Source organism: Mustela putorius, unplaced genomic scaffold (assembly GCF_011764305.1).
Source record: "Mustela putorius furo isolate JIRA1106 unplaced genomic scaffold, ASM1176430v1.1 tig00003834_pilon_pilon_pilon, whole genome shotgun sequence".
Lineage (NCBI taxonomy): Eukaryota > Metazoa > Chordata > Mammalia > Carnivora > Mustelidae > Mustela > Mustela putorius.
Genome location: NW_025421987.1, coordinates 55,198,489 through 55,270,577, shown reverse-complemented (window position 1 = coordinate 55,270,577; position 72,089 = coordinate 55,198,489). Strand labels below are relative to the sequence as shown.

At 42.3% G+C, this 72,089-nt stretch overlaps 1 protein-coding gene across 1 annotated transcript; it reads left to right on the top strand.

The window, feature by feature from the left end:
* Window positions 1-34,081: 34,081 nt before the first annotated feature.
* CLRN1 (clarin 1) lies at window positions 34,082-71,400 on the top strand. Its single transcript, XM_004755547.1, has 3 exons — window positions 34,082-34,334; window positions 58,036-58,215; window positions 71,135-71,400. The coding sequence occupies exons 1-3, from the start codon at window positions 34,082-34,084 to the stop codon at window positions 71,398-71,400; spliced, it is 699 nt and encodes a 232-aa protein (XP_004755604.1).
* The last annotated feature ends 689 nt before the right edge of the window (window positions 71,401-72,089 follow it).

Sequence of the window (72,089 nt, the reverse complement as noted above, 5' to 3'; positions counted from 1 at the left end):
CTATAAGATGATAACTCTACCAAAGTTTCATTTTATTGTTTAACTTCCAGGTAAATGCTAGCCTCAAAACCATGTCTATTTTGCTGACAAATGTTAAGACAAATTGAGAGGTTTAAAACCTTAATCATTGGTTGGGGGGCCTGGGTGGCTCAGTTGGCTGGGCATCTGACTCTTGATTTTTGGCTCAGGTAATAATCTCTGGTTCATGGGATTGAGCCCCATGTTGGCTCCACATTCAGTAGGAAATCTGCTTAAGATTCTCTCTCTCTCTCTCCCTCTGCCCCTTCCCTTTACTCTCTCTCTCTCTCTTTTTTTTCCAAATAAATAAATAAATAAATAAATCTTTAAAAAGAAATCTTTACCATTGGCTAGTTATATGATCACAGTTCCTCCACTTAAGCTGAGTCCATATAAATTTTTAAAAGTCTGTAAACTGGGAGACACCTCCAAGAGCAAAGGAACTGGCAGGCACCATTTCCCTCCCCTACCACCCAGCATAAACTATGGCCATCATTAGTAACCAATGCTGCATCAACACTCCTTACCTAACTTGCTTGTACCAACACACCTCCCTGTCCTACCCCAAGGAGAAAACTCTGCTGCACCACATCTCCTGGCCCATGTGTTTTGCAGGACCTCAGTTCTGGCAGAAGCAGAGGGAGGTCTCCTTTTGCAAGGAGATTACTGCACACCTTGCTGCCCACAATAGGCAAAGACAGCCTCTGCAGACAATGCGACTGAAGGAAAAAGAGGCCAGCCTCAATAGCAGAAAACACACAAACCATATAAGGAACACTCCCTGAAGCACCAGGCCCTAGGGAACAGGGGACACTGCACTGCACAGGACTATAGGACCTCTACATCATAAGGCTATTATTGTTATGAGAAGTAACTGACTTTTCTAAAACACATCAACAGACAGAAAGTCAGACAAAATAAGGAGATAAACATCTCCCAAATGAAGGAACAGGACCAAATCACAACCAAAGACAAAAGCAAAACAGATCAAAGTAATATGCCCCATAGAGAATTTAAAGTAAAGATCATAAAAATACTCACTGGACTATAGAAAAGAGTGGAGAAATTGAGTCCCTTAACACAGAGATAGAAGAGAATCAATCAGAGAGTAAGAATGCAGTAAATAAAATTAAAAATACTCTTCATGGAATAAATAGCAGACTAGATGAAGCAGAAGAATGAATTACTGACCTGGAAGATGGAGTAATGAAATATAACCGAGTTGAGCAAAGAAAATTATGCAATGAGAGTTGTTTTAAGGAGCTCAGTGACTCCATCAAACAATAACAACCACATTATAAGGATTTCAGAAAAGAGAGAGAAAAGGGGGCAGAAAACTTATTTGAAGAAATAATATTGGAAAACTTCCTTAATCTGGGGTTGGAATCAGATATCCAGATCCAGGGGACAAAGAAATCCTCCTAAATTCAACCCACACCAAGATATGTAGAAATCAAAATGGCAAAAGATAGTGATAGAGAATTTTAAAAGCAGCAAGAGAAAAGAAGACAATTACATACAAAGGAATCCCCATAAGACTATCAGTGGATTTTTCAGCAGACATTTTGCAGGCTAGAAGCAAGTGGCACAATATATTGAAAGTGCTGAGAGGGAAAAATCTGTAGCCAAGAATTCTCTATCCAGCAAGGCTATCATTCAGAAGAGAAGGAGAGATAAAGAGTTTCTCAGGTAAACAAAAGCTAAAGAAGTTTATGACCACTAAGCCAGCCCTACAAGCAATACTGAAGGGGACACTTAAAAAAAAAAAAAAAAGATTTTGTTTATTTATTTGAGAGAGGGAGAGAGAGCAGAACAGAGAGTGGGTGAAGGCAGGTGGGGAGGGAGGAGCAGAGGGAGAGGAAGAAGCAGGCTCCATGCTGAGCAGGGAGCCTGATGTAGGGCTAGATCCCAGGACCCTAGAGGATCAAGACCTGGGCCAAAGGCAGACACTTAACTGACTGAGTCACCCAAGTGCCCCTAAGGGGGACACTTTGAGTGGAAAGAAGAGGCCATAAGGGAGAGTATGAAAAGGAAAAAAACCACAAAAGCAGTAAAAATTAGTATTTCTGTAAAAATCAGTCAAGCAATTCATAAAATAAAAGAATGTAAAATATGACACCAGATACCTAAAATGCGGGAGGGAGAAGAGTAAAGAATGGGTTTAAACTTAAGCAACCATCAATTTAATATAGACTATTTTATGTAGATGATGTATTATACAAGCCTAATGGTAACCACAAATCAAAAACCAGTAATAGATATGCAAAGAATAAAGAGAAAGGGATCCAAGTATATCACTGAAGAAAGCCAACAAACCATGAAAGAAAGCAAGAAAAGAAAGGAACAGAGAAAAACTACAAAAACAAACACAAAACAAGAAACAAAATGGCAATAAAATACATATCATCAATAATTAGTTTGAATGTGAATGCACTAAACACTCCAATCAAAAGACATAGGATGGGGAGCCTAGGTGGCTCAGCTGGTTAAGCAACTGACTCTTGATTTTGGCTCAGGTTATGATCTCAGGGTCCTGAGGTTCCATGCTGGGTATGGAGCCTACTTAAGATTCTCTCTTACTGGGACACCTGGGTGGCTCAGAGGGTTAAGCCTCTGCCTTCGGCTCAGGTCATGGTCCCAGGGTCCTGGGGTCAAGCCCCACATCAGGCTTTCTGCTCAGTGGGGAGTCTGCTTCTCCCTCTCTCTGCCTACTTGTGAACTCTGTCTGTCAAATATATAAATAAAATCTTAAAAAAAATAATAAGATTCTCTCTTACCCTCTGCCCTCCCCCCACTCCCCCTTGTTGCACTCTCTCTCTCTCTCAAAAAAAAAAAAGGTAAAATACATAAGGTGACAGAGTGGATAAAAAAACAAGACCCATCTATGTGCTGCCTACAAGACACTCACTTCAGATCTAAGGATACCTGCAGACTGAAAGTGAAGGAATGAAGAAATATTTACCATGCAAATGCATGCCAAAAGAAAGCTGGGGTAGCAATGCTTCTATCAGATAAAACAGACTTTATAAAGATTTATATATTTATTTGAGAGAGAGAGAGAGAGAATGAGCATGAGTGGGGGTGGGGCAGAGGGAGAGGATAGAAAGAATCTCAAGCAGACTCCCTGCTGAGCATGGAGCCCAATGTGGGGCTCAATCCCAATTCCATGAGATCATGACCTGAACTGAAATCAAGATGGATGCTTAACCAACTGAGTCATCTTGGTGCCCCCAGATAAACTAGACTTTGAAACAAGAGACAAAGAAGGACACTATATAATAAAGGGACTGCTTCAACAAGAAGATATAATAATTATAAATATTATGCACCCAACTTGGGAACACCCAAACACATAGAACAGTTAATAGCAAAAAATAATCAATAGTAATATAATAATAGTAGGAGACTTGAACACCCCATTTGTATCAATGAACAAATCAACCAAATAGAAAATCAACAAGGAAACAGTGGCTTTGAATGACACACTGGACCAGATAGATTTAACATACATATTCAGAACATTCTATCCTAAAACTGCAGAATACACATTCTTTTCAAGTGCACATGGAACATTTTCTAGAATAAATCACATGTTAAGGGGGACGACTGGGTGGCTCTGTTGGTTAAGCGGCTGCCTTCGGCTCAGGTCATGATCCCAGCGTCCTGGGATCGAGTCCCACATCAGGCTCCTTGCTTGGCAGGGAGACTGCTTCTCTCTCTGCCTCTGCCTGCCACTCTGCCTGTGCTTGCTCTCGCTTCTCTATGACAAATAAATAAATAAAATCTTAAAAAAAAAAACCAAAAAAACAAACAAAAAAATCACATATTAAGGCACAAAACAAGTCTCAACAAATTCAAAAAAGTTAAACCATACACTTTTTTCTGACCACAGTGCCATGAACTTGAAATCAACCATAAGAAATAAATCTGAGATGAGCAAAAATACACGGAGGTTAAATTACATGCTATTAAACAATGAATGGGTCAAGAAGTCAAAGAAGAAATAAAAAATTACATGGCAACAAATGAAAATGAAAACACAGTGGCTCAAAGTCTTTGGGATGCAGCAAAAGTGGTTATAGGAGGGAAATATATAACAACACAGGCCTACCTTGAGAAGCAAGAAAAATCTGAAATAAACAACTTAATCTTATACCCAAAGGAGCTAGTAAAAGAAGAACAAACAAAACCCAAACCCAGCAAAAGGAAGGAAATAATAAAGATTAGAGCAAAAATAAATTATATAGAAATTTAAAAAAAAGAACAGATCAATGAAATCAGAGAAGCTTCTTTGAGAAGATCAACAAAATTGATAAATCTCTAATATGATTCATTTTAGAAGAAGAGAGGACACAAATAAACAAAATTACCAATGAAAGAGGAGAAATAACAATCAAGACTACAGAAATACAAAAAATTGTAATAGCATATATGAACACCTATATGTGAAAAAACTGGACAACTTAGAAGAAATGAACAAATTCCTAGAAACATATAACTACCAGAACTAATGCAGGAAGAAGTAGAAAATTTGAACAGACCAATTACCAGGAAAAAAATGGAGTCAGTAATCAAAAACCTCCCAACAAACAAAAGTCCAGGACACGAGGTTTCATAGGTGAATTCTACCAAACATTTAAGGAACAGTTAATTTCCATTCTTTTCAAACTATTCCAAAAAATAGAAGAGGAAAGAAAACTTCCAAATCCATTCCATGAGGCCAATTTAACCCGATACCAAAACCAGATAATAATGCCACAGAAAAAGAGGACTAGAGGTCAATATCTCCTATGAATATAGAAGCAAAAATCATCAACAAAATATTAGCAAACTGAATCCAATAATATATTAAAAAAAATCATTCATCATGATCAAGGGGGATTTATTCCTGGGATATGGGGGTGGTTTAATATTTACAAAACAATCATGATATGCCATATCAATAAGAGAATGGGTAAAAACCATATGATCACTTCAATATATGCAGAAAAAGCATCTGACAAAGTACAACATCCATTCATGATTAAAAACTCTCTGCAAAGTAGGTATCGAGAGAACATATCCAACATAATAAAGGCTTTATATGAAAAACTCATGGCAAACATCATTTTCAATAGGGAAAAATTGAGAGCTTTCCCCCTAAGGTCAGGAACAAGACAAGGATGTCCACTCTGACCATCTTTATTCAACATAGCACTGGAAATCCTAACCACAGCAATCAGACAAAAAAAAGAAATAAGGGATCTCAAAACTGGGAAGGAAGAAGTAAAACTCTCATTATTTGTAGGTGACATGACACTCTATACAGAAAACCCTAAAGACACCACCAAAAGATTACTAGAACTGATAAATGAATTCAGTAAAGTCACAGGATACACAATCAATGTACAGAAATCTGTTGCATTTATATACATTAATAATGAAGCAGTAGAAAGTGAAATTAAGGAAGAAGTCCCATTGACAATTGCACCAAAAACAATGAAATATCTAGGAATGAACTTAACCAAGGAGGAGAAAGACCTGTATTCTCAAAACTACAAAACACTGATGAAAGAAATTCAAGATGACAAATAAATGGAAACTTATTCCATGTTCATGGATTGGGAGAACAAATACTGTTAAAGTGTTCATACTACCCAAAGCAATCTACAGATTCAATGCAATCCTTACCAAAATACCAACAGCATCTTTCACAGAGTTAGAACTAACAATCCTAAAATTTGTATGGAACCACAAAAGGTCCTGAATAGCCAAAGCAATCTTGAAAAAGAAAAGCAAAGCACAGTTCCAGGTTTCAAGTTCTATTACAAAGCTATAGTAATTAAAACAGTATGGTAATGGCATAAAAACAGACATATTGATCAATGGAATAGAACAGAAAATCCAGAAATAAACCTAAAAGTATATGGTCAATTCATCTTCAACAAAGGAGGAAAGAATATCTAATGAGAAAAAGTCTCTTTAACAAAAAGTGTTAGGAAAAATGGGATAGCTACATGCAAAACAATGAAACTGGACTACTTTCTTTCACCATACACAAAAATACACTCAAGATGGGTTCAAGACCTGAAACCATAAAAATCTTCAAAGAGAGCACAGGCAGTAATCTCTCTGACATTGGCTATGTAACATTTTTCTAGATATGTCTCCCGAGGCAAGGGAAATAAAAGCAAAAATAAACAATTGGGATCACATCAAAATAAAATGCTTCTGCACAGTGAAGAAAACAAGCAACAAAACTACAAGGCAACCTACTGAATGGGAGAAGATATTCATAAATAACATATCTGATAAGGGGTTAATATCCAAAATACATTACAACTGTATTTGTACCCCCAAACAAAAAATCCAATTCAAAAATGGGCAGAAGACACAAATAGACATTTCTCCAAAGAAGACATATAGCTGGCCAACAGACACATCAAAAGATGCTCAACATCACTCATCATCAGGGAAATGCCAATCATAGCAGGGGGTGGGAGGTTGGGGGAGCCTGGTGGTGGGTATTATGGAGGGCACGTATTGCATGGAGCACTGGGTGTGGTGCATAAACAATGAATTCTGTTACACTGAAAAGAAATAAAAAAAACACACACAAAATACAAAAACAAAAAAAACAAAAAAATATATACAATGAGATATCACCTCATACCTGTCAGAAAGGCCATAATTAAAAACTCAAGAAACAACAGGTATTGGCAAGAATGTGGAGAAAAAGGAACCCTTGTACACTGTTGATGAGAAGGCATACTGGGCAGCAACTCTGAAAACAGTAAGGAGTTTCCTCAAAAATTAAAAATAGAACTATCGATGGGGTGCCTGGGTGGCTCAGTGGGTTAAAGCCTCTGCCTTCAGCTCAGGTCATGATCCTGGGGTCCTGGGATCGAGCCACACATCAGGCTCTCTGCTCAGCAGGGAGCCTGCTTCCTCCTCTCTCTCTCTCTGCCTGCCTCTCTGCCTACTTGTGATCTCTATTTGTCAAGTAAATGAATAAAATAAAATAAAATAAAAATAGAACTATCCTAGTTCTGAGGGAGGGGCAGATGACGTCAGGTACACATTTTTTTGTGACTCACTCTGAGAAGAAATTAAGCAACACTTTTGATCTCAGGATACCAGGAGAAAGAAAAACAATACAGCCATAAATGATCACAGGCCATCATATTGGGGTCAGAACAAGGTAGCCAGTGGGAATCCAGCAGGAAACTGACACTCAGAAGGACTGAGAGAGAAACCAATAAACAGGCTCTTAACTACAGAGAAGAAACTGTTAGTTACCAGAGGGGAGGTGGTAGGGGGATGGGTTAAATACAGGTAGAGATTAAAGAGTATACGTACCATGATGAAAAAAGAAAACACAAAATAATATGATTTTCAAAAATCTGTAAATAAGAATCCATTTATCTCCTCATTCCACAAAGTTACCTTCTCTGAGTATGAGGTGTGGCTGCAATTTTTTAGGTTATGCAAATGGCAGGGTGTCCATTGGCTGGGATGCTGATAGCTTCCCCTAAATATTCCCTAGGACTTACCCCAGTTTTTTTGTTGTGGTTATTTTTTGTTTGCTTGTTTTAAGTAACAGCTTTATTAAGACCCAACCTAGGGGTGCTTGGGTGTTACAGTCTGTTGAGTGTCTGACTCTTGATTTCAGCTTAGGTCATGACCTGCGGGTTTGAGATCTATCTCTGGTTGAACTCCATGCTCAGCATAGAGTCTGTTTGAGCTTCTCTCTCCCTCTGCCTCTCCCCTTGCTCAAGCATAAGCATGTGCATTCTTTCTCTCTCTCAACAAAAATAAAGCCTTAAAAAACCCACAATAGTTTTTTATGTGGTGCTCTAAGCTACCCTACCACCATCTTCCAACTTGTTGATTCCTTAGCCCAACTGTGTCATGAGTCCCTAAGACCACCCCTATGTTTAGCGACTCACTAGAAGGACTCAAAGGACTCAGTGAATAATCATACTCATGGCTATGGTTGATTATAGTAAAAGCAAAGTCAGCAAAAGGAAAAGGCATTTGAGGTAAAGTCTGAGGGAAACTGGGCTCGATCTTCCAGGACAAAAGAACCTCTCCCAATGGAGTCACCCAGGATGCAGTTCATTCCTCCCACAATGAATTGTGACATCCAGTGTGAAATGTTTTCCAAGAAAGCTCTTTAGAGACTCAGGGTTTTTACTGGGAGCTGGTCACATAGACACCCTGTGCATAACACACACCCAACTTCTAGACTACCAGAGGGAGAGCAGGTGTTCAGACCATTTCAGCATACTGAGCTACTCTTACTGCTTTGTTTTCTATCAGCGTAGAGAACTGATACTAGCCAGCCACTGAACTCCCTAGACACTAGCCAATGGTGAACCTTGCAAGCAGACTTTTTAAGCATGACAGCCTCAAACCTGCTATGGTAACTTTTTCTTTTCTTTCAAGTTTGTTTATTTGTTTGTTTGTTTATTGCAATCTGTACACCCAACATGGCACTCAAACTCCCAAACTCAAGATCAAGAGTCGCATAGTCTTCAAACTGAGCCAGCTAGGTGCCCCATATGTTAACTATTTTCTGTACACCAAAATGATGAAGATATTTATTGGGTATGATAAATTTTCTTTGCAGTACTAATACTTGGGGTACTTAGCATTAAAATTATACTATATGTCTGTATGTTCTTAGTTGCCTAGATGTTTCTTTTTCTGCCTCACCTGCTAGAATGTAAGCTCCTCCATAAAGAGGGTAAGGACCTTTTTATATTCACTTCAGTATCTTGAGCAGCTCAACAGGGCCTCCCCCATCACAGGCACCAACCAATAGTGACAGGAGAGACAGAAGATCAACAGTGAGGTCTAACAGACTCAGGTGTGAGCCTCCTTGAAACATTCAAGGAGTGCATCCCCTCCATGCGAAGCCATGACTGTCATGGGGCAAGAACCTAAGGAGGGCTTTTCAAAACCAGTATTGTCATAGCGAGCCCTGGTCTGGGGCCCTTTAAAGACTATCTCTAGAGATCTCACCTGCAGTTGTATGAAGAAGACATAAGAATGTTCTATAGCTGCTCACTCTTTCCCCTTTCTCTTAATAAAGATAAACATAGTGCTAGTGTTTTTCCTGTGTTCCTCCCCACCCTCAGAAATATTTCTAATGTCCAGATTCAGTATTTCTTAAGGGCAGAGAAAAACTATATTCGTTTTGAAAAACAGCCATCTGTGCAGCCTGGGAGAAACCCTAAAGGACTCATGAATGAAAAGGGATCTCTGGATTGAAAATCAGTTCTCACTTAATGTCTTCTCTGGCTATTTGCTCTGGCGGTTGAATGGGGTCAGGGTTTCATCTTATGTAATATGATGGGACAATTCAACTTTCAATGAGTGCAGCAAATTTCCCTAGAGCTACATAGGACAGAGCTGAGTGGTTACATAAACACATATGGAAACTTCAAGACTTTAAGGAGAAGCTAAATATTCTGAGGGACCTGTCATCCCCAAGGGAAATTCACAGCAGGGTCAACAAGCAGAGCTCTTTTCCAAGTGACACGTGGGGCTCATACAGGTTTACGACTGTGCTGAGGGAGGAGCAGATGACTTCAGGTACACATTTTTTTGTGACTCACTCTGAGAAGAAATTAAGCAACACTTTTGATCTCAGGATACCAGGAGAAAGAGAAAGCAATACAGCCATAAATGATCACAGGCCATCTTATTGGGGTCAGAACAAGGTAGCCAGTGGGAATCCAGCAGGAAACTGACACTCAGAAGGACTGCCTGGAAGGATTTAATGAAGGAACTAGTTACAGAGGTGTGAACAGGTTAAGGAAACCCAACAAGGAAGAGTGAGGCAACCAGGGACTAAAGCAGCAGGAAGTTTATGCTACTTATAGCCTGAGGAGAGCAAAGGGTAGAAGTGGTGTTAGGCGGACCTAGCAAGTTCTATGGTTCTGGGAGAGGAGCTGGAGCTGTAGGCAGACAGGGTCAGAACAGAAGAAAACTGGGGCAAGCAGTGGGTGGTGATAAGTACCCCAGTCTGTCCTTCTTACTCAGCAAACGCCTGCTGGTGGCTCTTGTTGACTAAAGCCCACAGGAAGACAGGGGCTAGGAAGTCTGTAAAGGCAAAACACAGAGGTGAGCTTCATGGGTGTGGAACAAGTCAGAGAATGGCTGAGAAAGTGTGGGCGACTTGGAGAAAGCTTGTGGACAAGAGTTAGCCCAGGTATCTCGACAACCCCCATTACAAGTCAACCACTATTCATGGTAATCATTTGTTAGATATGTGAGGCACAGTCTTTTGTTCACGTAATACTTGCAATTTACCATGAAAATAGTCAGGAGGAAGCTTCAGGGCCTCTCACCTGCACAGACATCTTACAAGGTCCTTGTAACTTTTGGAAGATTTGTAGTTGTAAGATAAATTAACCTTCATTAAGATTCATTAAGATTAGTATCTCCTTGCTGAAAAAGGGGAACCCTCCTACACTGTTGGTGGGAATGCAAGGTGGTGCAACTACTCTGGAAAACAGCATGGAGGTTCCTCAAAAAGTTGAAAATAGAGCTACCCTATGACCTAGAAATTGCACTACTGGGTATTTACCCTAAAGATGCAAATGCAGTGATCTGAAGGAGCACCCCAATGTTTATAGCAGCAATGTCCACAATAGCCAAATTATGGAAAGAGCCTAGATGTCCATCAACAGATGAATGGATAAAGAAGATGTGGTATATATACACAATAGAATACTATGCAGCCATCAAAAGAAATGAAATCTTGCCATTTGCAACCATGTGGATGGAACTAGAGGGTATTATGCTTAGTGAAATAAGTCAATCAGAGAAAGACAATTATCATATGATCTCACTGATGAGGAATTTGAGAATTTGGTATTGAGAATTTGAGAAACAAGACAGAGGATCATAGGGGAAGGGAAGGAAAAATGAAACAAGATGAAACCAGAGAGGGAGACAACCATAAGAGACTCTTAATCTCAGGAAAGAAACTGAGGGTTTCTGGAGGGGAAAGGGGTGTGAGGGATAGGGTGGCTGGGTGATGGACATTAGGGAAAGTATGTGCTATGGTGAATGCTGTGAATTGTGTAAGACTGATGAATCATAGACCTGTACCCCTGAAACCCATAACACATTATGTTAATAATAATAATAAAAAAATCAGTGTATCTTTGCATTCCAACTTCCTTACCATCACATTTCCCTTCTTATCAAGTGGCGCTGAGCCATTGGTGGGAATTTTTTGGATCTGGCTAACAAGAAGCTGAGTTGGGGGGTCACACTTAATTTGGATTCAGTGGGATGTTTGGGGGTGGCTTACAATCACCCCAGCATAAGAATGCCTCCCAGGAATGCTCCTTCTATCTACTGTGAGATCGATGGTGAAACAAAGGAATCTTATCATGATTCGACACTGACCTGGAGCATATCATACTGCATATGTGGCTGTTGGGGGAGAAACGTGAGTTGACAGAAACAGAACTGGAAACGAGTCTCTGGAAAATTCTTCCAGTCATCGTATGTGTAAAACTGTAAGGGGAGTATTGAATTCCCAGCAATGCCTAGACACAACGGAAGGAGCAAGATTAGACTGTGTAATTCATTACATTCAATTGTAACAGCATCATACTTTCCTCCTCTTTTTTTTTTTTTTTTTTATGGGAACTGTGTGAAATAGAACAGTAAAATTTTGTGCCTGTGGGGCATAAAACAGTATCAGCATTGCTTACATGCAAGTTATTACAAATCTTATGTGTTTACATACATTTTGTAAGCCACATAGGTAAAAACTAGAAAAAATACATGTAAATATATTCTAAAATATGTGTTAATAGCTAATATTTATAGAGCACATTGCATTTACAGACAATTCATTTAGTCTTTTTTTTTTTCTTTAAAGCTTCTACTTATTTATGTGACAGACAGAGATCCCAAGTAGGCAGAGAGGCAGGCAGAGAGAGAGAGAGAGAGAAGCAGGCTCCCTGCTGAGCAGAGAGTCCAATGTGGGGCTCGATCCCAGGACCCTGAGATCACGACCTGGGCAGAAGGCAGAGGCTTAACCCACTGAGCCACCCAGGTGCCCCGATTCATTTAGTCTTTACAACAACTTTTGGAGGCAGGCATCCCTCATCTTTTCTGACTATTATTTCCAAAAATCTAAACCCATTGTGGAGACCAAACTTTGAGGTGAGAGATGACTACTTCCCTGGGGAGCAGGATTCAAGAAGGACTTTGCTTAGAATCAAGCCCTCACGGAATGGAGCAAAACTCAGTGGCTGGGCCCCAGGCTACAGCCATTATGTGCCAAGGGGCAGCGAGGCCAAAGCACAGGACAGAAATACCTGTGTGCATGCCAGGGTGGGGGAACGCTTGGCCTGGGACATGAGCACTTCAACAGAAATTAGTAGAACGCCTAATCAGGGTGGAGGCTTCACCGATGATTTAGTTAATGTATAGAAATTAAAATTTGGGGGGCCCTCTGAGTTTGAGGACTCATATTTGTATCTGCGATCTACGTGTGACTCTGTGAAAGTTGAATCAAAGGAATTACATGCCTGAGCGCCACCGTTCTTCAAAATCTGGGTTAACCAACAGAAGGACTATTGGCTCTGGAGCTCAAAATAACAGGCTTTAAATCCCAATTCTGTTATTTATTAGCTAAGTAAAGCCCCTGAAAAATTGATAAAAATATCCCCGAGTCTCAGTTTCCTAAACTGTAAAATGGGTATTGCTGTGGGAATTAATGTAGGACAGTCTATCTGAAACTTCTAGCCTGTTATTGCACAATTGACACTTAATATGAAAATGAATATGGATGAACCTTGAGGACACATGCTAAGTGAAATAAGCCAATCATAAAAACCAGATACTGCATGATTCCACTTATATGATATAGCTAAAGTAGTCAAATTCATAGAGAGAGAAAGTAGTAGTGGTTACCAGGGTCTGGGAGGAGGGACAAAAGGGGAGCTGTTTAATGGGTACAGAGATTCCGTTTTACAAGACAGAAAAGTTCTGGAGGTCTATTTCATAACAATGTGAACGTGCTTGAACTAGTACATTTTCAAAGGAAAATCAAATCTGAACACATTTTTTGGAAGAAAGTGTTGCAGAATCATAAATTACATAGCCCTGTTCCAAAACACCTCGCTAATACATCCTATGAACAAACCCAGCTGTAATTTAAAAAATGTTCAACTTGTCCAACACATTGCCCCTGCTTTGGGAAACTGAAAGCCAAGCAGGTAACATGCATCATTCCGTGTGCCCACACCCTGCTGAACATGAAATTGGTATGAAAGCTCTCTGTTTACAGAGGCTTCGTTGACTTTGAGTCAGATAGATCTACTTGAATTAGAACGTAATTCTGCTCACCTCAGTACTTGTAACGCTCTCACTAAAACTGGTGAGAAAGAAAAATAATAGTCCATTTAATTAAATTATGCTAAAGCCTGAATTCAATCCACTGGTGTATTAAGAAGTAAGAGTTTGAATATTGATTATTCTCTGCTCACTCTTGCTCCCTACTCTTTTCCCCACTATCACCCCAGCAGTTTAAAAATTTTTTTAGTTTTTTAATTTCTTTTCAGTGTTCCAGAATTCATTGTTTATGCATCACACCCAGTGCTCCATGCAATCCATGCCTTCCTTAATACCCACCACCAGGCTCACCCACCCCCAAACTCCGACCCCTCCACAGTCTCTCATGGTTCATCTCCCCCTACAATTTCCCCCAACTCCCTTCTCCTCAAAAATGAATTAAATGGGTCCAGTTTTAGACAGAACGAAATTATATTGTTTCCCTTCTCCCTTCCTTCAGCTTTCTGTTCCAGGCTTCTGGGACTTTCTGTCCTACCCTAACCATCCCATCTTAAGTGGCCCATTTCCTCCTGCTGCCCCCTGTGCCTTCTATTCTATGGGAAGCGCTCTGGGCTACTACTGTCTCTTTCCTCTCTGTCTTTTTTCTTCCTTCTGCTAACTACCCCTAAGAGAAAGCCTGGCTTGGCCTGGGATCTCACTGGGAGCTATACTAGGCATTTCCTATTTTGGCCCACCCAGAAGTTCCATGAAGTGTTGTATATGGAGTTCACTAATGCCCTGCTTCTAACCTATGGAGATGATTTGGTGGCCCATCTAGAATCTGCAGCCCAGCCCAGAGCTGAATGAAGCAAACTTCTGATGCCATTCTCCTCTGCGTGAAAGGGTAAAGCCTGCCCCTAGCAGTAACTAGCTAAGGAGGGAGAACTGGCAGATGAATTAGATTCAAGATTAGAGAGTAGGGCAGCTACTTGGAGACCTGACTATACCATAAAACAATCCAGGGAGTCTTTAAATAATATTGAAGTCCTAGCCCTACTCTACCTGATTTAATTAACCTGATATGGGTCTTAGGATAGGAACTTTTTAATGCCTCTTTAAAATAAATAAATAAATAAATAAATAAATAAATAAATATGTACATATGCATATTTATTTATTTGTGAAAGAGAGAGAGAGCAAACAAGCAGAGGGAGCGTCAGACAGAGGGAGAAGAAGGCTCTCCACTGAACAAGGAGCCTGAGGCAGAACTTGAACACAGGACCCTGGGTCATGAACTGAGCCAGGTTAAGCAGCCGCTTAATCCAGGCATCCCCAGGATAGGTACTTTTAAAACTGTGGTAGGAAACATGTAACAAACTTTACCGTCCTAGCCATCTTTAAGTGTACAAGTTCAGGAGTGTTAAGTATATTCACATTGTTATGAAACAGATCTCCAGAACTTTTCATCTAGCAAAATAGAAACTCTATACCCATTAAACACCTCCCCCTTTCCCCTCCTCCCAGACCCTAGTAACCACTATACTATTTTCTGTGTCTATGAATTTGAGTACTTTAGATACAGCATGGAAGTGGAATCATGCAGTATTTGGTTTTTGTGGCTGGCTTATTGCACTTAACATAATGTCCTCAAGGTTTATCCATACTGTAGCATGTGACAGGATTTCCTTCCCTTTCAACACTGGATAATATTCCGTTGTATGTACAGGCCACATTTTGCTTATTCACTCATTTTTGGGTGGACATTTGGTTTGCTTCTACCTCTTAGCTATCAGGGATAATGCTGCTATGAACTTGGGTGTGCAAATATGTCTTCAGCACTCTGCTTTGGATTTCTTTGGATATATACCCAGAAGTGGGATTGCTGGATCATATATATGATAGTTTTATTTTTAATTTTCTGAGAAACCACTGTGCCATTTCCATAGTGGCTACACTGTTTTACATTCCCATCAAGAGTACACAAGATTTCCAGTGTCTTCATGTTCTTGCCAACACTTGCTATTTTCTAGATATTTTTGGTTTTTTGTGTCTGTTTTTTTTTAAATTTTTATTTTTTTAATAACAGAAATCCTAATGGGTGTGAGGAATTTTGGTGACATCTCATTGTGGTTTTGATTTGAATTTCTTTTTTTTTTTTTAAGATTTTATTTATTTATTTGACAGAGAGAGAGATCACCAGTAGGCAGAGAGGCAGGCAGAGGGAGAGAGAGAGGGAGAAGCAGGTTCCCTGCCAAGCAGAGAGCCGGATGCAGGACTCGATCCCAGAACCCTGAAATCATGACCTGAGCTGCAGACAGAAGCTTAACCCATTGAGCCACCCAGGTGTCCCTTGATTTGAATTTCTTGGTGATTTTGATTATCTTTTCATATGCCTATTGGCCATGTTTGTCTTCTTTGAAGAAATATCTATTCCAGTCTTTGGCCATTTATAAATCAGGTTATTTGGTTTTGTCATTGCAGTTGAGTTATAGGAGATCTTTATATACTCTGGATATTAGATTTTTATCAGGTATATGATTTGCAAATATTTTCTCCCATTCATTAGATTGCTTTTTCACTCTGTTGATTGTGTCCTTTGATGTACAAAAGTTTTAAGTTTAATGTATTCTCATTTGTCTACTTTTTTTTAAACAAAGATAACCAGTTGTCCTAATACCATATGTTGAAGAAACTTTCCTTTCTCCATTGCGTGGTCTTGGTATCCTTGTCAAACAGTTGACTGAAAGCAAGGCTTTATTTCTGGTCTCTCAGTTCTGTTCCACTGGTCTATGTGTCTGCCTTTATGCCAGTATCCATACTATCTGGATGACTATAGCTTTGTAGTGTGTTTTAAGATCAGGAAGTGTAAGTCCTTCAACTATGTTGTTCTTTTTTAAAATTCTTTTTATTTCTTTTTAAAAATTCTATTGGCTTTTCAAGGTCCCTTGAACTTCCACATACAGTTAAGGATGAATTTTTCTAGGCCTTTGGGGTTTTCATAGGAATTACATTAAACCTATAAAACACTTTGAATGGTATCAACATCTTAAGTTATGTTAAGTCTTCCACTCCATGAACACAGGATGTCTTTCCATTTATTTGTGGCCCATCAGAGCTTGCATTTTTCCCTGGCCACAGCAATTTCTTCAGAGGTGGGCACAGTGACCCCTTAGAGCCAATGAGACATAAGGAGTTTGTTTTGATTTTTGAGATTTCTGAAGCAAACCTGACTTCCATTCTCATGCCCCTTGCACCTGAGGGGGTGTGGAGACTAAAGCGATCGTCACCATGCAACCATGAAGCCTGAGTAAAAGGCTGAGACAAGGGAAGGAATGAAACTGAGCCTGGATGAGTTCCTTTGAACCCTGACGCTATCACTACTCCTGATCTTTCCAGCTGAATGAGCCCAAACAATTCCCTTGATGCCTAAGCCAGTGTATGATTGGCATTTCTGTCACTTGCAGCTAAGATCCTTGCTGATCTGGAAAACAAGACAGCTGGTCAAAGAGTGGGTGGCTAGGCAGCCAGAACCCAAGCCAGCGGTCCTGGGCATGTGTTTCCAGCAACCATAACAATGCTGTCCTTGAGCAGAACCCTGGTTGAGGCCAGTCTGCACTTTATAATGTTGGCCCGGCTTGTCAGCCTTGCGGAAAACGGGCTGTGGTCCCTGGGCTTTCACATCTGACAATTCCTTGCAGGCCACTCTTCTCCTCTGCCTCCCTCCCAGAGGCCCCCAGCACTGACATTCTGCCCATCGACACTGCTCCCAGGGAAAGGTGTACTTAAGTCACTCACTGTAAGGTTTACATGACTTGTATTAGAAGATCTAATATTTCAAAGGGACAGAGTATTCCAGTAATGATAAAATTTCTAGCGACAGTATTTTTTTTTTTAAAGATTTTATTTAGTTATTTGACAGAGAGAGAACACAAGCAGGCAGAGAGAGAGGAGGAAGCAGGCTCCCCGCTGAGCAGAGAGCCCGATGCAGGGCTCGATCCCAGGACCCTGAGATCATGACCTGAGCCGAAGGCAGCGGCTTAACCCACTGAGCCACCCAGGCGCCCCAACGACAGTATTTTTTTAGACATATGAGAGTAGTCACTTAACATTTTAAATTGCCTTGGTTCACTGTACTGCTTTGGAAATCTAACTCACGGCACGATTGAATTTGTCTATGCTCACAACTTCTATGTTGATCATGTAACACAATGATCCAGTACTTTATTAATCTTTACAGAATAAAGCAATTCACAGTAGGCCTCTTAGTTTACCTCCTCCTATGCAGAAAAGGGCCAATTGCCCCCTCAGTAATATCAAGGAAACATCTTTACCATCATCATATTTATTGAACATTTATTGCATGTTCTGTCTGCTAGGCATTGTTCTAAAAACTCTGTAAACATTATCTGATTTAAGCCTCATCAGTACTCTATGAGCTAAGTTATGATTCTCTTATTGCAGCTGGGGAAATTCAGGCACAGAGAAGTTAAGCAATCTTTTCAAAGTGGCACCGTCCTTAAGCTAAAGACCATGATGGAGCAAAAAACCGTTAGAGGTGGCACTGGCCTCCAGGGTTGCTCCTAGGCTCCCCACAGAAGCTGAAAAATTATTACGTTAGAATTACAGACCTGGGGAGTGCCAATGTGCCATTAAGGTGAGAGAAAAATAAGACCTAGGCAGAATATCAGAAATGAAACTGGACCACACATCGGGTACTTCCTAGTCTATGTTCCTTGGATTCATTCCTTCACTCACTCGTTCACTCATTCATTTATCCAGCGTAAACATTCCATCAAAAATGTTTATCCCGTAGAAAATGCTGGGATGCCAGAATTAAAAATATAAATGTGTAAGCAAAATAAGTAAGTTCTTTGCTCTCAAAGAAACAACAGTATTGGGGGAAAGGTGTTAAGGCATTACCATAAAGTGTGACGATGCACTAATCAGTCACTTAGAGAAGGAGGAGCCAACGCCATCTGGGGGTACCAGGAAGACTTCACATGGGGAAAAAAGAATAGGGGCTCTGAAAGGAAGCCAAATCAGGGAACAGCTTTCAAGGAGACAAGTGGGACGCAGATGCAGGGTCTCGGTTGCTGTAGGACCTGGATGCAGGAAGTGAGAAAGTAGAAGAAGTAACAAGTGGAACAAGAAACAAGACCTTCCTCCTTTTCCTCCTTCCCCGCCAAGGCTACTGTTAATATTTTGGTGTTCCTTCAGATAGTCTTCTGTGCCCATGCCCAACTCAGTTAATTTTTTAACAAAGAGCACTCTACTGCTACAAAGACATCTTGCCAAGTCATTGAAGTTTCTGGAGAGAATCTTTGCAATCGACCGTGAGTATTGCATCATCGGGCAAAGTTTCAGGAAGCAGGACAGTTTTGGTGATGACACTTCTCCCAAAACCCACATCTCTGGGAGTTCATTCTGGGCTCTGTTATAGTCATCCAGCACAGTCATTCACAGAACCCAAAGACTGCTGCATGACGTCCAAGTGTTAACATACACGCAATGAAATTGATAAGCCTACCTTAGTAATGATTTCCCTCTAGAAGAGGTATGTCCATCTCCAAAGTTAACTATAAAATATGTTCTCTTTTGTAGTAAATGCCCTGGAAATGCCAACAGGAATTGTTTGTATATATGTCAGCTTTCAATTGGAGAATGAGCCACAGAAATTTTTCTTTCTCCTGTCACCTGGATAGTATTACTTCTACAAATTAAAATAAGGCACATATCACAGGATATGAAGAGACAGTTTTGATGGCATATGCACCTGCAGCTAAAAGGGATCACTCACACACACACACATAACATTATGTGCATACAATTTTATGTGTGTGTGTGTGTGTGTGTGTGTGTATCATATTGCACGCAATAAGGTTTATGTATTCTCAGAGGGAATTCACTGGTTGGGAGCTGCTATAAAGGAAAAGAAAGAGTAAAATGAAATAAATAAAATTGCCCCATTTAAGAATTCTAAATCTTGGGGCCCCTGGTGGATCAGTGGGTTAAGCCTCTGCCTTCGGCTCAGGTCATGATCCCAGTGTCCTGGGATTGAGTCCCACATCAGGCTTCCTACTCAGCGGGGAGCCTGCTTCCTCCCTTCTCTCTGCCTGCCTCTCTGCCTACTTGTGATCTGTCTGTCAAATAAATAAATAATTTTTTTTAAATTTAAAAAATAATTAAAAAAAAGAATTTCAGATCTTTCTAAAGGTACAGAGAAACCTGTATCAAAAGATTTATCAGCATGGTAACTAAGCATACTAGAACATCAAGTAAGAAAAAAAGTAAGTCTAAATCTTTCAAAAATGCAATTTTATGTTTATTATGTTTAACTTGATAAAAAAATAGAAATGAATATGCAGCAAGTGTTAATTCTTGGCCCACTGGCTTTTCTTAAATGGTGCTTAATGTTTTAACTCTTTCCAATGAGGCATCTCCCCAGTTCAGAAAGTAATTATATATGAACAATAATTATTGTAAAGAATGGCTGACCTTCTTGAGCCTTTATTATATGTTAGGCACTATTTCAATGTGTTTATGTTATTATCCCATTCTGTTAATATTTCCCATTTTAAATGTATGATCATTCCTGACTTCTGGTTACTATTGGGTAGGATAAATTCAAGAACAGCTTAACTGGGGTGTTGATTTGGAGTGACAGAACAATGAATGATTTAAAAAATATCTGGGCAAGGAAACCCTGTCCAAATGAGATATTTAGAGCTGCATCATGGCTGAGGGTAAATTGCCCAGGTTGGTTACAGCACAAAACAGATCTTAAGCTCTTTGCTCTACCCCTGGTGTATGGGGAGACCGAACTTAGCTATGTTACCCTTTTGCATCTTGGACTGGTGGTTGTCAGGATTGGGTATCCAATAAGGAGGCAGAGGAGAATTGCTACTAGATCTGGGATGGAGGAGAGAATGTGTCCATCCTGGGAGGGGCAAGTGGCTGCAGCTATGTGCATGGACAGGACTTTTATCATTTAATTTTATAAACTATTCATATGCTTTACTCTTTCAGATAGGATAGATGGTAGATGGATGGATAGACAAATAGTGATAGCTATGAGGAATTCTTACATTTGCCTTTCACATCCATTTTCTACTCTTCTTCAGCCTTCCCTATGTCCTGAGAAGCTAACTTTTGGTTTCCAGCTGGATTTGGCCAAAGGGAGCACTAGGAGCAAATCAGAGGAGAGTCAGGTCAACGTACTTATTGTCCCATCTTTTTTCCTATGGGATCATGGCAGATTCCAGAAGTCAGCAAAAGAGCACAGGAGCTGTCTGGTGGCCCTCTCTACATGGCCTTCTCTATCTGTAGATTCTGAAAACTGTGCCTTCCCCAGTCCCTTTCAGTTCACACAGAGGATGGCATCATCCCTTGTAATTGCCCTAAACCCTGCCTGTAATTTTGTGAATTGTCCCTTTATTAAACTCTCCTGCTCAGATGACTATATTTGAGTGAGCCAAAGATTCCTTCTGGGACCCTGAGAAACAGAGAAATGATGATTATTAGATAAACAGATAGATAGATAGAAAGATAGGTAGAAGATAGGAAGAAAGGGTAGGGACGGAGGAGGGAGAAAGAATCCTATCATGAAGAAAATAAATAAGAAGGGTAGTGGCCCAGAGCGGTTCCTTCACCAGAGCACTGCCTTCCAGAGTCAGATCCTCAGCACTGCAGATATCTTAGCTGGGTTTTACTAGGGCTTTGAGGATGCAGGTAGACTCCCACTAAGGTCACACAAGACTGAAGAATAAAATCAGCACACTAGTTTCCTTATTTAAAGCAAAAAGACTAGAAATTCCAAAGGGACCAGCCAATGACTTGCGCTGGACAGCACCTTCGACTCAACAGAAGAATCCACACAGAAACTTGATTACAACCCAGAGGAGACAACTGTGGTCAGAGCAGCGGGGTTGGCTGAATCTCTAGTTTAAGGGATGTAGCCATCCATCAAACCAGACACCCCCAGGTCAGAGACTCAATACCTCAGGTTTAAAGACCAAAACCTACCTCTCCCAGGAGCTGAAGGTACATTGCTAACTTTTTTCTCCCTACAGCCTCTTAAATTTTCTTTGCTGATTCTTCTGATTGATACATATTCTTTTTAGACATATTAATGCCACTTATTCTACAAAGCCTTTAGACAATTTCAGCCAGACATTGCTTGCTCTTCTCACTTCTGATCTAGGGAAACATTTTGTCTCTAGGGCTCAGTTTGCATACATACCTTCACTTATTCTGGCAGTTAATGGAATTTATTGGTTTTGAGGTCCACCCTGGGTCAGGAGATAGCTGTTCCCTGCCCTACGGCTATAATGGGGAATAAGAAAAGTTCCCTGTTGTCATGGAACTCACATTTTAGTGGGGAAAACAGTAGTCAAGTTGACTAACAAATAAATCATATAATACAATTTCAGGTGGCAACATGAAGAAAATAAAACAGAGACATGGGCTGGTCAAGATGTGCTGTCTAGGTAGGGTGGTCCAGGAAGAACCATCTGAGAAGTTGAATTCTGCACAGGGAGGAGGGACCAACTATTGAAAGGTCTGTGAAGGAGTCACTGCTTGCAGAGGAAAGGGCAAGAGCAAAGTCCCTGAGGCTGACACAAACATTGAGGGTCCCAAGAGAGAAAGCAGGCTTGTGTGCTGAGGCTAGGGAGAGTGATAAGAGATGTCTTTGCTAGATTGGCTGGACCACAGAGGGGTTTGTGGGACACAGTAGAGTCCAGATTGTATTACCAGTGCTTTGGGACGTCATTGGAATGCATCCACCAGGAGTGTGGTGAGATCTGATTTATATTTACATTTATAAAGAATCATTGTGTCTCTTGAATTGAGAATGAATTACACAAGGGAGAGAAGTTAAGAGGCAATTGCAAGAGTCCAGGCCAGAGACAATAGTGATCAACAAGGGTGATAGCAGGGAACACAGTAACACATGGTCAGCATCAGTGTATATTCTGAAAAAAGGTGTTAATGGACAGAATCTGGCAGAGGAGTGGGTAGTAGCAAAAGGCCTGATCTTAGGAGTGACAGGGGTGCCATAAAAGAGAAGGGAAATGCTCAGGATTGAGCAGATGAAAGCTCTTCCCAATGACAGTGTTCTTTATTTGCACCCATATAGGCAGAGAAAAGGTTAAGAAGTATGAATCATGTCGGAATACCTGAGTGGCTCCATCAGTTAAGTGTCTGCCTTCCACTCAGGTTATGATCTCAGGGTCCTGGGATCGAGCCCCGCATCAGGCTCCCTGCTCACCAGGTAGTATGCTTCTCCCTCTCCCTCTTCCCATCCCCCTGCTCATTCTCTCTCTCTCTCTCTCTCTCCCAAAGAAATAAATATTTTTAAAAAAAAAGTAGTATGAATGATATCAAATCTACTTGTGGGAAGTAGGAAAAAATAAACACCAAAGAAGAAAGCTACTTGCTCAGGGTCATTGGGTAAGTTAGTCAGTCACAGGACCTACATAGTCTAACCCAGGTCTTCTGACTGTGCTAGGTCTGCCAAAATATGTTGAATATTTTTAGTAGAATGAATTTTGAAAGAAAGTCTTTTTGAATTATAATGAAAGAAAGATTTCTTGAATTATAATTCTTTTGGAAGCAGTGATTCCTCTATGTAGTAGTATATACGGTAACTCTGGTAAGCAAAATATTAAGTTGACTAGAATATCCTGTTTTTCTATTCTAAGAAAGAGGTTAATTCAAGTTTAACTTCTTGCATGAGAAAATATCTGGAGAGCCAATGCTGAGCGTTGGCATTCCAAGATATTCAAATTGCGTTCCCCTTTTTAGGGTTTAATTTACATGTAGTGGAATTCTTCCTCTTTAGGTATACAGTTCCAGAAATTATGACAAAAGTTTTCAGGCATGTGACCCTGCCATGATCATCACCCCACAAAATTCCCTCCTGCCTCTTAAGAGTCAATGCCTTCCCCTCTTTTCCAGCCCCTGATATATATTATTTTTAAAAGATTTTGTTTATTTATTTGAGAACGAGAAAGAGAGCACAAGCAGGGGGGAGGAGCAGAGGGAGAGGGAGAAGCAGGCTCCATGCTGAGCAAGGAGCAGATGCAGGGCTCTACCCTAGGACCCCAGGATCATGACCTGAGCCAAAGGCAGACAGTTAACAACTGAGCCCCCAGGCACTCTCAGCCCCTGATAATTATTGGTATAATTTTTGTCCCAATCATTTCTCCCTTTCCAGATGTCGTATGAATGAAGTCATACAGTTGAGTCTCCTTTCACTTGGCAAGAAACATTTGAGATTCACCCATTTTGGTGCATGTGACAGTAGTTTGTTCCTTTTTCTTCCTGAGTAGTATTCTGTCATACGGATGTACCACACTGTTTACCCACACACAGTTGATGGACATTTTGGTTATTTCCATTTGGGGGTGATTATAAATAAAACCACTACAAACATTTGTGTACAAGTTTTTTTTGCAGCCATATGCTTTCAGCTCTCTTTGGTACGTATCTGGAGCAGGATGGCTGGGTTATATCACAAGTGTATGTTGACATCTTTAAGGAACTGCTAAAACTCTCTCCCAAAGCAGCTGTGCCATTTTGCAATCCCATCAACACACATTAGAGTTTCAGTTGTTTTGCTTTCGTGCTCGGACTTGGTATTGTCAGGTTGTTGTTGTTTTTAATTTAAATCATCTTAATAAGTGGGTTGTGATATTCTATCATGGTTTTATTTTGACTGATGGTATCGAGCATCTTTTCATGGGATTATTTGTCATCCATATGTCTTCTTTGGTGAAGCATCTGTTCAAATATTTTGTCCACTTTTTAAAAGTCGGGGTGTTTTTTTCTGAGTCTTGAGGATTTTTTGTATATACTATGTACACTAGTCCTTTATCGGATACGTATTTTTTATGTATTTTATCCAAATCTATGGCTTACTTTTTCATTTCTCATAGTGCCCTACAAAGAACAGGAAATTTTATCAATTTGTTCTTAACTTTATTTTTCATACTCTTTTTGTCTAAGAACTTTTACCTCACTGAAGGTCACAAAGATTTTTCCTATGTTTTCATCTGGAAGTTTTATATTTTCGGCTTTACTTTTAGATCTATAATAAATTTCTAATTTTCCAATATAGTGTGGTTGTTCTTTTAATTTTTTTTTTTTTTTTGAGATTCATTTATTTAAGGGAATGAGAAAGAGTGAAGGAGAGCCAGGAACGGGGCAGAGGAAGAGGGAGAGAGAAAACCCTTAAACAGACACCCTACTGAGCATGGAGCCTGACCTGAGGCTCTATCCCAGGACCCTGAAATTATGACCTGTGCCCAAATCAAATGGCAGCTTAACAAAGGAAACCACTCAGGTTTCCCTCAGGTTTTTTCCCCTCAGGCTTTTTCTTTTGAATAACTTTGTCAAAATAATCTTTTACATAATGATAAAACATCTCTGTGTCATTAATATGAAAAAGTCACTGGTTAGCCTAGGTTTCTTTCCAATAGAAGTGAAGGCAAGGGGTGCAGCTTGGTTTTTCTTCCTAAAGATCCCGGATTCATTCAATGTTCATCTATCCTCAGTAGTGCCCATGGCTCAGTGCCCAGGCATTTTCCATCATTTAAAGACATAGTATCATGTCTGATCTGGCTTGCTGGTGATTTTTAGTACATGACAAGTCAAGAGTTTTGGCTTCCCAGTACGGGAGGCTATTCCCAGTCCACCTTGGGTTTCCCAGCACTTACCACCCCCTAACCCATCTGTGGCTGCCATCTTGGAAGGACACTTCTGACTTACTTAATCAATTAATCAATCAGTTATTGAGAGAGCAAGGGGGGAAGGGCAGAGGGGGAGGGAGAGAGAGAGAATCTTAAGCATCTTCCACGCCCAGTGCAGAGCCTGTCGTGGGGCTTATCTCACAGACCTGAGATCATGACCTGAACTGACATCAAGAGTCGGATGCTTAACTGACTGAGCCACCCAGGTGCCTCTGGAGAGAGACTTTAGAGATAAGGCATTCATAGCCCTCTAGGTTTCTTTGTCTACAGTTTGCCTTTATTATTTTTTCAAAGAATATAATTTTTAAGAATTAAAATTCTTAAAGAATTTTTAAGAATAAAATTAATTTTCCAAAATTTAAAATAAAAAAGATCTTATATTCATTTCAATCTGAATGTCCTGGAAAGAAAATTTTAATCTTGAAATTGTACCTTACTTTATAAGCATTTAATGAAATCTTTTGACCACCAGGTTTAAAGTCTTTAGTTAAAAAAAAAAAATGTTTAGTTTTAACATTTTATGCCCTAGTGCCTAGCCTATATTTTACCATCCAAGGGGACAATATTGTTTTTCTAAGGTACATAAATATGCATTTCATTCCGGATCTTCTCATGGATGGACAAAATATTTATTTTTGCTAATTAAACTGAGGATGAAAGAGAGAGAGAGAAAATATGAGTAGCTGTGGTAGAAGGAAAGCTATTTGAAGGATGGATTCATGTGTGCTCTATCCTGAGAGGGGGTAGAAAGAGTCAGATCTGAGTAGGGCACGCACACCCCTTGCAGATTTGCTAAGAGACACTGTAGTCTGGGAAATTGAAGAAGAGGGAGGGACACAATGCTCAGGAGAGGCTGTACTGGGAGCATCGGCTGGAGCTGGGACTCAGAAAGGATGTCACGTCCCATAATCACACTGTTGTGCAGTCCTTCTCATGGCGGCTAATGAGGCCCCCATGGGACAGCAGCCAGCACGCTGCCAACAGCAGATACACAAGATCTCGCCTGTCTACGCTCCAGAACCCTGTTCCTTTCCTTGAAGTCAATCCCAGGAAGTTCAGCAATCCAGATTCTTGTGATTCCTCTAGGGTTGGAGGGTGAGGCCCTGACACCTGTGAGGTAGTGACCACAAGAAAGGGGAGGGCCATCCCTGATGAAGGAGGGACCAGACAAGACCAGCCTGAGAGGAGGCTCCCCCTAGAGCTAGGGCAGTGGTAGACACAGAGGCCCTAAACCTGGGGATGGGGGCTGCTAATACACATGTGCTCGTACACCACAGGTGGGGTCCAAGGCTGCCACCACAGGTCCTTCACTCAGGTGACTGGACAGCGGTCTCACCTGGGCACTGCACCCACAACTAGATAGCAGGAAGCATTGAGGTCCGTGCTTCAGAAAACTGACAGGTAAGAGAGTAAGAACACTTTGAAAGCAGAGCCCTACATTTGATTTCTAGGAAGGAGAAGGGGGACAGCTGGTAGAAAAATCGAGCAGGCAGCTTGGGAAAAGAGGGCAATTCAAGGCCTTCTTTATGGGAAGAGATGCTGCCTCCTCTTGCAGACGCCTCCCGTGCTTTGGCCTTGCGTCTCTCAGTACCACGTCTCAGCTTTCAGGAGATGGATTCTGACTGGCCCAGACATCTATTGCTAACCCAAGTAAGCTGAAAAGCACGAGTTAGAGTGCAAAGCTGGCTGCCACAGAATTTTTATCCGAGGGTATTAAAGGAATTTTACCACGAAAGGACCCAGGGCTGGGCAATCACCCCAAAGGTAGATGTCTCGGATGTCTCCCCGTAGTAACACTTGGCACCTGGCACTTTTCTCACTGTTGGCTCCTGTCGAGCTCATTGTCTAGCTAATTGTCTTCTCACAGGAAGACCTGCCAACCCAGATTCCCCCAGGGCAATTGCATGTTTAAACCTGAAGACATCTCATTGCTTTGCTTCTGAGGAACATTAAAATAATCTTGAATTTCCTTTTGGCCATCAATTATTTTTAGCAGTCTCTGTCCATAGTCAGGGCTCAAATAAAGGTTTGGTAGGAAGCTAAATTTTTGGATGAGATATAGTCTCTGTTTTTATGTGAGTCACTGATAATAATGTATGGGTGAGGGGCACCTGAGTGGCTCAGTGGGTTACAAGCCTCTGCCTTTGGCTCAGGTCATAATCCCAGGGTCCTGGAATCGAGCCCCACTTTGGGCTGCTTCCCCCCCTCTCTCTGCCTACTTGTGATCTGTCTGTCAAATAAATAAATACAATCTTAAAAAAAAAAGTAATAATGTATGGGTGAATCAGTCTGAAGATCTCTTTAGCTAGCATAGCTCGGTAAGTCAACACTCCTCATTTCCAGAGATTTGTTAAAATATAAATCCGCCTAATTGTGCTATGATACAGTTATCCATTACGAGAATATTTTAGGAGATTTTGTAGTCCGTCTGACTAAAAATTAAGCTATCCTACTGCCTGGAACATCTTAACTGAAGAGGGGCAGGAAACCTAATAATTGCTCCAGTGTGTCTGAAAAGAAATGAGTTGACCCATGGAAAGCACACAGGATAGGGTAAACCTCAATAGGTATTGTGTTTTTGTTAATATTGATACTATTATTTTGATATAAGTCATCAAAGAAATTATCATTATTTTAAGTGTCACACACCCACGCAAAAGAAAACATTTATACAGTGATAGGAATGACAGAATCAAACCGCTCCCAAGTTTACCATGGTAACACATCTCCCCCACGTTGTATCAATGAGGAAAATTATTGTCGATCTCCCTGTGCCAGGAATCTGGTCCTTCTATTATTGTTAAAGGAAGGATCTCAAATTGTGCCTTCTTTCTCTGCCTCTTTAGGTAACTTTTCCCTCCTTCCTGTAATAGGTCAGGATTCAGTAAGTTGAGGTTTGGGTATCAGCATAGCCTCTTCCCGTGATACCAGCTAGAAACCTAGAAAAATCAGAGGGTGTCACCTGTCTCCTTTGACAGGGATGACAACTTTCTTCCACCTTGGCTCTCTCCGTGGCGGCTCTGTCATGGAAGTCTAGCTCTTGCACTCACTTTAAATGTCTTCACCATCATCACCAACCCTGAAAATCCCTGCACTGAATTCACCCTCTCAGTCCAAATCCACTGTGACTTCATCTGTATTCCAAAAGAACTTTGTTTTCTTTTTCTTCCCTTCCCTCAACCCTTTTAATCCTCTAGTTCAAGCAATTAGCTCTACAAATATTAGCTGCAATCAAGGTCTAGCACATGTGGTAATTTTCCCCCTAATAAATCAATCAATTCTTTCTGTGGAGTGTTTTTTTTTTACCCCTTACAGTCATTAGAGAATTACAATGCTACTTGAGGATCACCAGCAACTTGAATTAGTCAAGAAACGTCAATCAAATTTGCCAGATTTTGCTTTAAAGATGAGAAAAATGGGATAGATTCACAAAGGCCTCTTGTTTTAGAATAGGAAGCCTGATAAACCCTTGTCGAATCTCTCTTGGAGAGGCCTTGGAGTATAATGATCCATTTGGAAAAAAATCAAAATCAGTATTACCAGTGACAAATTGGACAAAACCCCAAAAACTCTCATTAAAAAAATCTAAAAATTAATTATTGGAATAATCAACCATCTAGTGTCTCTAAGCAATACAATATTCTGTAATAGCTCATAGGTTAGGATAGCAAAGGGAAAAAAGAGAAATAATCTAGCAAACAGACGAATTTGAATCTTACGTGTACAAAAAATTTTAGTTAAAGGATCCTGTGGCCCATGCATATCATTGTGCATCTCAGATCTGATTTTAGGGTTGCAAATGGGGGCCCTTAGGGATAAAGGAGTGAGGGGAGCCCACTGCAGAGTTCCACAATCCCCACTTCTTCCAGTATCAAGCTCAATTTTTAGCTCTTATTTCACCCAGAATTTCAGTTGAGAAAATGCTTTCTCTGGTTAAAAATAATTTAAGAATCACCTATGCAGCCAAGACCTCTCTTCTCATAAATGAGTAAAATGAATGCCAGAGAAATTAAGGAATTCTTCATCTAGTGTTGGATCTGGAACCAGAGCCTGGATCACATCTTTCTCCCCAGTGCTCTTTGCTCATGGCACCATGCTCTTACTCTCAGGGCGCAAATCAGGTGAGAATTCCCACACCTTTGGATTTGGACTGTTTTTTCTTGTTTTTGGTTTTTTGCTTTCACTTTTGAACAACCATAAGGGGAAAAACCAAGGAAGCCAAATTCGTACGAGAAGAGGCACACATGCTCTACTGAAAGTAAACACCAAGTCTGCAACTGTATTCCTTTGTCTGTATTGTTTCCAGTCACAGAGAAGAATTCTGTCATCAGCCAGCACCTGAAAGGGGTCATGAAGGAGGGTAGAAAGTTCTAGTTCCATTTTCTTATGTCACCAAATGTATTCCTATTAAGATTGAGAGAAGGAAAGATTTCAGTAGGATACTTGGTGAAAACTTGCTGACATTAATGACTCAAATTCTCAGAGAGGCTGCAAGAAAAATGGTGTCATCACTGTCATTCAAGACATTTAAGATGAAATTTCAAAAGGAGGCTGTCAAGCATAATGACGGCCAGGTTCTATTATATCCTTCTCAGAGGGTGGATCACACACACTACTATGCCACCTGTGGGTGGTTGATATTGAAGTTTGAAAGGAAGCTGCAGAGAGGAGGTGGGGTGGGCGTAGGACCCAAGGGGCGCTGCTTCGCAAGCAGGACACATCACCGTTGACATTCTCGTGGTGACTTGGGGTAAACCTATGACCCTGGGCCGAGTCTTTACTCTTAGATATGCTGAAACCTGACCCATAGGACATTTTTTTCTTTTTCTTTTTTAAAGATTTTATTTATTTATTTGACACACAAAGAGAGATCACAAGTACGCAGAAAGGGAGGCAGAGAGAGGGGGGGGGAAGCAGGCTTCCTGCCGAGCAGAGAGCTCAATGTGGGGCTCGATCCCAGGACCCTGCGATCATGACCTGAGCTGAAGGCAGAGGCTTAACCCACTGAGCCACCCAGGCGTCCCCCATCAGGACATTTTGACAAGATCGGGCTCTTGGTGCTGAACAAAATTTGGGAAACTTGAGCTATAAATGGTAGTACCTGTTTCTTGGTTTACAATCAGAATATTCCTCTCTAGTGACCAGATGTTCATGTTTGCATGCACAAAGCCTAGTTAGTAATTAGATGAGAAGAGGCCCCGTTTTCAGCCTTGACTGTCCATTGCAACCATCTAAGGTGCTTCAACACTAAGGTCATACTCTAAAATCAAATAAATCTGAATCTCAAGGATTAGGATGCAGACACTGATATTTTTAAAATCTTCTCAAGAGATTCGGATGAACACCCAAGGCTGAGAACCACTGGGTTAGAGTAGAGGTCATCCACCCACTTGCCATGAGCCTGAGGATTCATCCTTTCCACACAGGGGCCCAAGCTTTTGTGTATCCTGGACCAGTGGGTGGGTTGGCCATTCAAACTTGGAACAGATAGAGGTTTGCCAATTTTTTAGTTTGCCAAGTAAGGATATTAAAAATTCAACTATCATTACTTCATTAAAGAAAGAAAATTTTAAGAACAAAAATTAAGGACACAATTTTACAATAAAAGAACTCACTCTGTTCTATTTCTTTTTCTCATGTTTCTCCAGGTCAGGGAAAACTTCACTGTAGACCAATGCACACATAAGAACTGGTGTGATCTGACTGCTCTCTATGTCCAGAGTCAGAACTTTGTTTCTTGAACCACTTTCCATACACGTGGCTGTATTTAGTTCATTAAACCACTGTTCAATGCCAACTACTCCTCCTTACCATATCATTTCTGTAGATGTATTAATAGTATTGATTAAGGTAGGTCATTTCTGCTCCCAGGCTTGGAAATGTTCCGTCTCTTATGTTGATTTAATTAACATAAGTCTTCTTAGACATTTTTTTTTTTTTTAAAGCAAAATGTGGCTTGGTTAAAGCATGAGGACAGGGCCTGCGGGCAGAAAGAGCTGCCAGGTCTTCTTAGAAATCTTAAACTAGGGTTTCTGGAGGGGACACAGGATGTCTACCCCCAGAGAACCACTTACTGTGGCCATTGCTATTTCCTTGTTTTGCCAGTGGATAGTGATGGCAATTATTCTAAATCCAGTGGAGAACTCATTGGGAGGGCACATAACCTACGGTGAGTTGCTTATTGTGTGTATCAAGTTACATGAAATAAAAAAAAAAAAACTTACCTATATTGTAAACCTAATTTTGAGTTCCTCTGGGGAATCTAGGGTGTGCCCTATTCTTCTGTGGTCATGGTTTATGTTGCCCCTTTCCTCCCTTGAAGAGACATTGGCATTTTGGGATCAGTTCTATACTTAGTTGTCTACCTTTAACAAGACAGCCTTTGGCAGCCACTAACAGATGGGAGCTGTGTCAGGAAGTCCAGGACTGTACCTCAAAGTCCCCCTCAAAGTGCATATTAATGTAGACTCATTTATGTTGACAAAGGCATAAATAACATCTTCCTTTATTAATTTCTTTTAAGCTGACATGCTTAAAGGTAGATCAAGAGAACAGCAACTACCATAAATATGTGCTTTTGACCAGCTAGGAAAAGATTGTTTTCAGATGTCTTTGTTCTCTAAGCATCCAAGCTATGCAATGAATAATGAGCTACTCTGCCCTTATTGCTCCCAGCCCAACTCAACCCAAAATCAAGAGCTTGTCTACTCTCCAAGGCCAACAGCTTTGCTTAGGATAGCAACATAAACCTCAAAATTAGAAGACCCAGGTTTGAGGAGCTCCTGGGTCAGTCAGTCAGTTAAGCCTCTGACTCTTGGTTTCCTGTCAGGTTGTGATCTCAGGGTTGTGAAATCGAGCCCCTAGTCAGGCTCCATACTTAGCTTAGCACAGAGTCTGCCTGAGATTCTTTTTGCTCCCTCTCCCTCCTCCTCTCCTTTCCCCTCTGGTCCTCCCCCCACCCCCATGCTCTTTCTCTCTCACTCTCTCTCTAAAATAAATAAATAAACCCTTAAAAAAAAAGACCCAGGTTTGAATCCTGGCTCCACTACCCTCTTGGGCAAGTTGCTTGATCTCTCTGAGCCTCAGTGTCCTCATCTATAATGGAGAAGATCATTTCCATCACCACCTTCATCATCACTGTATACGGTAATCGTGAGGACTAAGTAAGATAATTTAGGTAAAATAACAATGTACCTACCATACATAGTAAATTCTCACTAAAAGTTAATTTTGCAGGTCAGAGCCCAGCACAATAATGTGGCATACAATTTGATATTTAGCAAAACTTAACACATACACACATTCACAACCTATATCTCTTTGCAGAAGGAAAAATCTCATTGGGAATGTTGAGTTAAAAAGCTGTTATGGAACACCTGGATGGCTCAGTTGGTTGAACACTGACTCCTGATTTCACTCAGGTCGTGATGTGAGGATCATGAGATTGAGCTCCGAGTAGGGCTCCATGCTCCGTAGGGGGTCTACATGAGATCCTTCATTGCCTCTCTCTAAATAAGTGAATAGGGGTGCCTGAGTGGCTCAGTTGTTAAGCGTCTGCCTTCAGCTCAGGTCATGATCCCAGGGTCCTGGTATCAAGCCCTGCATCAGGCTCCCTGCTCGGCCGGAGGCCTGCTCTTCCCTCTCCCACTCCCCCGGCTTGTGTTCCCTCTTTTGCTGTGTCTCTGTCAAATAAATAAATAAAATCTTAAAAAAATAAAAACAAAATAAGTGAATAAAACCTTTTTTTAAAAAAAGCTGTTACTGAATTCTAAACATTAATTTTCAGATCTTGACAATGTAACTGGACTCATTATGCTATTTAATCTTGCTCATGACTTTGTCTCTTGTCTCCCTAACTGATGACTTCTGCTGGACCCTTGCTTTTCTGTGGTGAAGTCATAGAGCCGGCTCTCTGAGGACAATCTCTACTCTCCATGACAATGCTCTTGTCTTCTTTATAGATTCTGATACTTCTCAGACTCAGAACCTTATTTCTTTGCATAGTCCTGAAGCAGCCAAGCATTTTGAAGGAAAGCTTTTAGAAATCTAGATACTTGCTTCTGTGAGCCAGTTAAAATTGGAATCCACTTCTCTATTGACACACTGATTCCAAATCATGGATCTGGGTGAAAAGAAGTTAGAATAACAAGCCTAGATGGTTGGTCTAAGACATCCAACTCAGTTCAAGATTTTATCCTGTTATGAATATCATCTTTTAAAAAGACTTTACTTATGCATTTAATTTATTTATTTGAGAGAGAAAGAGAGCACATGAGAGAGAGAGAGAGAGAGAGAGAGAGCATAAGAGAAAGAGAAAGAGCACAAGTAGGGAGTAGGGGTAGAGGGAAAAGCAGACTCCATGTGGAGCAGGGAGCCTAATATGGGACTTGATCCCATGACCTCGAGATCACCACCTGAACCAAAGGCAGACACTTAACTGACTGAGCCACCCAAGTGCCCCCAATTAACATTTTTCAAAATCAATAAAATGTAAAAATCAATAAATATACATATGTTCTTCTGTCCAACCTCTTCAACCCCTACCAAAAACAAAAACAAAACACAACAATAAGAGGTTCTTGAGTTGCTGAAAATTTACCATGGGAGCCAAGCCTGTTTCCGAAGGTTTCAACTCACCCAATCAGACAAAAGGCTGGGAGAAGGGGGAGGCATTTATCAAATTACCGGAGGACTCCATCTGTTATCTTAGACCTTTGTTACCAAGTGACACAAGAGGAGATACTTAAAGGCAGTGTGAAAGAGTTTTATTTTACAGATTCTTAGTCCAAAGATTTCAAATTTGAGAGAAGCAACAGCAGGAAAGGAGAGAAGTCAAGAAGGTATGATGAAGAAGCTTCCATCCTGGCATTCTGCTGACAAGAACCACCGTGGAGGGTGAAGGTTCCTGATCGGCTGGGATCTGTCCGTTCAGCCACTGTAATAAATGCAGCCAAAAGGGCAGTCACTTCTCATCAGTCCCAAGGTCTCGTTTTTGAACCTCACGCTCACAAAAGCCATTTCTCATCATGCCAAACCAACAAAAGAAAGTCATTTTTTGCATGGCTGGGGTGTTAAGCTTTGTGTGTGCCCTTGGAGTGGTGACAGCCCTGGGGACACCGTTGTGGATCAAAGCCACCTTCCTCTGCAAAACAGGGGCTCTGCTCGTCAATGCCTCTGGGCAGGAGCTGGACAAGTTCATGGGCGAGATGCAGTACGGGCTTTTCCATGGAGAGGGTGTGAGGCAGTGCGGGCTGGGAGCAAGGCCCTTTCGGTTCTCACGTAAGTAACAATTGCATTTGAATTATTGAATACTTTAGGCATACTCTTTCAACTGTTGCAAGGGATTGTTTTTAAGAGCCTTGCCCTGTTTATAGCAGGCCTTTTAAAACAGATGGGAACTTTTTGGGTCTTTTCCGAGCAATTACCTCTTCTTAGTTTTTATTATTTTGTTTTTATTAATTATTTCACTCTGTTTTTTTTTTTAAATGACAACATATAGTTAATGAGCTGCTATGGAATTAAACTTTGAGAGGATAAGCAATTAAGTTCTTAAATATTAATATCTATGCTAGAAATTTTGGTATCTTTTAAAAAGAAGAGGGGCGGCTTGGAGAAATAAAAGCTGTAAGAGAGGATGTTTGTTTTGCTCTTAAAAAAAAAAAAAAGGATCAGTGTCATAGGCTCCTTAACCAACTCTAGCTACTTTTCTGCCTTGATCATGACTTTGTACCCTGTCTACCCTGTATTATCCCTGCTAGGACCTTTCTTGCCACTAATATTCTTAAAAAAAATTTTTTTTTAACCAATTTGAATCACTTGGCTATAGAAATTTAAAATGATCTGCTATGCTAACTGGGAAAGAAATAGATGCCTATTTAGTATAGAAAATTTGCATCAGATTGATCTTCAAATCATGTAGAGAATATAAGACAGATTTTCCTGTTCGATTTTTGTGAGATGGAAGTGTTATCCACAGTATTATAACCTGTTTATCTTAAGAAGAGAATTTTTTAAAAATTACCATGTGAATAGGCAACTCATTAAATGAAAATTAATAAGAAGTCATTTGTTATATCTCTCACAACACACATTCAGAAATTATTATTATTTCAAAAGGGCTGGTTTGGAACAATCTTATGAAGAAACAGCCTGTAAATTACTGCATAAATCACTCTTCAGGAAAGGAGGTTACCAATTGAAGCATTTAAAATGAATTATTATTTTGCCTGGGTATTTTTTTTTTCTCTAGCATAGGTAGAAAGCTAAATTAATTGAATTTATTATTAACCTATGCAGTGTCTAATTAAATTTCAGCGCTGGCCTATTTATATTTCTGCAACATTCCTTATATCTTCTTAGCAGTCATTGGACACCAGCGTTCACTCACATACGTTATTAGAGGATAAGAATTGTCACAGGGCTCCAAAAAATCCCCAAGAATTAGTCTTCAGCTTTTCAAAAAATTATCATCACTAGATTTGATGAAGTGAATACCAAGTCTTTTCACTGAATGGCTTTAGTTCATTAAGGTAATGGGCTGTTAGAGTTGCTTAGCTTTCCTTAGGGGGGAAAGAGAACAAAGCCAAATATCACATGATTTCCAACTGTATTAAAAAATAAAAAAAGGAAGAAGATGAGTGAAATGATTTAACCATGAGTCATCGGCAGCTAAAGCATGAGTAAAGCTTCTCACTAACGAATTTCGACAAAAGCAGGGAACAGACAGCAAATTTTCTGAAGCCTTTGCATTTTGTACAGTGAAACAGAGATAAACTTTACTCAAACCCCAGGACGGGTTTCAAAACAATATGTTCTCTGAACACTTACTAGACACTAAGCATATTTCGTCTTACTTTTTCCTCACACAACTACATTCCTCGGTGTTTCAACATGCGTTTTTATGGCTGTGTTCTCTGCTGGCCCCCCTCTGTGATGTGCTTGCTCTAGTCACCTGTCCCTCCCTTTGTTTTTGTGAGGACTCAGAATCAGTGGGGTTTAAAACCACACCATCATCTGGCCCAGAATTGCATTCATCTCCATGATCTGCCCCCAGCCTTGTAAAGAAGAGTTGACATCTGTCTGTTCTGGGATGACAACCTCTCTACAGAACCTTTCTCGGTGCTAGAGCTGTGAAAGCCTCATTAATTTCTATGAGAGCTGGCAAAGTAGATGTAAGCATCACTTTTTCTGCCCAAGCATAGAAGTATCTCTTTCAGCGGATCATGACAGAAAGTTGAGAAAACTGAACACTCCCAACAGAGTCCCTAAAAAGTATAATACTCATTTACATAAACAGCTCTCTTGTGATAAAAGCTTCCTAACCAATGTGCCTTTATTATTTTTTTTAAAGATTTTTATTTATTTGTTTGACAGACAGAGATCACAAGTAGGCAGAGAGGCAGGCAGAGAGAGGAGGAGGGGAAGCAGGCTCTCTGCTCAGCAGAGAGCCGGATGCGGGGCTCAATCCCAGGAACCTAAGATCATGACCTGAGCCGAAGGCAGAGGCTTTAACCCATTGAGCCACCCAGGCGCTCCCCAATGTGCCTTTAGAACACACTGCACCCTCTAAGTTTAAACTCCTGTTGCAAATTAGCTTCGCGGTCCATATCTTCCCCCTCACAATGCCATCAACCCACCAATGACGTTCTAACAGTGTATTCTGTTAGAGAATAGACCTCTCTCTGTTAGAAGAGACCCCTCTGGTATTTTTCCTAAGAGAAAAGTATTGTCCCATTAATGTAAGGGAATGAGAGGCCCAACCCTGTTTTCTCAATAATGGCAAACTTCGGTTCTTGTCAGCAGAATGCCAGGATGGAAGCTTCTTCATCATACCTTCTTGACTTCTCTCCTTTCCTGCTGTTGCTTCTCTCAAATTTGAAATCTTTGAACTAAGAATCTGTAAAATAAAACTCTTTCACACTGCCTTTGAGTATCTCCTCGTGTGTCACTTGGTAACAAAGGTCTAATTCAAAAGCTCAGGATAATGATTTTCTGTTTCTTCCAGAGCCCAACTTATGATTAGGGCACGACTCCTTTCCCAGAACTTCCTCCTTTCTCATTTTCCCTTTAGAAAGTTTTTTTTTTTTTTTTTTTAAAGATTTTACTTCTTTGTTAGAGATAGAGTGAGAGAGAGAGAGCGCACAAGCAGAGGGAGCGGCAGGCAGAGGGAGAATCAGTTTCCCCTGTTGAGCAGGGAGCCTGATGTGGGACTCGATCCCAGGACCCTGGAATCATGACTTGAGCTGAAAGCAGACACTTAACCGACTGAGCCACCTAGGTATCCCCTTTAGAAAGTTATTAAGCAAATATTTGGATTTTAAGAAGCTTTCCAGTGTAGGAGGAATGGAAAAGGTACTCATGAAAGTATCAGTCACTTCTTGACCAGTTTTTATCATGTTGTGTTATCATCAGTTAATATGAATTTACATTTCAGTTCTGTGGGATTGCTAAATGCTTCTTTCCTTACGAAACTTTTCATTTAGATCAGTATTGGTCAACAGAAATACAATGTGGACCATAAATGCAACTCACATACAAAACTTCAAATGTTCTAGGAGCCATATTAGAAAAACGGAGTAAAGGAACAAAGTGAAATGAATTAAAAAAAAAAAAAGATGTATTTATTTATTTATTTGACAGAGAGAGACGAGAGACATCACAAGTAGCCAGAGAGGCAGGCAGAGGGGGGTGGGAAGCAGCCCCCCCCCCCCGAGCAGAGAGCCCGATGTGGGGCTTGATCCCAGGACCCTGAGATCATGACCTGAGCTGAAGACAGAGGCTTAACCCACTGAGCCACCCAGGCACCCCAAGTGAAATGAATTTTAAGGATACTTTTCCTTAACCAAAGATATCAAGAATACTGTCATTTTAACATGATTGTCAGTATAAGATCGGAGATATTTCAGGGCTTAGTCTTTGCAATCTTGTCTGTATTTACACTTACTGCCCATCTCAACCCAAACAAGCCACATTTCAAATGCTCCCTCGCCATTTCAGCGTGGCTAATAGTTATCACAATGGGACAGTGCCAATTTAGCTAAAGATTTACTCTGAATAAACTGGGCATTGACAGTGTCCCTATCCATATTCTAAATGAATTTTTGCTTGGTTCTGCTGTACAAATTTAATGTTATTTTTATGGACAATGCATGTGTAACTTTTAAAACCCAGACACATAGTATAACATGAGGTTAAGGAACGGACCAGAAAAATATTAGGCACTGTTGTCATGTTTGTTCCTATTAAACGTTCCCTGTTAACTACTCTATCTCTTTTAATTATAGCAAGAATCTTCCCTGCCAGCATGCACAGTTATGCTGGGAAAACTTCTGCCTCGTTTACTCTGACTCATTCTCGTCCATTTATGGGTCAGCGCTTCATTTTCCAGAGGTCACTAGCATTCATACCTAGCACACAATTTCATTCATTATAATGAAGGACGGTTTTCCTTTCAAGGAAACACAACTGGTGGGCTTAATTTTTCCTCATATGTCACCTGTAAAATTTTAATGATGCTGTTTAAACTCTAACTGTAGCCATCAAGAGAAAAACTCAAAAACAGTTTTGAGCTTAATGTGTGTGGGTGGGTTTCTGTTTTGGTGATTTGAAACACTGCAGAGCATCATCAAATATGAAACCCAAGAATCATATGGCATCAATCATTCCTAGATATGCTGATCTATTTATTGCCAAGATAGTTCAATGAGCTGATAAAAACATATGGAGGTGGATTTTTTTTTTGGGGGGGGGGGAATAATATCTAACCAATTGTGTATCATGGCTTGCGAGTTCAGTCATCCTTTTAAAGCATTTTAATTGAGACCTTACGATTGAAAATTTGTTAGAAATCTTAACAGAGAGTTAGTCTACTTCCTATTTTTAAAAAAGCAGACTTTCTTTACCAGATGAGGTCCGGTCCATCACCCACATTACAGAGAGGATGTTGAAACTACTGTGTCAGCAAGCAGGGGGCTCCTCCAACAGATTTTGGGGCACAACCATTAGGACGCAGGGTCTCTGCCCCCACTCCCGAAAGTCGGCGCTGTACCTCCAGGGTCTCCTGCAAGCGTGACTTCCCCATCTGCCCCAGGTGTTCTACCCCTCACCATTCTGCATAACCTGCTTCTCTTTTCTCACCCCTCCTTCCCATGGCAGAGCTGCCAACGTCTTTATGTCCCCCTTCTGATAACACTGCCTGTCCCTCTTCCCTTCCTTAATGGACAGTCTGATGGGAGGGAAACCCATGGAGTTGACCTGGGAAGATGCCCTGGTGGGAGGAAAGGGGAAAGACAGTTGTACCATTTTTGCCTCACTTGTGTGGGCCCTCCTGCCTGTTAGCTCTGGATCCTCATATCGGATCTCACCCATTCAAACAATCCAGCAAATAGAAACTTTGTTTTCCTTCCATTGGGGGGAATAAAAAAGTGATGGTGGGATTCGAAGATAGTAAGGGTTGAGAAGCACCAGTGTGAAGGGAAACTCTTCAACTTTTCTTGGCCAAATAATTGTTTCCTGCTCTGTCCTTCCCAGACCTTGATGTTCACTCCATTATTTCAAGTCACCTTGGATCATAAGTATTTGAGAATGTGTATTTCTTTGTAAGGAGATCCTCAGCCCTCGGAAGGCAGGGGGCTGGGTATTCCTCATCTCTACACTTCCACTAGTGAGTCACAAAGAGGTGCTTGAGAAATGTTTGGTAAACAGACATATGAGATTAAGTAATCTGGGTTGAAGCAGGTCTGTGTCACTCACTGGGGATTAGAATTGAAGCAAATCACGTTCATCCGTGTTCAGTTCTTCCATCTGTAAAATGGGAGATGAAACTGGATGGTTTCTAACATCTCTTCTAGTTCGGACACTTTATGAGCTATGTAATGAGAGGCTGGCTGTTCTAGACAAGGTCCTTCCAGCTTTAAAATGGCTTGACCCTTCTACTCTGTTGGTTGAAGTCTCTGCTGACAGATTCCAGCCACTCTCATCAAAAGTGGTGAGTTTTGTGTGCCTTTACTCTTTGGTCTTCAAAGCTCATGATTTTTAAAGTATTTGGAAATATCTACCATTTATCAGGACCCAAAGGAATTTTGTTATCAAAGCAAATACTTCTCTTCCTCCCTGTCAAAACCTTTTCCTATTTGTGTGGGAAACTGCAGGTTAAAGGAGGAGAAAAGGAAGAATGGAATGTTTTGGGATTCTATGGAGGTGGGTTAGCGGGAACAGCCATAAACACCCACATCATCTAATGGTGTTATTGAGAAAGCCAAAATGAAGGTCAAAATACAGTGAGAGGCTGACCTACTACTCCCTCCAATTTTTTTCTGGAAACTTCTCTTCCATCCTTACTGGAAAAATTCCTCCTTCCTGCATTGATTTCCTGATAATGGCAAAGATTTAGGAATGAGCAGTATGTTTAATACTCTCAGAGTTTTCTTCATCCAAAAGGAGGAGACATCATCCTCAAATTCGTGAGAAATATTGGCCAAGAAAAGACATGTCTCCTTCCTCCTTAGCAACTACTTCCAGTTCCCTTACCAGGAAGAATCCCTCACAGAACCAGCCTCACCTATTAGAGTTTTGCACATGTGTGTGCATACACGCACACACATACACACTCAAGCACACACCTTGCACACATACGCACACACATACACACTCAAGCACACACCTTCCTTTCCTTGAAATCATTCTCCACCCAACAGCCATAAAGTCACTGACTGGGGCTCAGCTGAGACATGAAGCTTAGGGCTTCTGGAACTTAACCCTGATGTGTGTGAACTTCATCGATTGGTGAAGGACTCCAGATCGTTCTTACAATTTGCTGCTGTGCTTTCTCTTCTAATCTCTGAGGTAACTCATCTTCTCAAAGGATGTTTAGACAACCTCCAAAGAAAAAATACTTATTTCAGCTGCCCATTTCCTGGGTGCCTAAATCATCTCCAGCTCTTATATGGGAGGTATGACGATGCTATACCTTTTGAACCAAAATGGAAACTGTAAACTCAGAGAGGTCACAAATTTCTCAAGGTCCCAGATCGAGTGGGTAGCCGACCTGAGACTGAAATTCAGACCCGTAGAATATTGCCAGTTCTGTCTCCTTACCATATGCAAAAAGGACACAAAGAAATGAAGAAAATACAAGAGTACTTTCAGTTTCACCAGCCAGTTAGACAATGTTAGTACTTCCCAACACCTGGAACTTGTATATCCATGTAAGGGTCCTTGGCCTTATGACTTGAATTCCTGCGCTGCCTCTTTATCTCACATTTCGGTGGCCCTGATGTCTAAGCCCTAATCTTTGACCTTTGGAAGGTGAAGTCGTCAAGTCAAAGCCTGTTTAATAATCTAGGCTGAAAAAAATCTAGGTTGAGCTGGTCACATGCTTATGGCTAATCTTTGGGTTATGTCATCATATTACCTTGATGTTGATAATTTCTGCCCAGAGAGGAGATATCTGATTGCACATGTGGCTAGCTGATGTAAGCACACTGCCAGTGAAAACCTTCGTGGTAAGATCTTCAAAGTCAGTGGCTTGGACTGCGACATTATGTCATCGCAGCAAAGATCAAAACTGTAGGCTCCTTCATGGGGTGTCATGAACGGTTTCAGAACAGGCAGGGACGAAAAGAAAAGCAAGTTTCACTTTAAAATCTGGTGTTTTATGAGGAGCCAATGGGCTAGATTTAGAGTGTAAGTTAAAATCTCATTTAAAAAAAAATGAAAACTCATTTTTATCTCTGAATAAGATCAGGGGTTTCAAAAGTCAAAGACTTTTTTTTTTACACAAAACTTATTTAAATTAGATTAAACAAATTCGCCTTTCAATCCAATCGTGCACCAAACTACCCAGACTGGCTGGGAGCTGATACACTTTGATTCCAGGTATGATGGAGCTGACTAATAGCAAACTGTACCTGGCAGACTAATTTATGCAGGATTCGTATTTCGCTCCCTCTCAGCATGTTATAACTGTAGCAAAGCCATTCTCAGGAGTTATTACCCCAACATAATCATACCCTGTGGATTTGAAGCAGTTAAATGGGTTCTGTTGTCAGACACACATATGCACCGAAGCAGCTGTCGTCCCTCAGCTGCCATGGCTGAGTAAGGCTCGCTGATGGGGCTTCCTCTGAAATGGGCTGAGGCAGGTAGACACACGTCAGCTAAGAGAATTTCAGGCAAGGTACTGAAAAATGGTCTTTTAAATGGTTCTGTCTTACCATCAGGTCTCCTCCTCTGAAGTGCTGGGTCATGGATTTCCTTCTCCCTGACCACGCAGCCATCAGGAGGAAGCCTGCCTCCATAACCTGGGTGTGAGATGATGGTGGATATTAGAGGAAGTGAATGCCCTGAGCTTACGTCAGGGAATGGCTTTCCCTGGATTTTCCTAACAACTGGCTGCCGACGGGCTGAGGGCAAAGTCAGATCAAGAGCATATCTGTAAGAAGAAAGAAATCTTCCCTCTTACTCCCTTTCAAGAAAATGAATCGCTGAGCACCAAGAGGCCAGATACAACTTCTCTTTTTACACACGTTTTATGTGGAGAAGGATGAGTTGAGAAGGAAGCAGGACCTCAGAAGCTACCAGATGGCTTTAATTTAGGAGGCAGTTGCTGCACCATTGTTGACATTGGCAGAGGCTGCCTTCTTTCTGGGAGCTTCACAGATGGGGTTACCTGCATCTTACATCTGGCTAGAGGAAGGTGAAAAGGGTTGGTGAAACCTATGCCATCAGGTCAGTGGTCCGTAACCCTGGCTGTGCTTTAGAATCACCTGGAGAGTTTCTAAAACTTTGGATGCTAAGGCTGCATCCCAGGCAAATAGAACTGGGATCTCTGGAGGTGGGGCCTGAGGATTGGAAGGTTTTAGAAGCTCTCTGGGAGAGTTCAGTAGTATCCAAGGCTGAGAATTACTGAGGTGGATGGTGGCCACGAAAGGTGGGAGCAGGTGAGGGGTCTGGCGCTCTCCACATTAGGGAAGGGCAAGACCATCAGAAGGAGGGCAACGAGGAGCAGCGGTACTTAGCACTGTTTCCGCACAGGTGGGAGGTTTGGGGATCCTTGTCCTCTACTCCTTTAGCTGTGTATTTCCATGAAGGGTCTCACACTTCCCTTATACTCTCCTGGACTCAGAGGGAATGAGAGATTGGATTGAGGAGTTTGAGTAAGAAACAGGATACGAGGCTCTCAGCCCTAGAGCCTTCCCCTCTTTCCAAGTCTGTCCAAAACCAGGTATAGGAACCTGCTCTCCACCTGGTCAGGATAAGGGAGCCAGCTCTGTCCCGGACTGGGAGGCTTTCAGCTGTCCAGCCCCACCTGTGACTGGGTGGGTGAGGCTGACTAATTCAACAGAACTTAGTGGAAAATCTAAGCCATGTTTTCCAGTACTTTCTCAGAAATAAAATTAACATTTTGGCCTTCACCTGCCTGTCTCCTATGGAAGGGCTCTGCTCCTTCCAAAGAGATTATCAAGGGTCCTCTTTAGAGGTTTGTCATCAGCCTAAAAATCATTTAAGATAAGTCATTACATAGAGAATGTCCAAGAAATAGCACAAGGGAAATAGAAATGAGGATGAAAACAATATATCATGTGCTGAGGAAAGTGTGTGACAGGTACCAAATAAGTAATTAGCTATAAATCTAAAGTCCCTGGATTATTTACAGGAATAGTCACCCACCTGGTCAGGGAGGGAATAAAGTAAAAAACTGAGCTTCAAGAGAGACAGTTTGCCTGAATTCCATGTATCTAGGACTCCTATGGGGAGCGGGGGGCAAGGGGAATCTTTGGTCTCAATGTACAGATAAGTACTCTGGCCACCTGTGAGCCAAAGAGCTCCCTCCCAGCCCCAGTGACTGATCTCAAGATTTGAAAATGCAGACACTCTCACAGCATTGGGTTCTTCTATCTCCTACTCCTCTTGGTGAAAACACAACTCCCCTGCCATTCTCATCATGTTAAAAAAAAAAAAATTTTAAGCAGTTACTTCCAATGTACGTAGAGCATCCACAGAAACGATTTCACTTGTGTCTCTTGAAAGTTCTGCAATATTTCCATCACTACTCACATTTACACATAAAGGAGTTGAGGTATACAGAGGCTCACATGAGCAGTAAATGGCAAAACCAAATAAATTCCAAACTTTCCTAACTCCAAAAGCTATGCTTTTTTTCAACCTGTCATACTGCTTTTCAGTTAACGTCTGGCTCTTTGTCTCTCTTCCCACCAGCTGCTCTGTCCGTGCTTTGGTGTTGCATGATAGTCTAACTACCTAATACTCTTGGTTAATGAATCAATACAGGTTTAGATTGGATTGACTAAACTCCTGTTTAAGAACTGTAGGATAAAAGACAGGACTGTTAGACTGGAATCAGTATTGGCTAAAAAGGAGAACAAAGTTTCAGGATAAACACAACAGAGGAACCCAGCAGATAGAAATAAATTGTAAGGCAGCTGAAATGAAAGCCATACGTTAAGAGATAGCAAATAAAACATGGATTAATGGCAAGTAATAAAAGAACATACTTAGTTTGTAAAAACATGGTTCTTTATCGTATCCTTATTACTCTCCAATGATCTATTGAAAACAGCATGACTCTACATGTAAGACACAAAGTCTTTGTAAGTTCGAGTATATGTGCCCTCACCTCCCATCCCCCAGTGGGGGAAAAATCACTGGGGTCTATTTTGTGCCTAAACATTCTAGACTCTGCAGTTATGAAGGGAAAGAGAGGGTGCCGATCCACGAACAATGAAGAATCTGGCAAAAGGGTTTTTAACTAACTGATAATTTGTAAAGGCGCACAGGTACATCAGTCAAGAGGGACTACATTATGTTTTAATAACAAGGAGGTTCATGCCGCACGGGTGAATCAGCAAAGATTGATTTCTTGCTCACAATACATGTTCATCAGGGATCCGCTGGAGGCCCATTCCAGGATGCAGCCACCATCTGAAACGTTGCCAGCTATTAGAACAGAGGGCAAGAATCGTGGAGGCTCTCCCTCTGACATGGAAATCCTCTGACCTGACACAGACACATGCCACTTCCCCTTGTATACTTGACTGGGAAAGGTTGTTCCACAGCCTCATCTAACTTCAAAGGGGCCAGGACGTGCAAGGGAGCCCCAAATGGGGAAGAACCAGGATCGTAGATGGCTGAAGAGCACTAATTACTATCACCATTATGGTTTTTATTCTGAACGCTCCAACGAGGAGAATTGCTGTTTGTCAGGGCAAGGCACAGGGGAATTGGGAGAGAGATCTTAAGATTTAGAGTTCGAATTCACTCCATGGCATTGAAGAAGCCATTCTGAGCAAAGGAATAGCATGAACCGAATTATGAAGAGCTTATTGTGGCCAGGGTACAGAGGACGTTAGAGAAAGGAGCAGAAAGGCAAGGCTAGGGAGGAAGTCAGGGATCAGAAGGGGAGAGTTTGCTGTCCTGAGGCAGTGCACTTGATCTTGCAGGCAATGGGAAGCCTTACTAAGCAGGTATGGGACAAGGCAAGAGATGGATGAGAGGAAGACCAAAAGGGAGGTGAGGAGGCCAGTCAAGAGGCTCCCCCATCCCCGATTTGGTGGCCCAAGCCAGAGCATTGCCAGAGGGCTGCAAAGGAGGGGAAGTATTTCCCAAATAAGGGGAAGCAAAAAATCAACAGAGCTTAGTGACATGAGGTGAACCCCAGGTTTCTGCAGGACAGAGAGCTGTAGCAATTCACGGAGATCAATACAGAAGGAGAAAGTCTAGAGGGAAGATGAAATTCTTTTTGGTCATGTTTACTGAGGTCCACTTATAGGCCAGCAACAAGAAACGTCCATCAGCTGTGCAGTTTGGAAGTCATGGGAGCGGCCGGGAGTAAAGGTAGAGAAGAGGGAATCCCCGGGTTAGAGGGGATAGTGGGAGCTACACTGGAAGGAGAGGTCTCCCAGGAAAGGGAATCAAGTGAGAAGGGGAACAAGAGTGGGTTCTAGAAAACACCAACCCTTATGGGTTGAGGAGGAGGGACTGGCCAAGCAGGCTGAGAAGGGAGGGTCAGTGAGCTGTAGGGGAGCCAGCAGAGGTCAAAGCAAGGGAGGAGAAACTTTCAAAGGGGAGTAGAGTTCAGCAGTCCCAAACACTGCAGCAGTCAAATAAGAGAAAGTGAAAATAATCCTTTTTTTTTTTTTTTTTAAATTTCACAAGGTGAAGGGTAATCTTTTCTAAGGCAGTCCTGATAGAGTGGTGGGGAAGAGAAGTCCTTGAAGGAGCTGAGGAAGTAGCAGAAGGCCAGAACTCAGAGCAAGGTCGTGGTCAGGCTCCTAGAGGTACCCCATGGCCCAGGATATACACGTGCATGCCTCTCTCTCTCTCTCTCTCTCTCTGTGCGTGCGTGTGTGTGTGTGTGTGTGTGTGTCTGTCTGTCTGTCTGTCTGTCGGTATGTTCACAATGGGAGGGTCCAGAGTGTGATTCTATAGTGAGAAGATAAAGCCGTAGGGAGGAAAATGCTGAGGACAGACCAAAGAGGTAGGTAAAGGATTGAGAAGGGACCCTGTGAGGTAGAAAATGAGTCTGACAGCACCAGGAGAAGTCCAGACTGTGGATAGGAGAGAAAAAAATTCACTAAGAATGGAGGGAAGGCTGGGGAGAACCAAACCAAGCATGGCAATGGGGAACTGAAAGGTGAGGGTATTCCCTCGATGGCCCCCATTTCCTCTTTGAAATAGAAGAGTTCCATTCACTGGCTGTTTTCAGGCCTTCTGGAAGCCAGGCACACTGGAGATGCGGGTGTGATAGGTGCGTAAGAGTGGGGGAGGACTGGAATATCTGACAAGGGACAGAAAAGGGAAAGACTGGAGAAGACTTTGCAGAATGCCTGGGGGTTGTGGTAAACCAGAGATCAGAGGCCCAAGTTGGAATGGGGGCACACAGACAAGGAACATAGCCCAAACGATTGCGGGAGGCCAAATTTTCTATGGAGAGCTCTCCTGGGACTGCATTTTCACTCCAAGCTATTTGCTTATGCCTTACTCAGCTGTGTTTTGTAATAGCAGACTGCAGGAATGAGGGTATGACAGCCTTTCTCTGTACACAGGGCTAGTTACACAATGTGGATTTGCTGCCCTCCCCACCCCCCAACCTCCTGTGACAGGTGCCTTCTATTCTGCTATTAGGAGAGTGACCTCAATGACTAGTTCTTTCTAGTTTTCTGTTTTTGATTAGATATCTTGTCAGAAATATCTGCTTGCAGACTGCAGGGAAGAGAAATTGAGCTTTGAACCAGTAGTTTTATATGTGTTACAAAATATAACTCACGTTCTTTAGTTACATTGTATCAATATGCATACAACATTCTTTTTTTTTTTTTTAAGATTTTATTTATTTATTTGACAGAGAGAGATCACGAGTAGGCAGAGGCAAGCAGAGAGAGAGGGTGAAGCAGGCTCACCACTGAGCAGAGAACCCAATGCAGGGCTCGATCCCAGGACCCTGGGATCATGACCTGAGCCCAAGGCAGAGGCTTAACCCACTGAGCCACCCAGGCGCCCATACACATACAGCATTCTTTTAGAAAGCACTCTGATCCAAGTAACTCCATTCCTGGAAGTTCATCCAGAAAAGTTAGTCTGGCTCGTCATCCACCCCCATAATAAGAAAGAAGGAATGTGCTTGAAGATGTTCATTGCAGCATTAGGCAGAAGAAAGAAACAATGAAGACAACCTGACAGACAGCAGTGCCTTAGTTTGTTGGAAAATCCACAGTGTTATCTACATGAGTTATGAAGGCAACATGGAAAATGCTTATATTCTGAATGAGAAGTACAGAATATAACTTCAAAATTGCATTATTATTATAATATAGGAAATACATATTAAGATGGACGAAGATTTGAAACAAAAATAAAGAAAAATTTTGCTTTTATATTGGTAGGACTGTGGGTGACATTTTTATCTTAATTTCCATTTCATTGTTATAATGTTTTTCATTTATTTTTAAAAATTCCTCTACGAACAGTTGAACATTTGAACAGAAACATAATGAGGAACAAGTCCATCTTTTCCTAATCCTCCTGCCTTGCTAACAAAAAAGAGCTTTGTCGTGTTCAGGGTTGAGATGAATTCTTTTACAAATCCCAAACTTTAAACCCTGTTATTAAACAGCCATCAGTTTCCATGTAACAGGTTGACAATCCCCCAATATGCTGGATTAAAATTTTTCTTTAATAAAGAGATTTGAAATTCTATTCCAGTTACCAACCAGGTCTTTCAGCTTCTTAAAAAAAAAAAAAACTTCCTATTATCCCTCTGGTGACTACTCTATTTTATCTCCATTGTCCCAGATTCTCTCCAAAAACTCTCTCAATCCAGTTTCTATTACTATCAGCAGCTTACATCAAGGTCAACAGCGACTGCTGGACTTAATGAACAAGTTCAGGTTCTTAACCAGAAATTCCCATTATACTTAAAGCTGCCAAACCCCTCTTTTTCTCTTCTAGCCCTGGGGTCACCAGATGGATCCTCTGCTCCTCTTCCTTCCCATTTTGCCTTTATGGCACTAATTCCTTTAGTATAAACCACTGACTTCTACCAAGAAACCTGAGACCTGCTGACAACAGCAGGCTCCGACCCCCATCCTGCTCCAAGCAAAATGCTTCCCTCCAACATGTATGTATCCCACAGCTACATCATGCATTCTCAGTGGCTGCCATAATCCCCCTAAGGGGGTGAAAATTGGTTCTTGGGGGGAGAGGAGAAAAAAAAGCTTATTCTTTAAAAAGTCTCTTGTGTATAAAGCACAGATATAAATACAATGAAGAAATCAATACACAATATATCTGTGGTATTAAAATTTCATTGGGAAAGGGTGATTAGGAGAAGTGTCTAAAAGGACTCCTGGGGTGAGGAGCAATAATGAAAAAAAAAAAAATTGAACAATACTGATCTACATTGTACCAGGCATTCTTAGGTGCTAGGAATACAGCAGTGAATGAATCAGACCAACAAACAAGTCACGAGACAAACAGGTTAAAATATAGACTTGGTCAGGTGGTAATAATTGCTAAGGAGAAAAGGAAAAGCAAGCAAAAGGACTGGTAGAAGAGGTGACCGGGCAGGGGGTGACAACTTTAAATAAGGTGGTTAAAGAAGGCCTTCCTGACCAAGTGTCATTTACGTCAAGCTGTGGAGGTGAGGGAGCAAGTCATGAGGATACCAGGGGACCGATATTTGCAAAGGCCCTGAGGTAGAAACACTCCAGGCGTGACTGAAGTACAGTAATGAGGCCAACGGCCAGAGCACACTGCTCAAGGAAATAGGTAGCAGATGAAGTTAGAGAACTGGCAAGGAGTCCAACCCACATAGGTCCATTGTAATGAGTTGGCTTATACTCTGAGTAAGAGTAGAACCCACTGAAATGGTTTAAGCAGGGGATTGACATAAACAAATTCATTTATTAAAGATGTCTCTGGGGGCACCTGGGTGGCCCAGTGGGTGAAAGCCTTTGCCTTTGGCTCAGGTCATGATCCCAGAGTCCTGGAATTGAGCCCCGCATTGGGCTCTCTGCTCAGCAGGGAGCCTGCTTCCCTTCCTCTCTCTCTCTGCCTGCCTCTCTGCCTACTTGTGATCTCTGTCAAATAAATAAATAAAATATTAAAAAAAAAAAAAAAGATGCCTCTGGCTGCTGGGCTGAGAGTAGACTGTAAGAAGTAGGGGTGAGGGGCGCCTGGGTGGCTCAGTGGGTTAAAGCCTCTGCCTTCGTCTCAGGTCATGATCCCAGGGTTCTGGGATTGAGCCCCGCATCGGGCTCTCTGCTTCTCAGGGAGCCTGCTTCCTCCTCTTTCTCTGCCTGCCTCTCCATCTGCTTGCGATCTCTGTCTGTCAAATAAATAAAATCTAAAAAAAAAAAAAAGAAGTGGGGGTGAAAGCCGAGAGACCAGCCAGGACGCCCTTGCTGTCATGTGAGTGACAGATGACGATGGCTCAGACTGCGATGGAACAGTGGAGATGGAGAAGTGTTTGGATTCTGAAGGTTGTGCCAACAGGTTTTCCTGATGGATTCAACAGGAAACGAGAGAGTAAGAATCAAGGATGGTGCCGAGGAAGAATGGAGCTGCCAGCAACTGAGGCAAAGAAGGCTGAAGGCAGCAAGTGTGAGGAAGGGAAGACTGTGGGTGCTGTTTGGGACACAATGAGATGCCTATTGAATACCCCAGTCAAGATGTTCGGGAGGAAGTTGAGGGCTTACAAGCGTGGGACTGAAGGCGAAATCCAGGCTGGAGATACTGCTTTGTTAAGTGTTTCTAGTAAAAGCCATGCTGCCGGATAGGACCCAAAGAAGTGAGTGAAGAGCGAGAGGAGGTACAAGAACGGAGTCATGTCCTAGAGAATGCCAAAGGGGAGGATGAACCCACAAAGCAGACCAAGATAGCAGCCAGTGAGGTAGCAGAAGCCGGAGACTGTTGTGTGGGGGGACCCGGGGAAGGAAGCATTTCCAGGGAAGAGGCAGTGAGGCATTGTGCCAAATGGAGGAGCCCAGGTAAGATGGGGACAAAGACCGACTGCTGGGTTTGGCAGCCTGAAGTTCTTCGGTGCCTTGGGAAAGGTAGTTATCGGAGCAAGTGGTTCAAGAAAATGGGGAGAGGGAGGAGACACTGAGAATACAGCCAACTCCTAGAGGGGTTTTGCTCTAAGGGAAAATGGAAAAAAAAGAAGTAATAGCGGGAGCGCTTAAGTGAGATTTACTTTTTTAAAGATTTTATGTATCTATTTATATTTAGAGACAGAGCCCTGGTGAGCTGGAGGAGGAACAGAGGGATAGGGACAAACAGACTTTGTGCTGAGCAGAGAGCCGGAGGGAGGGCTTGATCTCATCACTCTGAGATCGTGACATGAGCCAAAATCAAGAATTGGAGGTTTAACCCACTGAGCCACCCAGGTGCCCTGATATTTCTTTTTAAGATGAGAAAATGACAGCATGCTATTTGTGTGCTGATGAGACTGATGCAAAGAAAGGGGGGAATGGACGTGGCAGAGAGAACCCCTCAGCAGTGTCTCTGAGGAGATGAGAAGGGACATCCATGAACAGCAGTGGAGCTGGCCACTGAAGGGGCACAGCACAGAGAATTTTACTGAGCACCTACACTGTGCTAAGTACTCCGGTATGCTGAGGTCATGGAGTCCTCACACATTTGAGAGAAAGGTAGAATTCCCTTTTCAGATAAGGAAATGCAGGTTTAGGGAGTTCACCAACTTAGAAAAGGAGCTGAAGTGTGAATCTCCTCTGATCTCAAAAGCCTGGCCCCTTCCCAGGCTTCCCCAAGGAGCACCTTCCTTCTACAGAGAGAAACAGGGACCCTTTGACTGGCTCCAGGTCACACGGTGGACTAGAACCCAGCGCCGGGCTCTTGGCCCCATACTCCCTTTCTTCTCTCTTACGGAGCCCGTCCTCCTTCATGCCAAATGGTCACCTGGGCTGAGGCTCTTGTTCATGTCCAGAAGGGCCTCCTCAGTTCAGACCTTAGCCTCCCCCTCTTTTATGGCTTTAGTCAGATTTATAGAGGTATAATTACATGCAATAAAATTCACCTTTTTTTTTTGAGTGTACAGTCTAATTTGTATTTTGACTAATACATAAGGGCATGTAAATACCACCACAGTCAAGATATAGAACACTTCCATCACCCTCAAAATTTCCCCTGTGCCCCTTTTGTGATCCATCTCCTCCCTCACTGTCAACATGGGACAAAAACTGATTTTTCTGTCATTTTGTCCTTTCCAGAATGCCATATGTACAGAATCCTACAACATGCAACCTTTTGAGTGTAGTTCATTTCAGTTAGCATAATGTGTTTCAGATCCATTCAAGTTATTGTATGTACCAATGCTCTGTTCCTTTTGATTACTGAAAAGTATGTTATCTTATGGATGGGCCAAAGCTTGTTTATACATTCACCAGTTGATGGATATTTAAGATGTCTCTAATTTTTGGCAAATACGAATAAAGCCACTGTAAACATTTGTGGACATATGTTTTTAATTCTCCTAGGTAAATATCTAGAAATGGAGTTGCTGGGTCACATGTTAAGTCTTTTTAAAGTACTGAAAGTTAAGTTTTAAAGTTAAGTTTTTTAAAGCACTGAAACAATTGAATATCTATGTGCAAAAGTAAAAACTAACCTTGGCCATAGACAAAGAAATAACTCAAAATAGATCACAGACTGTAATGTGATCCTAAAACTAAAAAATGTCTAGAAGAAAAACGGGCAAATATTATTTGTGACCTTGCATGAGGCAAAGACTTCTTAGATTTGACATCTAAAACATGATACATAAAAGAAAAACAATTGATAAACTAGAATTCATAAAAATAAGAACTGCTTTTCAAAAGGCACTGATAAGAGAATGAACAGACAAGCCACATACTTGGAGAAAATATCTGTGAATTACTTATCTGATACAGAGCTCATATCCAGCATGCATAAAGAATTCTCAGAACTCAATAATAATAAGAAACAATCCAATAAAAAATGCACAAAGATATCAACACTCTTCACCAAAAAAGATATAGAAAGCAAATAGACTCACAAAATGATGCTCACTATCATTAGTCATTTGGAAAATGCCAAGCAAAATTAAAATGAGGTAAACTACACACCTATTTAAATGATTACAATTTTAAAAAGCTGCCAAGTGCAAGAATGCAGAAAGATTGGGACTCATACACGGTTGGTGGGAGGGTGAAATAGCACAGTCACTCTGGAAAACAATTGCCAGTTTCTTACAAAGCTACACGTGCCGGAGCTGGGGGTGGGGTGAGGGGGCAGGTGGATGGCAAAGGGGAAACCAGAAGTTTCTGGAACAGTGAAATTGTTCTATTTATTGATTGAGGTGGTGATTGCATAACTGAGTGTCAGAATTCACAGAAATAGCCACTAAAAAGGAAGAGTTTTTTTCTTAATGCGTTTATTTTACTTTAATCTTAAAAATGGGAGGAGGAAGAGGAGTGAAAGGCAAAGGCAGCAATCCCTTTGCTGTGTGATCAGGCAATTTAACTTCTCTGGGCTTCTGGGCTTCTTTTTTTAATCTATACATTGACGATAAAATAGTCCCTTCTTTATATTGTCATAAGAATTAAAAAATTCAAATCTCTCCTTTATGTTTCAATTTATGTTGTAAAAATATAAAGACTTTAGTTTCTCATTTATGTAATATAGGTAAAGACCTGGAACTTAGCAAATACTATATAATTTTTGGCTGTTATTTTCAGTCCTATTATTATTTCTCAGGTATTGCTCTTTGAGGAAGTTTGGTGATGAAAGAGCAGAGAAAAGAAAGGCACCCGGGCTAGGGTGGTCTGAGGACGGGGAGAGCGAGATAATATGGACTCATGCACAGAGTGGACGAAATCCGTGAGAAGAGAACGAAAGACAAGAAATCATTCCGAACGCACTGGACCAATCCTGTCCTACGAATATGGCATCGGCAGGCAGCTGATGTCCCCTTCACCTGTCAACAGCTAATTAAGTAATTTCTGGAGGCCAGAAGTGACTTGCTGGATTTAATGACAGCCCTGCCACAGCTCAAAATGTTCAAATCCTTTCCCTGTGTTATAATCCCACACCTAAAAGAACAGAAAGACCAAACCAACCTACATCTCGATACACCATATCCAATACGATGAAAGTGACACTTCCCTGTATTTATCTGAACGGTCTGTTCTCAGCTTCAGCCAAGCAAAAGTCATAGGAACGTTGGTTGGAAAATGGAAGGGTTGTTACCAGAGTTCTGTCTGGTCATGACAGACTCAGAGCATTTTCACCAAAAACAGAAACCCCGAGAAAGTGTAAGTAACTGTACATCTCACAAGGATTAGTGTCCTGCTGGGTCACTTTCTCAACACAGTGGAAATTGTAAGAGAATTCCTAAGAATTAGAATGCTCCATGTGACAATTTGTTTTAGCTCCTAGCTTTTCTTTCTAGGAGGCAAATCTGTGCAACTTCTTTCTGTCTTTGTTTCACTGGTCACCAGCCTTGATTTTCAGACGGGCTCCCCCTAGCTACCCTATCAGGGACACAGAGGTTGCCACTTTTAACAGGTGGGGAGATAGACCATGCGGGGTTTTTTGATAACTGCTAGTAGAAACCAAATCGACAGTTGATGGAGCTAAGAATAGCAAGTTGGATCCATGGTACATCTCAGCAGCTGGGAGCTCAGGTGGGCAGAGCATCAAGGAATAAGACTAGCTGCTTCACTCTGTGCCCCCAGAACCCCGGGGGGTGGGGGAGGGGACAGCAGAGGCTTACCACCCTAGAGTATGAACATCCACATTGCCACTCCGCCATTCCTCCCAGCTAATTAAGTAATTAATTAAGTAAGCTGAGGAATTTCCTTATTTTACCTCTCAACCTACCCATCCACATCATTTCTAATTGATAAGGACTTTAAAAAGTGCAACCACAAAAAAGAAATAAATAAAAATCTAAAGTACAACCACAATACCATTAACATAACTGACGAAATCAGTAATAGTTATGTAATACCATCGAATACCCAGTCCATGTTCAATTTTCTCTGGTTATCTCAAAAATGACTTTCATAAAGCATCTGTTCAAATCACAAACAGTATCCATACATTGCATCTAGTATTAAGTCTCTGAAGCCTCCTTTAATCTAGAAGGCACAGGAGTTTTCAGTCTTCATTTATCCATTTAGTATTATTGTTTTTTAGGTATTTATGTATTCATTGACTAAAGATTGCTTAAGATAGAGAAAAAATAAAAAAGACAGAGAAAAAATAAAAATAGAGAAAGATACAGATAGAGATAAAGATAGAGAAAAATAAGATAGAGCTAGAGATAAAATCTCTATAGAGAAAAAAAAAAGATAGAGATAGAGAAAAAATAAAAACCTAAAGGTACATAATGAAATACCTTCAGTCTCCTTCTCCAGAAGCACTGTTAGAAGTTTTGTGTGTAGCCTTCTAGAAATGTCTGCCTGGATAAGCATGCCTGTCCCTGAGGCTGCTCTAGCATGCTGGTTTAGAGAATGGACAGGAGTTCAAATCTCCGCCACTTATTAAGTACAAATCTTGGGTGTGTGAGCCCCAGTTTTTCCTGTTAGTAGGTGAGTTGTTGAGAGAATAAAATCAGGTGAGTACTTAATTATTTGTTATTACATACATTCCCCTTCGGCTTGTCCCTGAATGCATATTTCTATTTGTTTGGGTGTTTGTTTTCTTTTCCACCTAACATATTTTGATGATCATTCCATACCTGTTCTTATAGATTCATGTCATTGTTTGGAACATTTTCTTCCCTTGGCTTCTTTGCTATCCCATCCATGGACTTGTTCCTAACTCACAAGCTCTCTTTCTCAGGCTTCTGGGCTGGTTTCTCTTCTCTCCTGTGCAAGTCAGTGTGGCGGAGCCTCAGGGTCCTTCTCTCCTCTAGTTACAGTTTCTCCACAGGTGATAGCCATTCCTCTGGCTTTACATACCAGGATGAGGTCACGGAGGCCCTTAGGTCGTGAAATTTAAGGAGACATTTACTCCTGGGCTTGTGCTAGAGGGGATTGACCCCAGAGAGTGATTGGTCCCTTTAAATTTCATGCCCTAGGCACCTTGCTTGCCTCACCCTGGTACCACTTCCCTAAAGACCTCCACCTTCTCCCTGGCCTCTGGATACATAAATCCTATTTGGAAACTCTATTTGCATATCTTAGGTGCAACTTAAACTAAAATATCTAAAACAGGGGCACCTGGGTGGCTCAGTTGGTTAAGCAACTGCCTTCGGCTCAGGTCACGATCCCAGAGGCCTAGGATTGAGTCTCGCACAGGGCTCCCTGCTCAAAGGGGAGTGTGCTTCCCCCTCTGACCTCTCCCCTCATGCTCTCTCTCTCACATTCTCTTTCTCCCAAATAAGTAAATAAAAAAAAATTTTTTTTAATCTTAAAAAAAGAAATCTGAAACAGAACCTCACTTCCCACTCCCATGCCCAGACTCACACCTTCCACTTGTCTGTGTCAGTATAACACCACCACTTATTTGGTTGTTTATCTTTGATTCCCTTCTTTCAACAGGTCCTATCTTCTATCTCCAAGATAGATTCCAAATCTGATAACTGCCCACCACCTCTACTGCTGCACCTTAGGTCCACCCCCGTCTCTTGCCACTGTGAATACCCCGTTCCTCTGGGTCTCCCTGGGTTCCTCTGGGTCTCCCTGCTTCCACAGCTGCCCTCCTCCCTGCCCCGCACCCCCTTTATTCCTGCTAATCAGTGGCCAGAGTGATCTTTTCACATCACGAAAGAGACTGTGTCCCTCTTACTTGAAACTCCCGTGCAGCTTCCCAGTGAATTTAGAATGAAAAGCCAACTCCTTACAGAGGTCAGCTGACCAGGACCCAGTGGGTGCAGCAGTCTGATTCCAGTCTCCCAATGGCACTTCCCTTCCTCTCACTCACCAGCCTCATCCGAGTGCTGCTGCCGCAGCGGGGGTTCCTTTCCGCAGGAATGCTCTTCCCCAGGTATTTGGGTATTTATACAGCGGCTTCCTTCCTGGCATTCAGGTACCAGCTCAGGTGTTAACTGCTGACCACCCTTATCCACTCACTCAATCACTCAAAATTCCATTGCCCTGTTTCATTTCTGCATAGCGGCAGCATTTTGTGACAGTGTCAGTGTTACCATTGCATTATAACCCCCCAAAGGTCAGGGGCTTGAAAGAAAAAGGTCTACATTCACCTGCCTAGGTCTTGTTTGGGCTGCAGTTAAATAGCAGCTGGGGTTGAAGTCGCCCAGAGGCTTTCCCGGGCTGGACGTCCAAGACTTCCCTGCCATGTCTGCTGCTACTCTGGGCAGCCTTTCTCTCCAGCAGAGTAACTTGGACTTCCTGAATGACCGCTCAAGCCATCAAGAGAAAAGACGTAGGAACCGCTGATCTTCTCAGAGGCTAGCCTGGGACTGGCATGCTGTAGTTCTAGGGCCATATTCAGTTGGACAAAACAGTCACAAATCAGCCCAGGTTCAAGGGGACTGAGGAATAAATTCCTCTAAAGGGGAAGCGCCATGTATGTAGAAGGAAATAATTGATGGTGGCCATCTTTGTAGATAAGCTATGAAATTTGCCTGTTTAATTCTTGTCTGTTTACTCCCATTAGGTTATAATCTCCACGAGACAACAGGGACCTTGTCTGTCTTGTTTTATGGCTCTATTTCCAGCACCTAGAACAATGCCTGGCACATACTAGGTGCTCAGTAAATAAGTTAAGAAGCACTTGATAAATGTTTGGGAAACGAAACTTCCCCGGATTGGTCTTGCCAGATTTATTGATGCTAAGAATACTGATGCCTCACCAGTAAGAGAGACCCTACATTTATAAAGTATTTCATTTCCTCTGCAAACAAGAAAAACTTGTCCTGAACACAAAATCTAGAAATAGATTTGGCATGTTTTCTAAATGGAAAATATTTCTTGTATCACCAGAAATTATTTTCCCACAGCTTGTGTGACATCAAAATATTGAAGTTCACTGAAAATACCTCATTTTTTCATCTTGGTGTGGACTAGAAACAATTTTTTTCTTTTTTGGAGCAAAGGAAACAGAAATGCTTCCTGATGTTAAAACTCCCCCAGATATCCTCAAACTGAAAATGTCACTTCAAGACAGATTAAAAAAAAAAAAAAGCTACTGTGAAATGTTATTAAAAGTTTGGTCATCAATATGTACAGTTTTTGGTTATAAAGACACCACTTGTTTAGTTAAGTAATTACATATGACCCAGGGCAGAAAAAATTCCCCCAAATCTCCTCCTTGTTGGTCTTTACTGGTGAGTTCTATAAAATAATCCTGTGTTTAAACCTTTTTCTAAATTCCTTGTAAATTAATAAGTGAGAATGAATTCATCTGAAGGATTTTAGTGATTTTTGAAGTTAAAAAGAAGGATTTGATTTTTGAAATTGCATTTGCAGACTACCTCTAATGAAATTTCTTCTAACCTTTGTTTTATCTTTAGTTTTCCCAGATTTGATCCAAGCCATCCCCGTGAGCATCCACGTCAATGTCATCCTCTTCTCCACGATCCTGGTCGTTCTGACCATGGTGGGAACAGCCTTCTTCATGTACAATGCTTTTGGCAAGCCCTTTGAAACCCTGCATGGTCCACTAGGGTTGTATCTTTTGAGCTTCATTTCAGGTGAGTACAAAATTCTTTTTTATTTTTTTTAAGATTTAATTTATTTATTTGACAGAGAGAGATCACAGGTAGGCAGAGAGGGAGGCAGAGAGAGAGGGGGAAGCAGGCTTCCTGCCGAGCATAGAGCTCGATGTGGGGCTCGATCCCAGGACCCTGAGATCATGACCTGAGCTGAAGGCAGAGGCTTAACCCACTGAATCACCCAGGTGCCCCTGAGTACAAAATTCCACTTCTGCTTCAAAGCACTTCTACTCTGACACACAGAAAAATGTGCCTTCCAAGGTGTCAAAAGACAGGTCTACCTAAATGTGAAGTGACTGTACATAGACGCAGATGTCCATTGTAGCATTGTATCTGATCGCCAAAATGAAGAGAAACATGATTATCCAACAATAGGGAATTCTAGATCTGCATCATGATATTTTATATGCATAAATGTTGGCATTAAATTGTATCTTTGAAGATGTCATCAAAAGGATGCATGCTTGTATCAAAAAATTAAGTGACTAAAACAGTGTATATGATTTTATCAATATAAATAAAATCATAAGATTTTATGAACTGAATTTGATTATGTGTAAGTAGAGACAGTGTATATAAATATTTGGATTGTACATATCCTCTTTCTAGCCTCCATATAGATACGCACACACAAACACACACACAGAGTCCCATTCTGTTCATAGTAATTACCACCGAGTAGTGAAATTATAGGTGATTTTCACTTTTTCTTATGCTTTTTAGTATTTCCGAATGTTCAGTAACATGCATTTATTTATTTATAATCAGGAAAATAAGTAAAAGTCACCCACAAAAAGTAAAGACCAGTGTTCCGCCCACATGAGTTGTCCTATTCAGGCCCACAGGTATTTTGTGTAGCCTAATGATAGGTGTAGCTGAGAAAAAATAAACTCTGAGCTCAGAAACCAGTTCATCAGTAAACAAATCCCACTCAAAAACTAAGGCTGATGGAAAAGAATAGAAACCCCGGATATTGCCACAGGGTGCTTAGGATATATTTACCAGGAGAAGAGAAACACGAGAAAATCAAGACTATACCCGTAACTTGCATGTAGCCATTCTTCTATCGGAGGTCTCTAATTTCATCCCATTTTAAACTTGCAAAAAGACTTAGTACTTTGTCATATTCCCAGGAAGCATCTGCCTTTCTCTTAAGGATTTCATGAGGAGACGAGAGAGATTACAAGTCACACCAGCAAACAGCAGATTGAAAAGTCCTATCAGTCTGTTTCCTTCTCCTCTGACATTGCATTTTGGCTGCCCCCGGGTGCCAGGCCCTGCTGTGTCTGGCCCCTGCTCCCTTCGCCTAGCACAGATCAATGCCAGCCACAAGCTTGCATGTCTCCCTCTCCAGAAAACAGAGTCCTGGGTCAACAGGGGCTCCCTCAGCTCACAGGGCAGTCCGGCCTTCATCCATTCGGACTTGGGCACACTTCTTGGCTTCTTTCCTTATCCACTTCTTGCCCATCTAGTAATTCACTTCACCAAAGCGGTTCTCTCTCGAGTGGGGTTTCTGCTACCATTCTCCCTCACGTCTCTCACCAGCGGATAGCACAGTTTTCAATCATGCAGAAACGGGGACCCCAGGAGGGCAGACTAAGTCTTTTTCTTCTGTGTATCTCCAGCGAGAGCATCCACCATGAGGCTCTATGTGCAGTAAACAATTCAGTATATGTTGGCGGATCTGAAAAAGCAAACCCAGAAGGAGATGTCGGGTGGGCACTTAGTACAGGTTAGAGAAGTCAGAATTTCAATGGGCTGCGGGGAGCAGAGCCGGCCCACAGGGCTGGCAGGACAGGAGCTGGGGCGGGGTGGATGAACTCTGTAAAGGAAGGCTGAGGGTTTCGGAATTAGGGCAGAGGAGCAAGAGCACCGGTACAGGGGGCGGACAGACAGACCAAGAGAGTGATTCAGTACCGTGGATGGGTCCAGGTGAGAAGCGGATGCTGGCATTACCTCCTGCTCCCTCAACATACCAAACCAAACCGGTAGATCTGGGGGGGCGTGCTATTTTAGTGAAGGCCATTAAATCAATCAGAGGCCAGCCAGAAAACAGGGAATATGCACGATTTTGATCACGGGAATACAATGATCAGCAGTAGTTCTCAAAGTGGGGTTCCCCAGACTGGCAGCATTTGCCGCACCTGGAAACTTGATAGAAAAGCAAATTCTCCGGTCCCTCCCCAGACCTGCTACTGGCATCAAACACTTGGGGTGGGGGGGAGCAATGCGTTCAACAAGTCTTTAGGTGATTCCGAAGCAAGCTCAGGTGAGAGAACCAGGGCTGTCAGGAACTGATGAAACAGGTGTTAGACGACTGGCGACACGGAATGGAGACCCTAAGGTAACTCGGAGACTGTCATCTCAGAAAGCAGCTGCCGTTCCCAGGGTTTATGGAACTCAGGGAAGAGTTTGGAGTTACCAGAACTTAGCTGCTTGAGAGAGGCTGGGGCGCTGGGTGTCAGACCTTTGAGGAGATGACGCCGTCGAGTGATACCAGCGGTGGCTCTGGGGGAGTAGGGTTTGGAAAGCCTCCCTGCCCCCCACACCACCAGTGCTGTATCCTGCTTCCCCCACATCCCCCACTGCCTCCCCAGTGCTGTACTGACAGAACAGAACGGGAAGCAGCTGACAAGGCAGAACCAGAGTCAGGGCAGTCTTGACCCAGCATCACAAAGCAGAGGGAAAAAAAGCGCGGTTCTAAGGCGAAATACAACAGCTTATTAACTGGCACAACCATCTCGCACTCCAGCTTCTGAATGAAATTCAGAAGAGCAGCCCATTTGGAAGACAAATTATTTGACAGTTCTAACGGACGACCAAACTAACGGTATTTGAAAGGCAAGATGACTCAGAGAATGCAGAATCTAATCCAAGTCCCAGATCTTATCTCGGCCCTTGGCCAAATCTAATGCAACGAAAACCTGAGCACGGAAATATATGCGGGAACACACAGACCCTGTGCTTACATTATATCTTATTTATCTTTGAACTTGTTGCAAAAGCAGGTCCTCAATAAAGGTTTGTGGATGAGGGAAAGAAGAGAAGAGGAGTAAGGAAAAGAAGGAGCTAGCTCTAGATCTGTCTTGCAGAAGAAAAAAGCCTACTGTTTGCACCCTATCTGCTTTTTCACGACCAAATCCTTATTTTCTAAGCGCCAAAAATCCCAGTAACTTTTTAAGAACTGTGCAGGACAGCAAAGCATGTTTGCTTTGGGTCAAAAAGACTGATGGTTGGTGACCTTTGGGGTAAGCAGATCACTCTTGAATCACAGACTACCTCCTCTGGTTTGGTCCACATACAATAACCAGAAGCTCCTGGCATTTTGGAAATGTTTATCTCAAGTTGTAACATTCTTGGAGATCCCAGCTCTATATCCTAACTGTGGACGGATGGGGACTTACAGCCTCATGCCAAACCCTGTAACTCTGAGCCAACAGATTTACGCCCAAAGAAAGGAGAGCCTGTATGAGGAAGTCCTTTTGTTCCCACATGAGTCACACTCCACTGGAGACCCCTTTACAGGCCCACAGTGGGGGAAGTGGGGAGGGGCAGCTCTCTTCCACCAAGTGTCCTCCACCGTTTTGCTGCCCAGGTGGCCTTCCTCACAATCCGCAGGGAAAACCCCTTCTACCTTAGACCTCTATTCTCTTCTTCTCTCACGCACCCCTGGGTTCCCCAAGATTCCCCCTTTCTTTGTGCTGATATCATTCGGGTCTACTGCCCACTCCCTTGGTGATGGGGACCTAAGGTTTGACATCCTGAGGCAAGAAGATGGGGGGAAGGAAAGGGAAGGTGTCTTCCTTCCACAAGCCTTGAGTAACAGTGCTCTGAGCATCCTTTTCTGTGTTCCCCTGTGCATGCCAGATCCCGGAGACAAAGAGGGAAAAGGAATACACCTGCGGATAAGGCCACCATAGGTTTCATTCGCCACAGCTGGCTCGAGCTATGGCCTGATAATCTGTTACCCTCCTGGACCAGATGTTGGGGCCACTTCTCACAGCTTCCAAATTCGGTCCATCACATTCCTCAGCCTTCTTTGTGCTGCATTTCTGTCCGCTGTCATTGTTCACGAGACACACGCAACCCAATCCATTTGCTCTTTCTCATCTTGTCGATTATTAACTAGATTTGAGAAATCTTTCCCCAAGTTAGGATTTCAGTAATACCGTTATGGTCCCCCTTACTTCATTTTGGGCAGTGATTCTCTTTCTGGACTATACATTAGAATCCTTTGAAAAACTTGCTAAAAATGCTGACACCAGGCCCCGTGCTACGTTAATTAAATTGGAGTCTCTGGGGGTGGAGTCTGGGTACAGGTGTTCTTTTTTTTTTTTTTTTTTTTTAAGATTTTACTTATTTATTTACTTATTTGACTGGTGGTGGGAGAGCAGGAACAAAAGCAGGAGGAGTAGGAGAGGGAAAGCAGTCTTCCCACTGAGCAGGGAGCCCAGTGTGGGACTAAATCCCAGGGCCCTGGCATCATGACCTAAGCCGAAGGCAGACGCTTAACCATCTGAGCCACCCAGGTGAACCTACAGGTGTTTTTGTAAGCTCTCTTGGCAATTCTAATGCGTGACAGTGTTGAGAACCGCTGATTGAGATGCATACATTTCCCTTATTCAACAAACCCTGAGTGACAGCCCGCTATGTGCCCACCATGATCATAGGCACCAGTGCTAAATGCTATTACCCATCAGGCACACAGTCCTGCCTTCATGGAATAAGTCTGGTGGGAGAAGCAAACAAAAGCATACCTAAAAAAAAAAAAAATACCTAAGTAATTAATGTAGACAATCATTCCAATAAGGGTGATAAACGTTAGAATAGAGAATGAAGGGAAAGGGGAGATGGGGGCTTTGATGCAGTGGTCACCAAGTAGTTCCAAGGATACAAAGGAGCTGAGGACTCCCAGAGACTTACCCAAGGAGAGGAGAAAGCACAAGTGAACAGTCTAGGGAAAGAGGTCAGCTTGCCATAGGAACTGAAAGAAAGCCCATGTGCCTGGAGTAGGTAATGAGGGAGAAATGGCCAAGAAAAAAAAAATCATTTGCAAGACCTGTTGATGCCAGTTAATGTCAGACTCAGACCTCAAAAGCCATGGTAAATCTTTTAGAATTGATTCTAATTGCACTGAGAAGCTTGTGAAAGATTTTAAGAAGACGTCGGAGAGCTGATTTACCTTTTAAGAAATGTCTGGCGAAAGACTAGGCTATTGCCTTGGACATGGAGAGAGATGAATGGATTCTAAAAACATTTTGAGAGTAAATCCAAAACGTTTTGCAGGTGGCTTAAGCAAGTAGACAGTGGTGGCATTAACTAAGATGAATAAGACAAGGGGAGGAACAGACTTGGAGTTTGGGGCAAGGAAGAGCTGGGAGGAGGAGCCTGGCACTGAAAATCAATGTTCTATTTGTGGTATGTCAAGTTTAAGATCCTAAGAAGTATCCGAGTAGAGATGGCGAGTAGCCAGTGGGATATATGAGTCTGGAGCTCGGAGAAGAGGTCTAGACAAAAGACATAAATTTAGGAGTTGTCAGGATATAGATATTATTTAAAGCAATGGAAATGGATGAGATCATCTACATGAGAGAGAATGTAGATAGAGAAAAACTGGCGTGAGACCAATCCCTAAAGAACACCGATGAGGAGGAAGGAAGAGAGGTCAGCAATGGCACTGACTAGGTGTGTCCAGAAAGGAGGAAGGAAAACCAAGAGGCCATGTTGTTCCTGAGGCTATCAGACTGGGATATTTCAAGAGTATGGCTGAATGGTGAGCTTTTTGAAAGCATAAAAGGGAGAGGTAATGAGAAGGGAAAGCAGAATGGGTCAAACAGGGGTAAAACACTTCCCCCAAGGTTTATAATACAACAGGAGAGAGAGAGATGTACACAAATTAAGAAGGTAGAGAAAGAGAGGGCCCTGGAGAAGAAGCAGCTGAGCACAGAAGATCCTTCGTTTCACATCAGAGCTCTGACGTATGAATATCTGCCTTTCTATATTCCATTCTATTCCATTATTTCTATATTCCATTCAGAAGTTTCCCAATTGATGGCGAGGTCCCAGATCTGCCAGGAAAAGGGAGCAGGCTAGGTAGAGGACTTGCCATGGATCAATCATAGAACATCCTAGATAGTTCAGTAAATACTCTCTGAAAATGATATGAAGGGTATTGACTCGGGCCTTTTAGAGGTGATAAAAACCTCCCAAATGCTGACTTAATGCAAATTGTATTTACTGTGTCTTCCCTTAAATAGAGCATCATGTTATGAGTTATACCAAGCAAGGTGAACAAATACAACGACTGCTTTCCTTTAAAAGGGGGGCTTTTCTGGGTCACCTGGGTGGTGCAGTCAGTTAAGCATCTGCTCTTGATTTGGGTTCAGTTCATGATCTCAGGGTCACGAGATCGAGCCGTCTGTTAGGCTCCACGCTCAGCGCGAAGTCTGCCTAAGATTCTCTCTTCATCTCCCTCTGCTCTTTCCCCTGCTCTTTCTCTCTCTCTCCAATAAATAAATAAATCTTTAAAAAATAAATAAATAAAAGGGGAATGTTCCTAATATGGGCCTAATTCTTATTATTCTAGCTGTGGCATAGAACATAAATAAACACAGTCACACATGAAACACATGGGAAAATAACGAGCAGGACAGAAATAGAAGAAGGCTTGCATTATATATCAGCCTTAGTACTCCTGGTATCCCAGCCCTTGTACTAGGTCTAGGGCATATTATTCTGCAACCGGTGGTCACTGGCTACCTGGTCTTGACTTCCATCCTTACCAAGGAGCACCTACCCAAAGTCCAAGAAGCAGATACAGGGATGTCCAGGTATCGGAGCCACTGGACCTGAGGAAGGACAGGATTGGTGGTAGGAGAAGTCAGCAATAAAAACATACTGCTAGTATCTCAGCATAGACTTTAGAAAGGCGGCCACAGAAGGAGAGAAGTACTACTAGCCGGCCTGTGATGGCAAAGGACCAGGGCTCCTGTACGGAGGTGCAGGGGGCAGCAGGATAACAAGAGGACGGTGCTCCAGGTTACTCATGTTGAGGGAGCCAGAAAAGAACCATCCAACTCCACATCCAACATGTGCCCCGTATCGGGCCATGACCCGGGGAGGGGAGATGCTCAATCTTGTTCCATCACAATAGCAAACAGGCTCCTATCCTATTCAGAACATGCACACGTGTCTTCCTTTCTGTTTGATCTAGAACGAAAGCCAAGACTTCCAAACTCCCCCTGTTGGTTCCCCCAACTCCCCTCTGCCCACCACAGCCCCACACACGACTCACCTCTTAACTCCTCTCTGCCCGGCTCCCTGCCTCTCTCGAGTCGGCCCAGACCCCCTGGGGCCTCTGCACAGGCTGTTCCCTCACCCCAAAAGGCTATTCCCCTCAGTTAGCTACTTTCTCAGTCCCTGACTTCGTTTAAGAGGCTTAAAATATCACCCTGTCCCTGAGGCCTCCCCTGCCCACCCCCTTATTCTCCTTGAAGCAAATCATGCTCTCATAAGCAAGCACTAGAGGGCCCTTGCTGGCCTTGTTGTGTGTTGCCACTTTTCCACTGTCCTCACCACTAGCAGTGCCCCGAGGACAGGGATTTTTGGGGGGCATCCGGGGCTCTACCCCAGTGCCTTCAGCGATGCACTAGGCATGAAATAACTATTTGTTTGATAAACGACTAAAGCAGAATCAGCTCTGTGCCTTTCCTGGCAACAAAAGGTAGTCTTTTCTGAAAGGCAATTCAGGTTCGAGAAAGACTGCTGATTTTAGGTCATTTCTTCTCCACACCAATCCCACTCTCACCAGTGTGACATTTGTAAAACGTGAGTCGGAGGTGGGCTCTTTCACTCCCCAGGAGAACACAAAGAGAGGACCCGGCTCTTCGGAAACGTGTGACCAGATTGCTCCCCATGACGACCTCAAAATCTACTCTTAGGTATTTGCTTGCTTTCCTTGTCCCTCTGCCCCTCTTCTAGATGGCAGCCACTGGTCTCCATACCACTGGCAGCCAGAACTCCTTTTATTTGTGGAAGAAATTATTGCTGGAGACCTCACCTTTGCTGGCTGGCTCTCTACCGAGATTGCATGATTTCACAGAAAATTAGCACCTACACCTGCAAAGCTGTGGCTTTCCCGCCCCCATTTATCATCTTTCAAGACTCCTTAAAGAAGGAAATTATCAATTTATCATTCTGTGGAGGAAATGGAATGCCTCTAATATTTGTCATCTATAAGAGAGTTTAAAGATGACGTGCTAGCTTTCTGGAAAGGTTGGCCATTACTTTAAATGGAACTGAAATTCTAATTTATTATTTCCCAAAATACAATCTTGGTGATAATAGGAGAATGTATGAAAGCTCTTTTTTTTTTTTTAACCCTGAGCACATATTGTCACTGAAACCCCAGGTCCCCTGGTCCCCCACAGATCCTGGCAGGACGTTCCGACCCCTAAAGGCATAGTCAGCTTCAGGGTCAGCCATGGATGAAGAGGCAGCTTTCCCGTTAACTGTGCCCTTTGCTCTGTATATCGCAAGGGCTGGAGGAGAGAGGCATCCAATTCTGCAGTCCCCGACAGCTGCCAGAGGACGGTCATGAGTGTGCAGTGTCTAGCACATTACAAATGTTTGTTAATTGACTGGTAATTCATTGTGTGACAGCCGTTTAACTCAGCTATCCTTTTCAGTCAGGGATTAACTCAGTAATCAGTCATTAAAGGGGGAAAAATATTACAGTTCCAGCCAGATGGCAGGGCAATCAAACACATAAAGGAAAATGGCTGGTCTTTCAGTGAGAGGCAAGGCAGCAAAACCTGGGTCCTGTGCCTGGTTATGTTCCAAATTCTAGCTGGAGCAAGTTTTGGCAGGCTTTCCTACATCTCGTGTGCTCTAACCTTTCTGATAAGCAGGAGTGATGTTGGTCAGACGAACGAGGGAGGCATCTGTCCCAGTGACCCCCGCTGAGTTTGGACTCCTCAGATGCCTGGATAACCGGGAGAAGGAAGCAGGAAGCATGCAGACCTTAACCGAACGTTTGAGAGGCCTTGAGCAAAAGTGTTAATGACAGCCCACCTACCCCATGTCCAAACATTTTAAAGTTCTAAGCAAATAAACTATTCAGTGAGACATGTTTTATCCTCCTGCTTTGACAAATATCTCTCCATAAGGGCCTGGAAGGCCAGATTCACATTTAGAATTTTGGACCTCAATGTAGTGATGGAGGACAACGGGCCGCTGTCTGTCCACCTCCCTCCCCTTGCTTGGTTCCACTGCACTACCCTGTAATGGGCCTCAGGATACCCTGAGTATCCAAACAAGGCCCTCGGAATAGCTGTTCCTTGGGCATCCTCAGGCCTCGGGGCTCTGCATCATCAGCCACAAAATCTGTCCAAGGAAGATGAGATGCTCATGCAGTCCTGGGAATGTGCTCAAAGCTGTTTGGGGAGGTCCCGAGGGTATGGTCTAGAACATGGGTCAAAGGCAGAAGACGGGCTCATCCCATTGACTTCAAGGATTCCTCTCCTTATGAGAAAGGATCTTTCTAGAAGAAAGAGAGCGAGTAATACCCTCCAACTGTGGGAGCCAAGGCAGGGGCCCCCTTGCTGGGAACTGAAGGGCATATTAGACAAGTGCCAAGCCCTATTTCCAGCATCACTCCCACCCCCTACACACTTCTCTCCGTGAGAAGTGTGTAGTAGCCAGGCCACAAAGAGAAGATAAACTTCATGAGTATTCTTTGGTCCATAAATTGTAGTTATCCTTGGCCCCACATGTCTTTTAGAGCCACAGACAGAGGGAAGCAAAAATACCCTGATGTCACGGTGAGTCGTTTCCCTTTGCTTCTCTTCAGAGTCACGAGGGGGGCAGAAACTCAAGCTAGGTAGCTCTGCTCCACCTTTGAAATGACAAGGGTGACCTCATGGTCCACTCCAGAATCCAGTGCAGAATCCCAGAGCATCCTCTCAACTACTGGACCATGCACTCTGTTCTGGGAGCTCGCACGCTTGGGCAATTTGCCGTGGAGAAAGGCTGTGAGTCTGAAGATACCCCACGCAACCTTTACTTTAGGAATTTGAAATACAGTCTCACTATGATACTGTCTCCTTAACAAAGTAGTACCTTTAAAATATTTAACAACTTGAAAAGGAAACTGAGCTTGAATTTTCCTTTCAAGCACTAAGGAAATACAGTGTTTCGCTTCTGTCTGAAATTCACCATCTCCTCAGACAAAGAAGGTTCTTCCGGTAAAAGCAATGGCATTTTCTCCACAATTTTCAAATAAAAGATAAAGAGAAAACAGCATTGCAGCCTTTTTGTTGGATCTAACAAGAAAGGAATAATACGGTTTTGCCAGGGGAGAACTCTGGTTTTAAGTTCAGAATACAAAAATAGGCTGACCAATTTTACAAAGGAATATTCTCGACTGCTGCTCTAAGGCTGGTGAGAAGTGAAGTTTCAAGAAAACGAGATCATTTGATTATTCAGGGGGTATATATGGTGATCAAGCTGATGGGCCAGTCCTCTGTGAAATTCTAAAATAGAAAAAATGTGATTTCTCTTTCTCTGCTCATCCCACCCCTCACCCTTTACCCTCATACGATCCATGCTCTTCCTCGACCCCAACCCAAACCTGGCCTTTGGGAAAAGAATGGAGGACATCATTTGCATTATAGCTCCTCATGTCCAGACAACTCTCCCCACATGGTCCAGCCTCCCTTCACTCAGCTGACTTTTCCTGTAGCTGCTTCCAAAGAACCTTCCATGATGCTGCCCACCCTCTCAGTAACAGCCATCTATCCCTCCCCAGCTCTTACACTCAGTGCAATGGGTTTGTAATTGTCTTACCCTGTCCGACTATACTCTCTGTTAGAGGAGAAATCATATGTGTTTTCTTTAATGTTGAAATCTCCACCACTGTCCCGGTGCTTGGTACATAACAAGTCAAATAGAATAAATGAATGAGTGAATTAATGAATGGGAACTCAAGCCACTATGTTGCTGCTCCCAGAGTGTTTGAATTAACTGTAATTGAAGAGCGAGGAGCACTTACCCCTCCTAAAGGAGTCATAAACCTAATGGGAGAGTGTTTGGAGGAACGAGGCACTGTGATGCATTCTTTTGGGTGGCCTATCTGGTATAGTCAGGTTTCTTTGGTGTGTGGTGGGGCAAGGTAAGGGATTATGGTAAGAACTTGCAAGATGAGAGGAAAACCTAAAATTCATAGGAAGAGCTACTATTAGTAAACATTTATATGTGTCAATTTTAATGACAAATGCTAATTGGGCACCTCATTTATTATCCACATTTGATACATGAGAAAATGGAGACTTGGAGATTCAAATTGTCTAATTTCACAGAATAAGAGGAAGAATCAGGGTCTGAATCCAAACTGGTTTGACCTAAGTCAGAAGGACATCTCAGCAAGTCTCATATTAAGTGAAACCCCAAGGTGCTGGCGTGGGAAGCAGGACTAGCCATGGAAGTCCCTGGCATCCTGGGCTACCCACTGTGCTCCTAATCTGGTCACCTGCTTCTGCCCCCTGTGCCATCTGCCCATCTGGGGGTCTCCCATTCTGCATTCTCAGTGGGAGAGGACCTATCAGAATTTCCAGGCAGCACTCAGTATGAAGAGCCCCTCCCTGAAGAGAGCTCACCCCAGACTTCAGCCGCACCAGTTAAGATTAGATTAAGCTACCAATGAGTGGTAAATGAGGCAGAAATAACAACAGTGGACTAAACAAAATAGGGAATTATTTTTCTTTCACATAAAAACCTAGAATTTGAAGTCCACGGTTGGTCTGATAGCTCCAGGTGTCTGGGATCCAGACTCTGCCTTTCTTGTTTTTCTATAGCATATGGCTTGCATTTCTGAGGCCACCTGCTCCAAAATACTGCTGGAGCTCCAGCCATTGCATCCATATTTCAGCTACCGGAAGGAGGAGGGGGAAAAGAAAGAGCTGATACACGCAGACTTCAAGGAAACATTCTCGCTCCTACAACCCACCTCTCCTCAAGCAAAAATGTAGCCTTTATTCAAGGCAGCCACATGCCCAGGTAAAAATCCCGAGTTCTGTTAGGAACATGGAGAACAAATACGGTTTGCCTCAATACCTTATCTATGGCTCCTTTTGCCCAGGGACTCCTGTGTGCAGCTATGGCCAGGTGGGAGCTGGTGAAGAGAGGAAGGCAAGCTGCCCTTCTGAAGGAAGCCCTAGGCTCTTTCACGACAGGGCTGTATGACTGACATTTGTTCTATGTGGCCTGTGAAGTATAGATACATTTGTTCTCTTGAAGCCACATCACGGCAGTGGCTGCTTTGTAGCCTCATTCCACCACTGTGCTCTTAAGGTCCCCAGCAATGCAGTCTTCTCATCATCAGAAAAGAACATCTCTGGGCGCCTGGGTGGCTCAGTGGGTTAAGCCGCTGCCTTCGGCTCAGGTCATGATCTCAGGGTCCTGGGATCGAGTCCCGCGTCGGGCTCTCTGCTCAGCAGGGAGCCTGCTTCCCTCTCTCTCTCTCTGCCTGCCTCTCCATCCACTTGTGATTTCTCTCTGTCAAATAAATAAATAAAATCTTTAAAAAAAAAAAAAAAAAAAAAAAAAAAAAAAAAAAAAAAAAAAAAAGAAAAGAACATCTCCCAGCCTTGGTGAGATCAGCTAGGCTCTCCCCTTCCCCCTCCCACCAAGTCTTCATGCAGAGACATAACTCGGGCCCTACCACCCACCAGTTGGAGAATCAGGCTCATGATTACCAATTTGAAATGATGCATTTTTTGCAGAAGAATGCAAATGAGGATGATGGTAAAGGCTTTCTTTAGTTTGCACACTGACCCCCTTCCCTGTCCCTTACAATCAGGAAATATTTGTGCCAACACGTTGTTTGTTCCTTCTGTTGCAGGATCCTGTGGCTGTCTTGTCATGATACTGTTTGCCTCTGAAGTGAAAATCCACCACCTCTCAGAAAAAATAGCAAATTATAAAGAGGGGACTTATGCCTACAAAACGCAAAGTGAAAAATACACCACTTCGTTCTGGGTTGTTTTCATTTGCTTTTTTGTTCACTTTTTGAATGGGCTCCTAATACGACTTGCTGGATTTCAGTTTCCTTTTGCAAAATCCAAAGGCACAGAGACAACTAATGTAGCTGCAGATCTAATGTACTGAAAGGCAAATTCTTCTGTAATCTTCCAAGTAAGGGAGGAGACTGGTTTTGGTCACTTGGAAATGGTTAATTTTGTCCATCCTTCTAGATGCACCAATTAAAGCACCCAAACCCTCCACGGCAGTGTTTACAAGTAATATACTAAGGGTACAGCCTGGAAAGGAAGGGGAGAAAAAGGAAGGTTGTTTTACCTGGCGGGAACTGGGTTCTTTTTTTTTTTTTAAGATTGTACTTATTTATTTATTTGGGAGAGAGAAAGAGAAAGCATGAGCGGCTGCTTGTAAGTGCAGGGAAGGGGGAGGAACAATGGGAGAGAGAATCTCAAACGGATTCCCTGCTGAGCGAGAAGCCCATGGGGCTGACTCTGAGGACCCTGAGATCAGGACCTGAGCCGGTACTCAACTGACTGAGCCACCCAGGTGAACTGGGTTCTTTAGGCAATTGACTAAAATGGACCATTGTTACCCTCTGCATATCAAATGCAAAATGCCTGCTCCATCGGGGAGGAATCAAAAGGCATGAGGAATATATTTTTATACAAACAAATACTATTTCTGATATATCCACACATTTGTTGCCAGAGATACCAGGAAACAGCTGGAATCACTTTCCTAAAATGACAGTGCATTAAACGAGCATTGATAAAAAGTACCAACATACTTTTTTAAAGTTTGTTCAAAGCACAATCTTA

Bases quoted from the DNA above. Each gene is read 5' to 3' on its own strand.
- CLRN1 (XM_004755547.1), top strand. From the start codon at position 34,082: ATGCCAAACCAACAAAAGAAAGTCATTTTTTGCATGGCTGGGGTGTTA. The intron at 34,335-58,035 runs GTAAGTAACAAT...TTTTATCTTTAG, and splicing joins AAGGCCCTTTCGGTTCTCAC to TTTTCCCAGATTTGATCCAA. The intron at 58,216-71,134 runs GTGAGTACAAAA...CTTCTGTTGCAG, and splicing joins TCTTTTGAGCTTCATTTCAG to GATCCTGTGGCTGTCTTGTC.